This window comes from Lygodium microphyllum, chromosome 9, assembly GCF_053477565.2.
Source record: "Lygodium microphyllum isolate KBCC chromosome 9, Lygodium_microphyllum_v1.1.10, whole genome shotgun sequence".
Lineage (NCBI taxonomy): Eukaryota > Viridiplantae > Streptophyta > Polypodiopsida > Schizaeales > Lygodiaceae > Lygodium > Lygodium microphyllum.
In genome coordinates this window covers 115,808,668-115,880,756 of record NC_141143.1, presented here as the reverse complement: position 1 = coordinate 115,880,756, position 72,089 = coordinate 115,808,668, and the positions used below count along the sequence as shown (strand labels likewise).

The 72,089-nt window shown below is 39.1% G+C and overlaps 1 protein-coding gene across 3 annotated transcripts; it reads right to left on the bottom strand.

Annotated features, from left to right (window-relative positions):
* Positions 1–34,676: 34,676 nt before the first annotated feature.
* On the bottom strand, positions 34,677–38,510 carry LOC148031459 (cyclin-A1-4-like). 3 transcript variants are annotated; one of them, XM_087684998.1, is made up of 12 exons: positions 38,355–38,510; positions 37,409–37,839; positions 37,071–37,320; positions 36,849–36,985; positions 36,674–36,766; positions 36,440–36,573; positions 36,279–36,354; positions 36,106–36,182; positions 35,985–36,018; positions 35,680–35,829; positions 35,472–35,606; positions 34,677–35,393 (listed from the first exon to the last, which is right to left on the bottom strand). In XM_087684998.1, the coding sequence occupies exons 2-12, from the start codon at positions 37,679–37,681 to the stop codon at positions 35,292–35,294; spliced, it is 1,461 nt and encodes a 486-aa protein (XP_087541124.1). In that variant the 5' UTR covers positions 37,682–37,839; positions 38,355–38,510; the 3' UTR covers positions 34,677–35,291. The 3 variants fall into 3 exon arrangements, with proteins under 3 accessions (XP_087541124.1, XP_087541122.1, XP_087541123.1); XM_087684996.1 differs by having other exon boundaries at positions 36,106–36,354; XM_087684997.1 differs by having other exon boundaries at positions 36,106–36,354; positions 37,409–37,986; positions 38,355–38,503.
* Positions 38,511–72,089: the final 33,579 nt, after the last annotated feature.

Below are 72,089 nucleotides of genomic sequence, written 5' to 3'. Positions count from 1 at the left end.
CTAAAGTATCATGTGAGGCATTCAACTTGTGACATAGAAAAGAATTAGGGAAAAATCAAGCTAAAAGTAGGGCAATAAGAAAACAATGCTCTAGATAAACACCCTATGATAAACTCAAGTTGATTGTTTGAGAGAACTCAAGTGGAGTGCTTGAGTCTCGATTGGTGGAAAAGGAGAAAAAAGAGAGGATAGAAAGGAGAGGATCCTTGACGGGTTCTTGAGCTTGATCGAGAGGCAAAAGAGAAAAGGGGAAGATATATAATTAATTATGCCCATTGAACATGGCACAAGCCCATCAATTTTCCTCAAGATTTAATGTGTCAATTAGGAGAATATTAGAAACTGATAAGGTTGATGGATCTAACAATCAATGTAATTGCACCATGCACATCACTCAAGGTCTACAGGCCACTTGAGAGTTTACTTGACTAACTCAACTCAAGAAGTCACTCAAGACATGTTTCCACCAAGCCTAGGTTTGCAACCAAGTTGGGAAATTATTGTGAAACTCATAGGCTCCCATGGCTTTTGGGTTTGCAACCACAATGGGCAATGCAAGAGGGCATGGCACAAAGTGATTTCTAATCAAAACAATATATTAAATGTCAAAAAAGAGTTTTGGGCACTTAGCTACCATGAAGCAAACCAACCAACCTCATCACCCTTTTCATACTTTAAAATATTTGATTTTTTTATTGGAGCACCCCATCACATCAATCCAATAAACGCCACATAAGTAGAGATTCAACTTGAGCCAACAACTGTTCCAACTGGAGCAGTGCAAAAATTCAAAAGGATCAAAATACATGATTAAGATCATAAAAACATAATTAGAAATGCAATAGTAAGGAAAGTGCTAAACATTATTTAATCAAAATATTTCATGATCTCGCTCCTTGATTGAGGCCATAATGCCACATTATTATCCCATATAACCATTGATAATGCCTTGATCTTGCCCTCAGTGTGACTTTTCAAATTGATTGCATGAAATTTTGGGAATGGTGTAAATAGTAAGATGTAATTAGTAACATTTTTGATTGAGCAAGAAAACTAATGACTAAGAGAAGTTGAGACAGAAAGAGAGAGCATGAGTGCAAGATTTGTTGTTTGCAAGTGCAAAGATTGCCATAGTTTAGGACCATTGAGGTGAGCACAAAAATGTTAAGATGATCACCACCATCACCATCTTTGAGGTATAGTTATACCTTCCTCCCATGAGTTTGCCTTTGGATCCATCACCTTTAAGGCTCTTTCTGTATAGTGATTAAGTTGTCTAGATTAAGAGTGGTGCCTTCTTGATTCAAGTGCATCCTTTTGCCCATATGCTCATTTTGCCACATGCAACACTGAAAAACAATTGCCATAACTCGAGCTCCATGTGGAGGGACCAAGCTTACATTTTTGACCATACACTCTCAATCATGCCTTGTGCACGTTAGCATTTTCTTTTAATAAAAGGTCAACAAATTGATTGTGGGGAAGCCCACTTGAGCCAAGGCCTCTGCCTCTCAAGCGATAAGTAATGATGATGCACATTATCATTTGTAGTCATGACACTCTCTCTACTTGTCTAGCTAAATTCTCCACATGCTCCACCAAATGGCTCACAAAGATAACCTCACAACACAAAAAATAAAGAGTGATATCACGATCCATCAATATGCAAGTGGCCTACATGGCTACAAGGATTTTTAGTCTATATAAAAATCTTCTTTGCAAGAGGCTATGCTTTAGGGATTGATCCTTTTCCAAATTTCCTTTTTGGAGGCAGTTGGGTCTTTATTAAAGACAATATGATTCCTTAATTTTACATGATTAGGATTACTAGAATGGTGAGGTAACCTTATGGGTGATAACATGTAGACTTGGTTAATTTTAAGACTTGGGTGCACCCAAGACATTACACTCAAGCTTGGTTCTAATCACTCAAACGTTTGACTCCACTAAAGACATTCACACCACAAGGACACTCATAACCTTGTGAGGATCCAAGTGCTAGTCAAATGTTAGGCATCAATCATAGAATCACTTGAGTGCCTACCTCAACCATGGGATTTGAGTTGTTAAGAAGGTGCCAACCAAGACACATTTACACCAACCTCTCAAGCACTGAGCTCTCAATCTTCTTCTTCACCGATCAAATAACCCTAGCTACTTAACTTGATTAGCTGCTGCAATTGAGATGACAAGCTAACCTTAGAGATCACACCAAGGACCATTCACATCGCAGCCAAGGATTGGCTTCATTCTCACTATACCCTTGAGACTATAGTGCTTGATTTGACCAATTCAAGATTCCATTAAAAGACCTTCTGTCCACTCAAGAAGATCACCCCTTGATGCCTAAGCACTCTAAAACTTGAACTCAATTTTGCTTGACTAGAGGTTCATTGTCATTAACATGGACTCAACTATTGGAGTCTAGCTTAAGGGATTTTGGAGTTGAAAATTTTATCCCACATCACTCAACCCTTGAAAGACCACTTAATTGTTCTCGAGTAAGTAATCGAGCATTGCAAGTGCAATCAACTCTATTAGCCTTGAATTGATCCCTCAAACATGTAACCTAGTATTTGAGTAGAGGTCCTTGATTGGAATTCAAACCCGTACCTATCGAGCCCAAAGAGATTTTGATTACTTAAATTGATACACTTGAATAGTGCTACCCTCAAGTGCACTAAAGACTAGGGACTTGAGTAGTGAACTAGAAAATTAATAAGACTAGAGAAGGCAAGAATTGCTATTAATTAGTTTGTGTGCAACTTGCACTTGATTTTATAAAAGTAAAAGCTTATTTGAGTAGAAGGTCACAAATAGGGTTTCTCAAAAAGTAAGTCACTATTTAAAATTGGAAAACCCCTAAAGTTGAGGAAGATATTTGTAAGGGGAATCAACACTTATAAAAGGAACCCACCCACTTGGAGGAACCAGATAGCCAAACCTTATTGTAAGGACTAGCCCCACAAACCTCAAAGGAACCTCATGTATTACTCATAAACAATAATAAACGGTGACAAATCTAGCCATTCGAAGCCAAGTTGTGTAAGCACTTGCACATTTAGATGAACAAGACATAGCCCATGGTCACACAAATTCATCTCAAATCAAGCCACTACATTAGGACACCCAACCTACACAATGAAGAAGAAATTATAAATAAAGGATGTGCTAGAAGGGACTTAAATGATGCATTAGGCATTAGGAAGGGAGTTCAATAAAATGTCATCATTGTGATACCAAACAATGTTAGGACAGATTAAGAAAACCCTAGATAATCTCTTGGACTTGAGTATAATAGCCCAACACAAGAAAGAGAGCATGTGGATGATATTAGAAGGTTGTCTCTAGATGCAGGATTGGAAATTTCACACATACAGTCTTGCTCTCTCTCTTTTTTCTCCAACATCCATAGCTCTTGCTTCTTACTTCTACTTGTGCTCTCATTCTTGCTCACCCTTTCCACATTTCAATTGGTATCAAAGTGGTCATTCGAGAAGCTTCATCAACATTCTTTTCAGCCCAGAAAGAGAATTTCACATGCAACTTCCATGGCAACCCCACCTTCACCTATTTGAGGTACAAAAAGCTTCACCTTCATCTCAACTTGTTCCAATGTATATCAAGGTCTTCCCACAATCTCCCAAGCATTGCCAAGTAATCATTAAGCTTTGTGGCAATCATCAGCCCCTCCATGACAAACCATGTTGTTTTTGTGCTTGCAATCTGGATAGATATGATCCAACTCCATAGCTCATCTCATCCTCCAACTTTTACTTAGGCATTAGCAAACCTTGGCACTTACTCCCAAGCATTTTGGCTTGGTTTTGAGCATTCTTTGAAGTAATTGAAGTTAACCATTGATTCACAATTCAAGGCAGACTACTATTCATTGTTTTGAATAGTATTAACTGTTTGATCATTCAATGCTTCACTGATGATTATGGAGCAAGTATGTGATATCCGAATTATGTATTGATGCTTGGGAAAGATTCTTGGATCAATTAGACCTTGTTTAGCTCAACAGTATGGAAGCTTTATTATTGTTATACCCTATTTTGGCAGCAAGCATACACAACGAATGCTTATGTATTTGATGTGTGTAGGCTCTCTAGGGATGTTTATTGGTTATATGGATGCGTGCCAATGATTGCATGTATGGGTTATGCTCTCATTGAGTTTTGAGCTTTGATCTTGAGCTTGGTTACATACACTTTGTAGTGGCTATTTGTTTTATTGATTTCCCACTTATGAGTGTGATTAGCTCTATTGGGTGTATATACTCTTGGATGTACACTTCATGTTTGTTAAGTTCCCCAATGCTCTAAGCTTTATGTATTGAGTTTGGTTTGCTCATCAACCATTTTGGTTTGCTTCTAGTAGGAGTACTTTGGTATTTTATCTGCAAAGCTTGGACTCTTGAGTCAATGGGAGACTCTTACATGCTCATTGGTTTATACACACTCTCTCTTTGTAGACATTGATGATTGTGGGCTGATTTAGACTTGATTTGATACTTGGCATCTTGGAGGGGGGGGGGGGGGGTTGGGGATTTGTGCCAAGCCACTAACCACTAGGGTTCAAAGGAAATTGACATAATGGAAAAAATAAAAGAAACCTTTGTTAAACTATGTACACTATAACTACTCTTTTTAGATTACTAACTCCATGTCTAAGATGATGGCTTAGAGGAAACTTTGTCAAGATGATTACTTGACCCCTCTATACAATCCAAAACCCCCAAAGGAAATAGACAATATATATGTAAAAAACAAACGAACCCAAGACACACTATCTATTTTTCTTTGTTAAACTTTGTACACTGTAACCACTCTTCTCAAGTTATAAACTCTATGTCTAAGACTCTGGCTTAGACAAAACTCTATTAATATGATTGTTTGACCACTCTATGCTACTGGAAACTCTTTGCTACAACAATACAATGAAAGATTATGCTTCATATGCCAAGGAAAATGACCCAAAATGCTTTATGGGCAACCAGATTACTTCTATACATTTTCTTTGATAAAACCCTAAGAAGAATACTCTATTGTAGTAGTAAAAACTCTAATACAAAATACCTATAACAATAGGTAACAAAATCTTCAAATCTATCCACTTGCTTATCTATTCCAAACAAGCTTATTGGGTAAGAAAGTACCCATAATAAGGTAATAAACATTGTATCTTGAGTTTTGTGAAGTTCACCTTGTGAAGACTAAGTATATAGAAGCAAAATTATCTCTAAAACTCCCCAAAATAGTCAATTTCATGCTATTTGAGAGATAGGCAAGAACATCAAAGTGTATGACCTAATTTCTTCAGCCTCTTACCCTCTTTTCCATTATGCTTGAGTTGGAGATTCTCATTTGCATAGCATGATGCATTTTCTCTTACTATTCATACTAATGATGGCACTAAACATGCTATGTTTCCAACTCTTAAAATCTTGAGAGGGCTCTCTATTGGTTACTCTCATGTCCACCTACCCATTTACTCCCATAAACAGTTACTTGGCCACTTAGTTTGTTCTTGATCCACTTGCATTTAGTCTCTTCCATCTCTTGAATCCCCTGACTAAACACATAACCACTTGATCTTTCACATGGACATGAAGAATGGCTCTAATTCTTGTCATATACTCTTAATAGCTAGTCATAATACTCATAAACACACTCAATCACACTTTACCTAAGAGATAGAAGAAATCCTACCATAAATGAGAATCTCGTAGAATATTGATCTGTGGACATGTAGTGCCATGACATCCACCCCTTGTAAACCTGCATATCCTTTGGCATATGCCAGATTGTTAGTCTTCTACAAGTTTACAAAGCCCTCTTGATTCTCCATAAGCTCTATATCTTCTTCAATATCATGCTCTACCTTTTCATCTTCGAGTTCTGGCTTTTCATACTCCTCTAATTCTCTTTTCTTGAATATCTCTTTACTTGCAACTAGGATTCTCAACTCTATATCATCTCACTTACATGTGGTATATCATTTGAATGTCAGTGACAGTACTATGTACCCATCATGGTTGGTTTGTCACTCCTTGCTTTGAAAATTGTCAATGTAGACTACCCTGTAAATAATTGCTCATAAATTTTTATGTGTAACTCAGATCATTGAGCTTTCTAAAGCAAAACTATAATGCCAATTCTAATCTTCAACTTATGTGAAGACACTAGGATGATTTCTCAAACTTTTAGTCCAAAAAAAATATTTGTGCAACATGCAATTCACTTTTTTTGCATGCAATCCACTACAAACATTAAACCTTTATAGCATGCACCTTCCATGTACTGACTCGGTTAGTGACTAAACTTGGTAGGCTGATTTGTTAGATATAAAAGGTCATCCTAGATGTGTGGCACATCATAAATCCCTATCTAATTATTCTAGATTTCAAAAAAAAAACAAATCTACCTGAAACTGCTTAACTGTAGTAACATACAACCATATCCACCGCTACTCATCATCATCTCTAGGATCAATTGTCAACTCAAAATCTTCCTCGTCTATCCCAAGTTCTTCATCTTCGACAAGATCTTATCCTTTTTCTTTTGTAATTTCAACCTGTCATGTGTCTTCTTCCTCCTTCTCAAACTCTTCCACTTCATAGTCTTCTACTTCTCTCTTCTTGAATATTTTGATCATTTTTCCTGTAAAGTGGGTATCTTCTCAAGCTCTTCCACTTCATAGTCTTCTACTTCTCTCTTCTTGAATATTTTGATTCTTCTTGAATATTTTGATCCTTTTTCCTGTAAGTGGGTATCCTCAGGAAATCACATCCAACTCTGTCAAATCATATGTTGCATTGTCATAGGCATGCTTTACAAGATAAAGTCCAAACTATCTCTTTGCCATTTTCTTGATAGGGTTATGTTGGTTCCCAATGCTACTATTATAGACCAAAACCCAATCCCCTTCTTCTATTGCTCTAGCCCTCAACCTATGTTTGCTATCAAATATCTCCTTATTCCATAATCTTTATCTTTGAGTCTCTGCACTGCTCTATGAACATCTTTAGGTCTTCTCTCAAGCTATCAAATTCTTCGAGCTAAAAGCTATTCTCTAGTCATGTCATCTTGCCATGGTAGCATAATTGGAGTAATAGCACTGGTCTATGTGGGCATCATTGGCTTTTGTCCATACATGATTTTTGCAAACATATACTCGGTAGTCACGATGTGCATGGTTTGATCTGCCCATAGAGCATAAAGCAACAACCATAGCCACTCTCTGATCTTTCCTCTGTAAGCCTTAGCCAAAGCCTTGACTATAGGAGGATATCCTCTTTCACTCTTTCCATTCCCATCTAGGTTATAAGCTAATGTCAAGGCTAACTTGATGCCAAGCCTAGATAAAAACTCCCTTTCTTCATCAACATCTAGCTCACCTCAATAGGCACTTTGGCCACACACCCATATATGCAAAACACTTCAAAAAGGAACTTACATACAACACTAGTAGTCTTTCTCCTCAATGCTCTACCCTCGACTTAATTGGTTAAGTCTTTTCTTGCAAAGATGGCATACCTCATCTACCATAGGCCAACTAGCATAGTCACTAGGTCAATTACCCACTTGTAATACATATGAAGTGGATAGGTTGGATGCAACTCATCTGTGTGCCTGCCTAAAGAATACATTTGAAAATCTTTGCATGTCTCAACAAATTGAGAAACATCTCTTTACATCTCCTTCCACTAGTAGTGTTCTTTGATCTTCTCAAATGTCACCCACACTCATCTATGAACTACCCACAAGCTCTCATGAAAGTCCTTCATCACTTGTACTTGAGTGGATATATCACAAACTACTCTCAATGGCATCCCACCTCTCTTCTTTGGGTGTTTCCATAATAGCCTATCCTTTAACAACTATCCATAGGCCTTTCCTTTAATTCTATTGAACTCTACATCAATCCAATTAACCTTTCTAGTCAATGTGCTCAAGTGCCATCCAATTTGCAGCCTTTCATCTACATACGATGCATCTTTAAAAGCTTCCATTGATTATACATGATTGACATATGTGGTTTACATCTATGGCTGAAATTTCAGCCATATCATCTGCAAGTAAGCTCTCCTCATCCTTATATCTTGCTCTTGAGAGCATATCTACAATTGGGTTTTCTTTTATGCCCAAACTCATGGTTCATAGATTTTATGTAGGCTATCCATCTAAGCATAGAAATGTCAAGTGTAGAACAATAGTGATCATCCCAAGCAAGGGAAAACAATCTACCTCCAACAACAATAAGAACTCCAACAAAGTACTCTTTATCACACTTTAGGGCAATCACTACACCCCATAGCTATCTCTTGATTTGTGGATATTGCCTTTGTCTAACATTCAAGATTTTGGCCCCAAATCCTATTGTATACATGTTCCTACCTACATCATCTTACTCTATGGCCCATTCAATCCCAATGGGATTGGTATCTAGTGTAATCACTATTGGTCAACCGCATTCATGGTCTACTTTTCCGAGTATTGGTACAGTTTGTAACAATTTCTTAAGCTTTCTCATAGCTTTGGTATGTCTTCTATCCCAAAATATTTTTTGCCCTCTCTTGAGAAATTGATACAACTCATCTGCAATATGAGCAAAGTGTGGAATCCAAATCATGTAGAAGACACATGTACCAAGAAATATCCTAACCTCTAACACTAATGAACAACTCCCCACAATATTCTCTGTAGCATCAAGTTTAGCAGTAGGGAAAGGTCTCTTGCCATATAGATCACAACCATAGAGTACCTCATTCACTCCAAACACTAACTTTTGTCCTAACAATGTCAAGTTCACTTCCTCCAATCTAGATAGAATCTTCTCACAATCTACTATATGCTCTATAGCAAAAAAACCTGCAACCATGGCTATTCAATGTCTCATTCTTCTCTTCCTCTACATAGCCTTTAATTGGCACATCATCCAGAAATGGTAAAGGCAAATGCCCTATCATGCCTTGCAATCATCTCCTCTAAACGCTATTTCTCTGTAAAAAAAAGAAACTCTCGTGTTAAAAAAAAAATACATGACATAGTGGACAGAATCTAAGCAAGTAGTGGAGAATACACATTAGACAAAATATGAGCAAGGAGTAGAGAACACACAGTAAATATGAGAAGAATAGAATCTACTTTAATTTCAAACGAATTGGTACAAAGATGGCTCTGTCCACCCATGTGCTTCCACTGTGAAGCTTAGATGGGGATCCAAATAGATAATATGCAAAGAGCTTAAGGGTAGTTGGAAGAACTCTGATTGGGTGAAAGATAGATTAACTATGGCTTTAGATAGGTCTTCCTTTTATAGCCCGAAAAGGTAGTCTGGTTGACATGTCCAACCATATTATGAACCTTCCCTAGTCGACTAAGGAATATTCCCTTTACTATCGAGCCAAGGGTATGGCCAAGGGTACTACCCCCGAACTCCCATTAGGGGGACCGCTAGCCCCCCTAAGACACCCTAGCCACTAAGGGCCTAGAAATCCAAAATAGGGATCCTTGATAACTCCCACACCCCACAACTTGATGCATTGTGCCTCAAGTTGCTACCATCATAACTATTCTATCTAACCCAAATGCTAGATCCACAAAGGTCACCTTTTTGCCATCCAAACACTTAGACCTCATCTAACAGACAAGTCAAGACCCCGTGCTCACACATGGCTTCTTCTCATAATAGGAGCCTTACATCTTTGAGCACTATGGATCATTGGTGGCACCTTAGGAGGGTGGGACACTGAGCATATCTAACAACCCCCCTCAATATACACCCATAAAATACATTCTCAACACAATGCCAAGTCTCTAAAGATGAATTATAAGGAGATCCTTTGTAAGAACTTTGATTAAGATATCTACTCCATTCTCCTCCATTGGACAGTAGACTAGCTCTACTATCCCATCCTCTATCAAGTCAACTAGATTGTTGGCAATGGAAATGCAACTCTAATTGTCACATCTTAGCATTGTTGGATCTTCATTCTGTACTCTCATATGCCATAGCATCCTCCTTAACCCTATTGCTTCACATGCAAGAAAGCAAGTTGCCTTGTACTCTGCTTTGGTAGAAGACAATTCCATAGTGAGTTGCTTCGTATTGATCCAAGAGAAGATTCTTGAATCTAAAGAGAAACAATATCTAGAAATTGATTTGTTGGGATCACTGTTAACTGCTCAATTTGAGTCATAGTTTCCCATAAGACACTTTAGAAATTGTATGTGATACCACAATCAAGACTTCCCTCACCCACATCCCAGCTTTCCAATGACTTTCTTGCAGTTTTTTTGAGAACCTGCTCAAAATCCCAATGGCAAAATTGATATCTCACTTGGTGTTATACAAGTAGATGAGGTTGCCAAACAACCTCCTATACCCCCCAATGTCTACTAGGGCTAATGTATCCTCAATGGATAACTTCACATTGACCTCCATAGGTGTAGCTATCTCCTTGCACTTAGTCATGCCAAATGCTTTTAAGATATCCCATACATACTTCTTTTGAGAGATGAAGATTTTGTAGGTTCTTGCCAGATGTTAATCCCCAAACAATAGTGCAACAAAACCAAGTCTCTTATTTCAAACTCAAAGCTCAAAGCCTTTCAAGTCTAATAGATCATATCTTCATAGTCTCTTGTAATAAGAAGGTCATCCACATACAGGATAATCGCTACAGACTTTTCACCATCCTTGTAAACATACAAGTTACCATTTGAGGCATATCTTTTGAAATTCAAGCCTAAAAGGAATTTATCTATTTGTTGGCACCATGCTCTAGGGGCTTGTTTCAGCCCTTACAATGCCTTCTTCAGCTTATAAACTTTGTTCCTTAGAATGGGGGTTCTCAAACCTTGGTGGTCGAGCCATATACACCTCCTCCTTTAGGTCATCATTCAAGAACATGGATTTAACATCCATTTGGTAAATTGGCCACTTCTTATATGAGCAACTATTGTAAAAATTGTAAGAATAGTGGTCGCTCTAGTAATTGGAGCAAAATATTCTTGAATATCAAGTCCTTCAACCTGTGAAAATACCTATGAAACTAATTTGGATTTATACTTTTCTAAGATGCCATTAGCCTTGTACTTTACCTTTCAGACCCATGCCAATATTCTTTCTCTTTTCTAGCCAATCCAATAGCTGTCAAGTATCATTCTTCATTATGTTGTCATACTCAGCTTGTATAGCTACTCTCCATGCAAGATCAAAAAGTTCTTCTTCCAAGTCTATTTGCTCCTTTACTTCTCTCATAATCTCAAGAGTTAGGGCCCTATTGACTATGTGAGCAGAAGCATTTCTTTGCTGCTCTATTCTCAGAGACCTCCTTGCTCCATCTGTCTTTTCCTCAACTATGGTAGGCATAGGATTACTATGATCATAGAGCTGCTTCGCCCATCATAGCAATGGATTTTTTGATGATATGATTGCAAGTTGGTTAACCTATTCCTCATCATTTGCAAAGATGATTCTTCCTCCTCCTTGAGGGTAGGGATAGCTCTTGGGAAAGGTTCATAGTGGACTACTTCTTTGCTAGATGATAAAGTGGAAGAACTTATATTCTCCTCCTCCACTATATGTGGTTGCTCGTTGAAGACCATATCACGGCTTGCTATGATCTTCTTTGCCTCTTGGTCATACAATTTGTAAGCCTTTTGCTCATCACTATATCCCAAGAAGATACATTCTATGCTTTTTGGACTTAACTTATTTCTCTTATCCTTGGGAACATGTGCATAATATTCACATCCAAAAGTTCTAAAATGTGAGACATTGTTTCTTACTAGAATAGGTCTCATGAGGAGTTTTGCCCTTAAGATCCTTTTTACTGACTCTATTTAAGAATATAGAATGCAATATTAATAGCTTCATCCCAAAACTAGTTAGGCTATCCGTTGCTCTTAATCATCCACCTTGCCATTTCCACAATGGTAAAATTTTGGGATTCAACAAGACCATTCTGCTGAGGTGTATGAGGCATCGTCAATCGATGCTTAATCCCTTTGCTCTTGCAAAATCGTTCAAGCTCCTTTGAGTTGAACTCACCATCACCATCTATTCTAAACTTTTTCACACTTTTCCATGTTTCATGCTCAACAATTTTTAGCCATTCTTTAAACTTACCAAAATCTTGAGCCTTATCGCGAAGGAAGTACATCCACATTTTCCTACTATAGTCATCCATGATCAATATAAAATAAAAAGATCCTCTCATAGCTTTTATAAGCATTTTATCGTATAAGTTCTCATGCACCAACTCTAAAGGAGTCTTCACTCTATTCTTACTTTCTTGTGGAAATGCCTTTCTCTATTGCTTGCCCATCATACAAGCTTCACATGGTTCCTTCATTTCAATTTTACTATAGGTACGTGAGCAACCATACTTGCTCTTGCATCTCCTTCAAAACTACAAGACCAGTTTGACCAAATCTTTCATGCCAAAGTTTATTTGTGCCCACACTAGCAATGGTTGTAAGAGCACTTAGCTCATTCTTACATGATATCTTCATATATACACATGATATTATGTATTACTAAAATTATTACTTTATCTATAAATTATAAGTTTAAGCTTCTTGAGTGGTAACTTTCACTAAAGCATTGGACTTTAGTACTATTAAATTATTTTATTTAATCTATTTGACATAAATAATATTAGAGTATTATGTTTAAGATATGATTATCAAAATAAGCTTTATTTTGTATTCAGTTAGCATAGAGATCACAATTAAAGAGCTACTCCATGTGTGGAGAGGTATGGTGGATCCTTCCAAGTCAAAGTACATGGTATTGGATATACTATCTTATTTGCGCCTTTCTCCAATTATGATTGTTATGAAAATAATTAATTGAAAAGGACCTAAAAGGTGCCTCAAACATTTCTCATAGTCATTACCTTTTTGGATTAGCAAGATCACTTGAATATTGTGAAAAAGATTGGATTGATCATATATTGATGGTGGAAGCTAACCTTTCTATGACATAGGAATTCTACAAAAAATGAGTTACTACAATATCTAAACAATATGGGTGTTATAAGTTAATGTGGGGTGAAGGTGGCATGATCTTGTTTAATCACTTATAAGTAACCTTATTGATACTCTTGCTCTCTATCCTAATGATGTCATTCTACTTGTTTGCTATAGGACATTGAAAACTATCTAAAGGTTGTGAAGCTATAGGATGTTGAAAACTATCTAAAGATTGTGAAGACAATCAGAACTTAAATATGAAGATTCAATTGAGAGTAAGATGGGATCTTGAGGCACAAACTCTACTTTGTTGCCTTGTGCATTCAGCAAAAGGAGACATTAGACATGATTGAAGTTGTGGATGGTAGAATCATCACACACGATGAAGGCGTAGCAAATCTATTTCAAAAATGTCTCTTTTTCATCATTGTAAAACCACAAAGCAATGTGGACTATCATAACATCTCCTTGTGCATTTAGCAAAAGGAGATGTTAGGCATGATTGAAGTTGTGGATGGTAGAATCATCACACATGAGGAAGGCATAGCAAATCTATTTCAAACATGTCTCTTTTTCATCATTGTAAAACCACAAAGCAATGTGGACTATCATAACAAGCTTAAGGGGGTGCTTATGGTAGCTTATAGCAAGTGGACAAAGATCTCTCGCTACTTATGGAAAGGCCATTCAATTTGAAATAGGTAGACTTGCCTTTAGAAATGTAAAGCCCTTGATCTTACTAGATTCATGAAGGTTATGTGGAATTTTGGGATGTCTTTGACAAAGATCTATGTAGCATGTTGAATAACTTCAACAAGGAGAGTGATATTATGTCTAAATTTGTAAGTCAATGTACCATTAAATTGATACCAAAGAGGATCAAGACTAATTACTGATGCTCGTTAATGATGTTAAACATCCCACATAAGGTGATTGCAAAATTTAGAGTTAAGTTTACTTTGCTATAGTTGGTACATAGGCAACAACATGGATACAATTCTAATATCTTGCTTGGAATTGACGTTTTGTAGAGAGGAGGATAGAACCTAACTTGCAAATATGGAACTAGACAAGGCCTATGACAGAAGAAGATGCAAATCTATCATCAATATGTTGCACTTTTCTAGATTTGGAATGTGTTTTAGAATATGAGTGTTGCTCTTTTATATAATTCTTATGCATTGACTTCAACCAATGGGTATTAGACAATTTTTTTTAAACAAGACACTCATTTGGTAGGAGGTGGGATGTTTTCTTTTCTCAAGGCATAAAAGTGAATAAGATCCTCAAATATTGCTCAATTTTTTGGTAATACATGTGAGTTGATTAGCATCAGAAGTGTCCAATTGATGACAATAGAAGGGGGAGAATCCACCACACCTAGTGTGTCTACAACAAACCAATTTTTGACATCTCAAAGCTATCTACCTCCCTATTCAAGAAGGGCATTCTAACATGGGTGGATCTACGGGATTTATGCACAAATTAAATGACTAAGATTAATTATATTTTTTTCATCATATTTGCATCTTTTTTAAAAATATTGTGGTCATATTGATATATTGAAGTAAGAGAATGCATACAAGGATACTTCATGCCAAAGCAAAAGGCTAAAGTTTAGACACTTCTTATACATGACCTTGAAGATGTGGCCTTCCTTTTTCATCTTACGAAAAAGTGTCATGGCATCACTCTTTAGAGTAGGGACTAGACTAGCAAGCTCATAGTATCTTACATTATGGAAGACTGGCATTCTTGTGTTGCCATTATCCATATCAACTTCAAGAACATGGCCCTAAAGACTTGGATTATTCTAATGGTCTCTTCATCAAAACATCCACTATCTCCAAAGAGCGCAACTCTTGCTATAACAGCATTTTTCAGCTAGGCATTTACAAGCCAGTTGTTACCCTTTGACCAAACTATTTGCACCTTGGGGCATTCCTAGAATAGACGATAGACTATCTTATCCTTTCTTGCCCACATGGGGCACACATGTGAGACCTAAAGCACACCATATAGCTTATATGTGGTCAGAAATTTGCATGTTAGAATGCACCACAACATAAGTTGAGCTACATTGACTTGGTGGCCTTCCAAGTCAAATTATGCCAAGCATCCTCCCATCTAGATAAACTTTCATGAATATTTCTAGAGAGTTTAGGCTCATCCACTCTACTAGAAGAAAAGGCCGATCATATACATAAGGGCATATCCAAATATCACATGTCAAAGATGAGTCACCTTGCCTTCCTTTTGCTCCGACACCCAATGGAGCTCTTGGATAATCAATCACCATTCTTTAATAAAGGCTTGGCCTAATGAAGACTATAGGATTGAGAAGGGAATTTGTGGGCAAAAGAGAGAGTGTGGGACTAAGAGGGGGATTTGTGGACAAAAGAGAGAGTCCTCCAAAGACAGCCCTTGCCACCATCCTACTCTCAGAAGGGTCGTACTAGTCCATAACCTAATAATTAGCATCCATGGTTGATTGCCTTGCAACCTTTTTCAATAATAAGAGACTTAATTTTGCAGTCTTATCCTTCAAGCTTTGAGACCAAGGCCTCCCTCCTATGTAGGAGTCATGACCATATGCCATGGTATAGAGTGCCAACTATGAGTGTCCATGGATTTTCGAAGGAAGTCTCTAAGTAACTTCTCAATTTTCTCCCATTGAATTTTATTGAAATGCAAAATCATGTCAACATAGATAATAGAAGCAACTAGAATGCTTCTGAGAATGAGTAATTTTCCAGTGAGGGCAATAGGTCTTGCTTTCCACTCATCAACCTTCTGCTTGATTTTATCATAAAACTAAGCAAACCTCTACCACATAGAGACACCCATACCCATTGAGCAACCTAGATACTAGGATATGTAGTTTGGTTCAATGACTTGAAAAATAAATTGAGCCAATCACCCTAATGCATCTCCCCGGCCCAAGTAGAGAAGCTCTATCTTAGTCCTACTATTAACAGAAGCAAAGAGATCAGTAGACTCTTGATAAACTACAATGAGGGCTTCCAATGACTATTGCTCAAAATGCACGATGTTGGAGTTATCATCCATGAAAAATTGAGCTATAGAGGGAGGCCCCTAATACTCCACCCTAGATCTTTTTGCCAACCTTCCTTAGGAGAGGATTTGTGATTATGGCAAAGAGAAAGTGAGCCAAAGGGCACCCCTACTTTATGCACGTCCTTAGCTCAAAGGGAGTAGGCAATTGCCCATTGATAAATACACATGCAATTGCATTGGTGAAGATAGTAGATACCATCTTAATGAAGAAAACTCCAAATCCAAGGGCACTCGGTGTAGACAAGATAAAGGACCATCTTATGTGGTCATAGAATGGACAAAGCAAGAATTTCATTCTAATCATCACCAGTAGCTTAGACAAGATCTTGTACATGAAGTTTAGCATAGTGAGTGTCACCAATGAGTTGGCTTTCTTCTTTTCATGGAATAATAAGTGAGCTTAATTGGGCCTAAATTGAATTTAGGGAGAAGAAGGCACATATTTTTATGGTGATTCATCAACCTAGTTAGATCCAAGCCACATACTTCCCAAATGGAAAGGAAGAGTTTGAGTAAGAGTTCATCGATGCCTAGGGATTTACCTTGCTTCACACTTTTTAAAGTGAAGAGGACCTCCTCTCTATGAATGGGTATACCAAACCCAAGAGTAAATCCATTGGGATTTGGGCAATAGCTCCCTCGAAGAAGGTATCACATCTCTCAACACAGCCCTCTATTGAGGGTACCTCAGCACCAACAATATGGGCCAAATGCCTTTTAAAGCATTGAGAGATTTCAAAGTCATTCATAAGAAGGGTGCTAGAGTCATCCTCAATTGCAGGGATGGTGTGTCACTTTTATTTGATCTTCAAAAAATTGAAGTAGAACTAGGAGGGTACATCCCCCATCCCTCCTTATGCCTAATGAAGCCAACCACTTGTAATAGCTTTGGAATATGCCAACCACTTGTAATCTAGTGTCAAATGATTCTTCCTACCCTACACACAAGCTTCTTTGAGATCTTCAAGGGCAAATATTTTTCTCTATAGAAAGGATATATTGAATCAAAAGGGTGGTGGTGTGTTAGATGTTTTGCATTTCAATACAAGGCTGAGACACATCATGATGGGTAGATAATCAAAGGTACAATACTCCTAAAGCACTTCGATTTTGAAGTGACTTAGCCACCATGCATTAGTGTCAGACTTGTAAAACCTATCCAAATGTGCTATCCTCCAAGTTGGTTGAAAGCAGACAAGAGGAGAGAGAGGTGAGAGGTGAAGCACTCAAGAGCACACATGCACAAAAGCAATGGAGACTTAAGAACACAAAGAGATAGGGCCAAAATATTCTTCTTTTTCTTCCTCCTTCTTCCATACAAAAGAACTAAGTCTACAATATGATAAAAGACTAATATGAAAGTACCACAATGTATGTGCACGTGGTCACTAACTATGAACCACAATGTATGTACACGTGGTCACTAACTATGAACCTGCTAAGAAAGAAGAGGTAGCACAATAAATGTGCCATAACCAAGAATGGACTACGTGGGTATAGTCTAGCTGTAGAATCACTGGCGTATCCTCATGTCAGTCACCTAACATGCCAATGAATAATATCGTGCCACATCACCAAGCCACATAGTAGATGCCAGCTCATGTAGAGCTCAACATCTCAACACTACCAAGCATAGTCTTGAAGCGTCAAAGCTTTTCAACTCCCAAGGCCTTAGTAAAAATATCACCAACTTGATCCTCTGTAGTACTAACATAAACCAAGTCTATATCACTTGTTGCTAGAACCCACTCCTGAATAAAATGGTTATGGATCTCTATGTGTTTGGTCTACACATGATACACTGGATTCCTAGCCAATTGAATGCTGCTAAGGTTATCACAGTAGTTGATAATATTCTTATCCACCTGCATCCCCAAATCACCAAGTAGCTTGTGTAACCAAGCTACCTCACATGCTACAATTGTAGTACCTTTGTACTTTGCCTCTGTACTAGATAAGGCAACTGTCGATTGTTTCTTGCTACACCAAGTAACAGTACCGCTGCCACCAAAGGAAAATATAAAACCACTAGTAGATCTCCTATATCCGAAATACTACTAGCCCAATCTCCATCTATGTAACCATGCAAGTCAAATGGTACACTTGCACCATAGAATAATGCATAATCCAATGTGGACTTAACATAATACAATGTGCACCGCACTACATCCAAATTTGGCTTCTATGGAAGCTACATAAACTCGCTCTCCAAACCAACCATGTAGTTTAGATCTAGCCTAGTGATTGTCAAATATATACACCCTCGCTCAAGTCATCCTCATGTGCACTAAGCTTAGCATTACCATCCAATGGTATAAAGATAGGCTTGCAATTAGCCATACCATACTTCTTCAACATATCGAATGCATACTGTCTCTGTGACAACCATATACCCTTTAAAGTCTTAATTATCTCTTTGTAGAGAAAATAGCACAATTATCCCAAATCCTTTATCTCTAATTTAGCCTTGAGGAGGCCCTTCACATGGTCAATCTCTGTCTCACTATCACCCACAATGATCAAATCATCCATATATATAGTAATGACCACAATATATGCATCATTCTCATATACACAGAGTGAGTGATTAGTATATGCTCTGTAAAATCCAATGTTGACAAGGTATTCTACAATCCTATCATGCCATGCCATAGGTACTTGCTTCAACCCATACAAGGCCTTATGAAGCTTGCATACATAATCTAGATGATTCTCATTCACATAACCAGGTGGTTGCTCCACATAAACTTCTTCTTGTAACTCCCCCTACAAGAAGACATTCTTAACATCCATTTAATGCATGATCCAATCATGATCATGTTAGATATGCTTAATGCCCCACCCTCATAAGGTGCCACCAATGATCCATGGTGCTCAAAGTTGTAAGGCCCCATTATGAGGAGAAGCCATATGTGAGCCCGGATATGTGACCCGATGGCAAAAAGGTGACCATTGTGGGTCTAATATTTGGGTTAGACGGAGTAGTTAAGCTGGTAGCAACTCGAGGCATATTGGATTGAGTTGTGGGGGGTAAGGGAGTTATCAAGGGCCCTAGCAAACAATAAATGGAATATTCCTTGGAATATTACCTAGCAACTAGTGGAGGTGCACATGGAAGGTCAACAAACACATGGGCACATGGAAGATCAACAAACACATGTGTATATGAAAGGTCATCCATCATGACCCCCTCATAGGCTATAAAGGCTAAACCCCTTCATAGCCATCAATCATCACCCAGTCAGAGTTGGTCTAGCTAGCCTTAAGCTCTTCACCTATCTTTTGTCTAGATCGCCATTTAAGCATCACAGTGGAAGCGCACAGGTGGACAGAGCCATCTTTGTATCAGTTGTTTGGAGCTAAAGAATTTTTTTAAATCTCCTCTTATCTGTTATGTACTATCTATCTCTTTCTCGGATTCTATTCGTTGCACTGTGTAATTTTTACAGATCAAACCTTTTGATGCAGCCATTACTTATGATAGCCCTTATGGTAGCCATTTTAGACACTAGAGCAAAAGTCTTCTTATAATCAATACCATGAGTCTACACATGCCCTCTAGCAACCAGTCATGCCTCATAGCACTCAATAAATTCATCTGATTTATGCTTGATCTTGTAAAACCATTTGCAACCAATAGCTTTCTTGCCTTCAAGTAAGGGTACCAACTCCCATGTGTCATTATCCATAAGTGCAACCATTTCTTTATCCATAGCACAATCCCAATACTCATTACTCATTGCATCCTCAAAGGAAATGGGTTCCACATCTTACACAACCTTAGCCATGCATGCATAGTGATGAGCTACATAGCTATCATAGTTCAATCATTGCATTGGCTTTCTCACTCTACTTGACTTGTGTGGACCTAGATCACTACGAGATGCTTTAGCATCTTCTCGTGCCTTCTGTACACCATGTGTTTTAATAGATCCCAAACTCCTCATCCAATCTCTACTCAAAGCCATCTCAATTAATATCAATATGAGAGAAACTTGATGATACATCAATCACAATAGGTGAGCTCCCAACTTTCTCTTTACCTTTTCTTGACATATGTGATGTACTTGGTGGAGTAACCTATGACCTCAATTTTCCACTCCAATGTCTATCAACAAACCCATGACTACAAGACTCGTGATCCACTCAATGTCCGTGATTGTTGACATGTTTTCTGTATAGCCACAATCTCAAGCTCATCAATCCCAATTGCATTCTGCATATTACTATATTAGCTACTCATTTCATCAAAAATAGAATCCCTGCTAATACTCAGTTCATGTGTAATAGGGTTATAACATCTATATCCCTTCTACTCAAGAGAATATCCAACAAATACACATTTTTCTGCTTTGGGATCCAATTTAATGTGTAATTAAGTAGGAATATGCATATAAGCAATATATCCAAATACTTTCAAATGGGACAAATTTGGCTTTCTGCCTATAAGCTTCTCTTCAAGTTTCATACAATATACAATAGTAGTTGATGTCCTATTCATAATGTATACATCAGTAGCAACTACTTCAATCCAATAGTAATGAGGCAAGTTTCTTTCTAACATGAATGCACGAGCCATCTCTGCAATATGCATGTTTCTTCACTCAGCAACTCCATTTTGTTGCAAAGTATATTTACATGTATAGCACCTCTATATACCATTTTTTTATAAAAAATAAAAAAACTAATTGGAGAGATATTCTCCCCCTCCATCTGACCTTGGGCATTTAATATGCAGCCATGTCTCCTTCTCAACCAAAGCCTTAAAACTTTTGAAGTAAGTAAACACCTTACTTTTCTCACGCATGAAGTAAACCCATACTTTGCGAGTATGATCATCAACAATGAAAGAAACATAATACCTACAACTACTCAAAGCTGCGGTCTTTATAGGATTCAATACATCAAAATATATCAATTCAAGTGGCCTCTTGCATACATGCTTTTCATGTGAAATGTGTGCCTTACTTGCTTTTCGAGTTGACTTGCTTCACATACTTTGTGCATCCGATCAACTCTAAACTTAGGCAAGCCATCCAAATTTGTTTTGACTACATGTCTTCCAACCGTTGCACATTCACATGACCAATTCTCTTATGCTAAATTTCAATATCAACCACAACACTTGAACCTTGTGCAAACATTTCAACATCCATTTCAAGTAGATTTACATCAAGAGTAAACAATCTATCATCACATTTCCCTTTTGTAATCAACCTACAATTAGTTTTTAGATCTTCTATATAACAATCATTAGATGTGAATCAAACCTGTAATCCATGTTCTACCATCTAACCAACAAAAATCAAATTTTTTGTAATATTTGATACATGCACTACATCAACCAAGTACATAGTTTTGCCATCTAGCATACTCAAAGAAACATTTCCAACATGAGTAATGGGCTGAGCTATATCATCCCATGTCTCCACATAGCTTGGAGACTCTAGACTGCACATCTCTCTAAACCACTCTACATGAGAAGTCGTGTGGTTAGAGGCACCTAAATCTATGTACCATACAACACTCTTTGATGAACCATCAGCAGTCATAGTGCTCATAAAGTGTTGCATAGCAAAAAATTGTAGGCTTTTGCCATCATTGTTTTTGCTACTGGATGCATAATTACCTTGTTGCTATTTTCATTTCTAATTTTAGCCTTCTTTTTGAAGCAATATTTAAAAATATGGCTTTTTTTTTTTACCACAATGCCAACATTCTTTGTTGTCACCTAAATTTTGTAGCCTTTTAGAATTTGCAACAACTTCTGCTCTTTGACTCTCCCTTTCTCAGGACTATACTTCTATATTTTGTTGTATATCATAACATTGGCCACGACCAGCACCTTTGCCTCTGCCACAACCTCTACCTTTGCTAGTAGAGTAAAATACATGTTTAGACTTGTTTTTTCTTTGAGAAGAAGGGGATTCTAAGCCAAGGTTCTTCCCCTCAAGGATTAGTATAGAAATCAAGTCTACAAAATCAGGGATATCGTCCCTCATATTCATAGATGACCTGAAGCTCTTGTATTTACCTCCAAGTCCATCTAAGCATGTATGCACAACATCATCATCATCAACTATCACATTGATAGATCCAAGAGCTTCCACAATACTCTTGATCTTCAAGGCATAATCATTAATGGATGGGTTTCCTCTTTTCACTTGATTCAGCTCTGACTTGAGCTGCGACTTTTTGGCCTATGTATTTACTTCGAATAGCCTTGTTAAATTCTTCCATGCAATAGCGGGGGTTGCAAATTCCTCTAAATAGCCCATCATACTATATGTGACACTGAAAAACAGCCAATGCATGACTTTACTATATGTCTGCTCCCGATCTTTCTTAGCCTTTAACTGTTCTACAATAGCATTTCGTGTAGAAACTTGAGGTGCTATTGTCATGTCTCCTTTAATGTAATTCTAAATACCTTTGCCTTTTAGGAAATTTTTCATCCTAAAATTCCATGCAGGATAATTGTTCTTATCACATTTATCTCACTGATGACAATCTAGTTGAAATTGTTAAACATTTTGACAAAATAGAAAACCTTGCAAAAACCTACAAACTACAAGCTAGCTGATATCAACCGCACCACAACTAAACACGCAATCTTTTTCACTGACTACACAACAATAGCTACAATTTGCAATCTGTATGCAAATGCCTTTTGTGACTATAATCCAGAAAACACTTGAAATATTACAAATTCAAAATCTATAATCTGTGTATCTATAAATGACAGACATAGTCGAAACTGCAGTATACTCAAAAACTACTATGGAGACCACTTGCATGTCTAGAATGGAGGCTAAAATGACCTCAGATTCTTAAAATCATAGTGGAAAAGCCCTAATAGATTTATCTATAGTATATATACCATTCTTCTTGCTCACCAAGTTTTACTACAATCAAAGACTATAGCCCTACTAGCCTCAGGAGCCTCCTTTGGCTATAACCTAATGCAAATAGAGCAAGGTGGAAGAGCTTCTTACCTATTGCTTGCTTGCTTACTTTCGTGCTCCAACACCTTCACCTCAAACTTCATTCAAGCTTCGTGCAGCCGTCGGATGGCTCTAATACCATGAAAACAAATAAGAGAGGAGAGAGGTGAAGCACTTAAGAGTACACACACACAAAAGCAATGAAGACTTGAGAACATAGAGAGATAGGCTTGAAATCTTCTTCTTCTTCTTCCACATGAAATAAGTAAGTCTATAACATGATAAAAGACTAATTTAAAAGTACCACAATGTATGTACATGCGGACACTAAGTGTGAACCTGGAAAGAAGAGGTGGCACAATAAATGTATTATAAACCACATATTCAAGAATTTAGGAATTTTCATAAAGTTTGGAAATTCCTAATGTGATTAATATTTGGACACATGATCAAATCTCATCCTCTTACTTAAAGGTGAATTTTTTCTAGATACTATATAAGCAATCCCCCCAAGTTCCACTCTCAACTATGAGGTTAAGATTTAGCCACTTGGTCAAATCTTTACTCCTTATTTGAAAGTGAAACTTGGAAGATTTCCAAATTCTCTAATATGGTATTCATAGCCAAGGATGAACTACATGGGTGTAGTCCAGCTATAGAACTATTGGTGTATCCTCATGTTTGTCACCTAACACACCAATGAATAATATCATGCCACATCACTAAGGCACATAGTGGATGTCAGCTCATGTAGAGCTCGACATCTCAACATTGGTCCTATGTGTTTGTTATGCAATGTATAGGAAATGTCTGACACATCTTCCTTGACAAGTGAAAGATCTTGAAGGTCATGGCCTCAAACCAAATCATTCCAAGTAGATCTTTCACCTAGAATCATTGCACTTACAATCGAGTGCCCCCCAACCCCCTTTGGCAGGTATTAGTAAAGATATTGAAGCTGTGAAGAGCAATCTTGCTTACATCTTCATTAATTTAACTTAATCTCTTGAAGCATTAGGAAAAATATGAACTCAAAAAGGGCCTCATAAGAAATTGATTAGAAATCGTTACTCTTAGATCAATCTCTCTTCAATGGTTATAATTGCATGCCTTTTTTGTCCCTAGCCCTCCTATATTCCTAGGCTTCACCCACGTTTTTTGGTCGACCCTACCTAGAAAGGAGAGGGTCTCCCTTTCTTTTCACCTTGATAACTGGTCTTTTTTATCCTCCAAGGTGGGACCGCCACTATTTCAAAAGTGCCACATCAACATTTTGATTTTATTTTTACTCCAAAAAATGATCTTTTTAAATTTTTCATTGAAATATTTTTTTTTAAAGATATCCAGTCATATTGCAAGTTGAAATACTTATTTTCTATATAAGTTTTTGTATTAAAGGTCCTCCAAATCAATTCATTCTCTAAGTTGGTACCACCACTCTTCCAAAAGTGCCACATCAAAAACTCGAATTTGTTTTGCCCCAAAAAATAACTTATTAGAATTTTTCACAAAAACATATTTTTTTGTCAAAAGACACTCAATCATATTGCAAGTTGAATACTCATTTTTTATACAATTTTTTACATTAAAGGCACTCCAAATTAGTTTATATTTTTCAATATCCATGTATGATACCTAGGATCCTATACTTTATGCTCCACTACACCTCCCAACTACCACATGAGTAAGACAGACTAATTTTGACCCCAAAAAAGGAATTTTTCTCTCTCCTCTCAAAAGATGGTCTTTTCCATCTTGAGTGGTGCCTAACCATATTATATATGCATCTAAGCATTTTTCATACTCTCTTTTGCCCTCTAGCTCTTCCAAATCCATATTATACTATGAAAGATTAATCTAATGCATTTCCTCTCTTGCCTTATATTTCCTAATGAAATAACTTAGGGACATAAGCAATTATAAGAGGAAGGTGGATTTGTATGTTCGTTAGATGAAGGTTATGTTATTGCATCCCCTTATAGTAGCAAGCATGAACTAGATTCAACAATTGCTTTCCAATATCGTTTAAAGGAAAAGAAAAATATTGATCTTCAAGTCCTTGTATCCTAATGACCCTAACATTAGGCTAAATCCACCTTTCAATTCCACTTCTTTGTTGCTCATTTTTGTTAGGGATGATGAAAATTATCTACTAGGTTATTGCAAATGCATAGATGGAATAATGTGTTGCAAAAAGCCCTACATGATCAAAAGATCAAAGTGCAAAATCTTGAAGAATAATTGAAGTACTGTAAAGACAAGAAATAAGAGATGACAAAGGATACATAAAGAAATTCAACTTGGGAGGAGGAGAACGCTTCATTAAAATTACTTTTGGAGTAAATGGAGAAGGATCAAAACACTACATATGCAAAGTTAAACATGTGCAAGAAAAATCCCGTGGGCTATAAGAAAGGAAATGTCGATTATTTAATACTAATGTTATCACTATCCTTGAATGATGGAGCACAAAAAAGGCATGTGTATCAAGGTTCGTTATTTTCAATTGAAAGACAATCTAAATCTGCTATATTCCCTAAAATGTTTCTTTTTTCACAAGAACTTTTTTTATGATGCCGGAGACCAAGATAAGGATCAATAGATGGAGCTTCTAAAGGCATTCTTAAAGCACAAGTATCTAACTTGAATTTTAAGAGACCCTCCACATCAAGCCCTCTGGCTTGCTACTTTAAATGATATTCTTTTACACATATTCTTAATAGTTTATCTATGGAAGAAGTTCAAATAGCATGTGATATAGCCAAGGTTAGTCAACAAGGCTATGAGGCCATATACAGTATTGATAGCAAATGCATTGGCTCGTAGCAAAATAAAGCATATGATTTTGCCTCATCCATTTTAACTAAGAGTTGTAAGACAAGTACGAAATATATCCATTACTAATTCAATACGACAATATTCTTTTATCACTGAAAAAATGAAAGTGGAGGGAATTAAAGCTAGAAAGATTTATTATGACTATCATAACTTCAATAATATTTTTGTTGACCTAGTTAAGTTGCAATGGCCATGGCTGATTTTATAGATGTACCTTCAATTGCTCCATCACATTAGAGAATGCTAAGACTACCACATTGGCTAAATCTCTCAAGCAACAAATCCAAGCACGTAATAAAGAAAAGTGGTGAAATACATATGTTATCAATACACATATAGCATGTGCATAACAAGGCAAAGGGAAGGATTAAAATGGGCACATATCTAAAACCATATGTGAGCCCCCCTTAAACCCTAATACTAGGTTTCATATAAATAGAGCTCTTTTAGTTCACTTTTTATTTGATACTTCTATTGTTGTCTTCACTTCTCCTCTTCTAATCCACCTGATGGCTTGCACCAAGTAAACTGCATGATGACATCCACTACCAAGCCAAGGACAAGATCAAGTATTCACTTATCCACCATGACAAGGCAAAGAGATCCCCAATTTTAGTCGATAGAATGACTCAAATAATAGCACAACCTAGAGTGATTATTGAGGCAACAGTCTAATCAATATTTTTGCTTTATGGAATGACAAGTTAAAATGCATCATACAAGCAACGAAGTAGGTGAAATTTTTAAACTTTTATAGTCACCAAAATTATGATTTGATAGGCAATACAACTTAGTTTTGTCTCAATGATTTAAAGAATGATCGAATGAGCTAAGCAACAAGCCCTGGATACTATGGTGTGTAAATGGACAAGATGACATTGCACATTCATGTGTCGTAGCATCGAGGGCTTGTTACTCAGCTCATTTGATCTTTTTTTGTCGTTTTTGGGTAGTTTGAGGTAAAACTAAGTTGTATGGCTTGTTAAACCACAATTTTTTAACATAAATTTTAAAAATAGAAAATATGCTCGAGAAATAGATTGCAAGAAAAATATATTTATATTATAGCAAATAGTACAAGGGGTTTTTTCTTTACAAGACTATGCATGGAATCGCATGGCTCAATACAAGTTTTAGGTCATTTTTAGATGTTGATTTTCTCATGGATCTGTTTGTCTCTCTTCTTAGTCTCTAATAGCAACCCAACCTTGACACTCACCTGCATAGCGGTCTAGCTGGCTCCTATATCTTTGCTAACACCCATGGCTTGTAGTACCCTCCCACGAGACATGTACCAAAATATGCTTCACCAAATCCTTTTCTTTTTAACCATAATTATCTTATGCACATTTGGGGTGATAGTGGATATACACAACAATTTTGACACAGTCTTCAGGATAGAGAGTTGCGCCCGCTCATCCCGAGTGAGTGTGGCATAGATAATGGCTATGTCATAGTGGGGATCCAGTCAATGTTGTGCCCTATCAAGGCACCCTGTTTGAATACTCCCCAGTCCTTTTGGTGACTTACAAAATCATCAATATCAAGCATGGCCTATATTGACATGAATTTAGCTCAAAATAGTATGCTTAGTAAAGCAAAGTGTCTAGATGGACTATTGATACACTTACTTCCTGCTCGGCATCAACAAACAACAACTTTTGAGGGTTTGGTTAAGTCCACTTGACTTAGACCCATTGATCAAGAGTGCTTGCTACTCTTCCAAGGACACTTGTCCTACCACCAAGTTGGCTTGCACTGCCTCAAACTCTTGGGTGCCAACCATGGCATGGCATACTCCGCCAAGTCCACAATATCTCCAAGAGCTATGAGTGCCGCAAGGAAATCATAGACACAAGGGGGGAATCATTGGCGATTATTGACATCATCAACGCCCCATCCTCCTTCACTCTAAGAAACTTTCTCCACATCATGGAGAAACACAAATTATTTGTCATTGATGAAGACTTCTCTCATACAATCTATGTGAAAATCTGCATCAATAGTAGAGGGTGCATCCTCCTACTCACCTAAGCCACCTCCCAAGGTGCTATCCATAGCAATTATAGCTCTATCAACCATAAGGTCTGGAGCTTTTACCTCTTTTGTAACCTCTGCTTCCTCTCTAGTATTGTCCCCATTAGTGAAGGCTTTGGGTTAGGGACATCTTTCAAAAATCCTCCCACATGGTCTTTAGCATCCAATGTGATTGCAGGGGGATTCTCACCTTCATTAAGTAACAAAAAAACGTGGCCATCCAAGAGAGGTAGTCAATGCCAGGCTGGTCAATATCATATTCCCAAGCATGTCGAGGAGCGAGGTGCTTGAAGTAGGTGGAGGTGTGATCTGCACAAAAACAACCTAGTCGTTTGTGAAATGATTTTGTGTGATTAATATACTTCAAGAGATTGCAAAGCATCCATTTCTCAAACAAAATCCTTGAAGCTGGTGGTATACTCTCAAAGATATATATTCATATACTCAATAGGATATTGCAAGCTTAGACCATACCACAATACCGTATCATAATACTTAACATTGAGTCTAAAGATCTACTAGAGATCTTATCTCTAAAAAATTTTAATGCCCTAAAGGATTTGCATGAAGCTATTAAGAGTGTGATCCATCATGGGAGAAGGGATGTAGGAGCCAAGTGCAAGGATGCTTGGGAGAGGAGAACTAGTTGGAATGTTGGAAAATAAAAATAAGACCAAGTGAATGTTCTTTATAAGCCATGGATATAAATTTTTTATTTTAAAAATATTGTTAACTTTTTTAATATAGATTTGAGAAGTTTTAAATACAAAACCACCAAAAAATCCAAAGTATACAATGTTAGAGAATCTAAAATACGTATAAAGAATTTTTAAAGAAAATTCCTCAATCTATTGATTGTAAATTTTTTATACATCATTTTTCATACAAATTCTAACTTGTTACAAAGCACTCAACAGCATATAATTCTTCTCCATTATTTTGCCCAAATTCAAAATATTGTGTTCCAACCAAAACAAAACAATTTCAATATTAAATAACAATATCTTTCTACCACCAATACAAAAGTTAAAGCTCTCCGTATGAATGCTTCCCATCAAGACAAGATGCTCATTCAGATTTAGGAGACTCTAACAATCACTTTCTTTATCCAACGTTGGCAATAGAAGTGTATGTACAATGATGAACGTGCAATCAAGTAACTAAAAGTAACACTAGAGACTACCACTCTGTATGAAAAGATGTCAACTTTGTGCACCCCACTCACCTCATTCCATCCTTCTTCAAAATTGGAATCAGGAAAGTCCTTAGTTATGTCCTTACAAATGAACATTAAGGGACATTGATGCATACTAATGGTTTTGAAGATATAAGCAAAAATATGGATTAGTACAAACAATGAAAGATCCACAAATCTTGAAGCTCTCTCGAATTTCAACGAGCTATGAACGTCGTGTATGATCTTCAATTTTAATGTCCGAAGTATCCACTCATCCAGAATGGGCCATTCCAAAGATTTGAGAGATGGACCATGAAATAATTCAAGAGAATCGTACAAATCATGGTATAAATAATATATGTATGAACTTATAAAATAAAATATTACAATGTAAAAGATATTGTGATGGCTTTCCAATCATCATTGTCTCATCCACATCCACCTATAGAGCTTTGTACATCTAAGACAAGCTTCTCAAAGGTTGATCCTCAATAAGATTTGAGGGGAAAACATTTAATAGGAAAGAAGATGTCAAAACCTCAAAAACATGAGAAGTTAAGAACATATAAGTAGTGACTTACAATTCGAGGGGAAGAATTGACGAGTAGTCCTAAGAGGCAACTTCAAGTCCTTCACACCATACACATGTTGAATTGATGCAACAAGGCCAACATCTCAAGCCTCCCAAAACCCAAGCACTCTACCCTTCCAATGATTTTGCATGATGACAAACTTGATGAGATCCTACTACTGAAGGCTACATGTAGACCCATGAATCCTTCTTAAACAATGCTCCTTTCCATCTAGTGTGCTTATCCTTTGTATTGTATACATAGATAGCAAATATGGTCCAAGAATGACGAAGTCACCTTTGTTGACATGTAGATGCCATTGGAATGGATTTGAGAAGAATACTACTTAGAAGGAGATGAATGGAAGTAAGGAGGGTTGTATGGCTATGGCAATGTGAGCATAAAAAGATGAGAAGTTTTGTAGAATGGAATAAAGAGAAAGACCATAGAAGAAAGAGAGAAGTTGGGTGCAAGGTGGCTATGGCTGGGAGAAGCTGGGGGCTATGTGGCTATGGCTATGCTCAAAAGAAAGAGAGAAGCTAAATGCTATGTGACTATGGCTAGGAGAATCTAGGAACTTTGTGGGTATGGTTGTGTGAGGATAGAAAGATAAGAATATTTGTGGAATGGATGTAAGAGAATGACCATGGAAGAAAGAGAGAAGTTGGGTGCTATGTGGCTATGGCTAAGAGAAGTTGGGGACTGTGTGGCTATGGCTAAGAGAAGTTGGGAGCATAGAAAGCTAATAAGATTTGTGGAATGGAGGTAAAAGAATAACCAAACTAGAAGCATATCTTGCCTAAAGATGCCAAAAAATGCTTTTTTTGACTATACATGACATAAGAAGAGGTTTTGGGAAGAGGGGGAAAGCCATTTTTGAGGGGGAAGACTTTTCAAATTTTGGATCATCTTTTTTTATAACTAGTTGGACAGGGTAGGGACAAGGGAAAAAAGAGGGTGAATGTACACACCATCCCCTCTTCCATTGGTCTACCTTACATCTCTTATCATTAGGAGAGTCACTAACTCTTAAGCTAAAGGGCCCTTTTTGAGTCTATATTTCCCCTAATGGGTGATAATATCCAATGCAACATATATGCTATGATCATCATGCACGTTACAAAGCATCATCATCTCACAAAAGTTTGGTTCCCATCCAAGGCGGCATATATGCTATGATAGGCTAGAGGCTTCCCTATTTGCTTCTTGAGTGAAATCTTACGAGGGGGTTTGTTATCAGTGTGTTGTTGATTTTCCTTATTGACGCTCTTTTAATTTTGCATGTCTCCTTGCACTACACATTGTTCTCCTTCTTGGCCATTTGATCTTTGGTTTTGTCAAAGATTTCCTTCCTTACTTTCTTGCCAATAGGCTCGTCTTGTTTGCTTGGGCCAAGCTCCACCCCAAAGCTTTTCCAAAAGGGCCTATCATTTGATCCTTGTCAATAAATTTGGTAGACATGCCTGGTAATTTGATATGAACTAGTGGTAAAAGTCCTTGTCTATTGGAGGCCTTCCATGGAAGTAGAAGAGGCCTTCCAAGGAAATAGAATTATAAGCCAATACTAACGGATTCTATATATCTTTACTTGGCTGGATCAAGAGCAATAGTGATGGGTCCTTAAAGACTCATTTTTTGATGGTGGTGGCTTTGCGCCCTTCATTCAACTTGGCCTAATAAGCTCACAATTATGCTCTAGCTCTACCATGTCAAGTTTGGGGTCTTTGGCTACCTGCAAGAAATTCATAACTTGAACTCCATCATGCTATCATTTCTCGGCATGTTCATCTCCCCTTGTCTATGGATGCTTCCCTACTGCATGCATTCAACATATCATACAAGGCCGTCATGTGTCAACAAGGGAATAGATGGCTTTAAAAAGCCTTAATAGTAGTCAACACTATGTAGTCCTCCAATGGCTTCTCCTATCCTCTCGCATATCCACCATACATTATGTGAAAATTATTGTTAGCCTTCATTGTACAATATGAAGAAAACAAATTGCAAGAGAAACGAAAAATTCATAAAACTTACACAACACAAGATTGGGTGCAATCTACCTCCATGCCTGAGGGAGCTTCTTCATCGGGCATACATTTATCATTTATAAATTTTAATTAAGCTTTTATGCTCAAAATACATTTAGGGTATCTTTTTATGTTCTTGCTTTTCCTTTTCTTACACAACTTGATTTTGGCCTACCAAATCTAACACCCTATTCTAAATAGCTTTTGCAACTAGAAACAATTTAAATCATTTTACTAAATACATCCAAAATAAACCTATTACGCATATGCACAAATCATGAGGTAAATTTTAAAAATCAATAATAAATAAAATTGACTTATTTTTATAATAAATCTCAATAAAACATCATGACATAATTTTATAACATTTCTTGGGGATTAAAAAGTAAATGTCTCCATTTGATAACACAAAGAGAAATGCAAGGATGGCCAATCTCATGGTATTAATGTCTCATATGACAAATCTGCACCTTATGGAATAAGATTCCATGAAATTTACATGAAATCTTTCCCATTTCTTGGGGGTTAAAAAGTAAATGTCTCCATTTGATAACACAAAGAGAAATGCAAGGATGGCCAATCTCATGCTATTAATGTCTCATGTGACAAATCTGCATCTTTTTATGGAATAAGATTCCATAAAATTTACATGAAATCTTTTCCATGTGATTGAGTGGTAGGCATTTATTAGATTATTATGAGTTAGAGTTCATATTGATTTTTTAGTCCATCAAGATTCTTCCACAGAATGATTTCTATACTTGACAAGATATCTATGATACCGATTTTTGGTTGTAGTTGAGATCTTGTCATGGTCAAGAATTAGTTCAATAACTAAAATCTCGATATCTTTCTTTATCAAGGGAGAGGTATCAATAACTTGGAGTAACTAGAGATGTTTCCTTAAGTGGTATTTTACCAAAATTCACTATAAAAACAAGTTATGTTTATTTATTGTGGATTTTATTTATTTGTCGCATGATCCATGACTTATCATACAAGGCACACATACAATACTAGTTACATTATAGCTGGTAGTTTGTATTGTGGTGACCAAATTATTAAACAAAGTTATATGATATTATTATTTTGGAATGTGCATTTTTATGCATGAAAATTACACTTTATAGCATGAAAATGTCACAATATTTTATTATGGATTCTGTTAATCTATTGCATGATTCGTGACTATTTGCATTGTACATGGCAAATAAAGATAAAAACTAATATATTTAGTGTTGTGATATGCATATTACTAGTTACTAAATATAATTATGCAAAATTGCATTTTTTAATATATATTTTAATACATGAAAATTATATGCTTTATAAAGTGAAATATTATTTAAAAATATACACTATATGACATGGATATATTATATTTTGTATATCATAAGTATAAAAACTTTGCATGTCATATGTAATAAATATAGTTTGAATATATATATATTCAAACTATATTACATGGATATATTATACTTTGTATATGTCATAAGTATAAAAACTTAACATGTACACATATGTGATAAATATACTTTGAATATATTTATTGCAAACATTTGATTATTATTTTTGGCTACTAAAGCTGCTTAGAATAAAGTGTCAAATTTATTGCAAACATTTGATTATTATTTTTGGCTACTAAAGCTGCTTAGAATAGAGTGTCAAATTTGTTTTCCCAAAATCAAGTTGTACAAGAAAAGAAAATAAGCACAAAAGCCTTCAATGTATTGAGTAGTATAGAAGTTTAATTTAAATAAATACGTGTATGGGAGAATAAAAGCTTAATTTAAATAAATACATGCATGGGAGAGATGCTCACTTATCCATGGGAGAATAAAAGCTTAATTTAAATAAAAACATGCATGGGAGAGATGCTCACTTATCCATGGGAGTGAGATTCCACCCAATCTATAATAAATTGAATCAACTTCTTACCTTAGCAAATTGCGATAAAGTATCATAACGATTATAATTTCCTAATAAAAACATCATTCTCACATTGCATGAATCCATGGGAGTGAGATTCCACCCAATCTATAATAAATTGAATCAACTTCTTACCTTAGCAAATTGCGATAAAGTATCATAACGATTATAATTTCCTAATAAAAACATCATTCTCACATTGCATGAATGAACCTAAGACTCTTCAACTACACAATGTATGAAATAATAAAGATATAAGGTTGAGTACCTATGTTATTATTTTATAAAGAATACTAAGAGCAACAAGTTATTTCAAGCTTAGAGAATCAAAAGCCTTTAAGGATCGTTTCATATTTGAAAAAATGTACAAACAATGTTGGGAGATCAAGTGCATGCCTATGTTGATTAGAATAATGGATATTAGAAGCAATTAAGAGCAACAAATCAATGGAATAATCAAGAGCCTTGAGGATCTTTTGGTAATTGGAAAGAAGGCTTAAATAATATTGAAAGACTTCTTGCTCCTTTTAGCTTCAATTTAACAATGAAGGGTGGTTTTCTAGAAAAGAAAATGCCTACTAAAGACATTGTAAAGAGTTCAAGAGGGACTTTGCAAGTGACATAGTTAGCCATCTTGCCTTGAATCCAAATTATGAATCATACATCTCTAAGTTTGCCCGAGGAAAACTAAGAAAAGGATGAAGGTGTCAACATTACATGGTGCAAGGGCCTCATTTGCTATCTACATGCAAAGCAAAGTCTCTTCCAAAGACCTCAAGTCCTTTAAGCCTAAAAAATCTCACATATGCAATCCTAAAATCCTAAAATATTACATTGGAAGAGATTTTACTGTCTCCTAATAAGTAACCTATTTGGCTCTCCTTTTTTGCATTCTTTCTACACAACTTTGGCTTGTGCGTGGCCATGCAAATTCAAAGCCCTCATCTAAATTGCAAGATTCATTTTATGCTACCTCCAATTTAAGCTTCAATGCAAGCAAATTCATAATTTAAAAAGCCTTGACCCCTTCAACGAAATTATCACCCTAGTTAATTATGAGCTAAAATTAGTGAGCCAAGTTGCAATTTGAAAAGAAAAACAATTCATCATTGTCAAGTATGTTTGTATCCGATTAGTAGGATACCCCTGTTGAGCATGTCCCTCATCCTCACATAACAGCTGATGGGGCCCTCTAGCATACATATCATGCATCGACCCTTGTGTGTAACGGGCTTTAGCTTAGTTAGAAGTCTCACATATGACATGCCCTCAGTCAACAGTCACAGTCAGTTGATTGTCATCTTGGCTGGCCACAACAAAATTGTTTCCTTGCATCAAAGCACAGATCTGATGCCCAGAAACAGAAAAGACGTCCGATAATGTTAAAATAGAATTGGAAATGGCATATTTCCATGTCCGTTCAAGGATTTGTCCAAAGAATATAAAACCAAACTACTATTCAGCAGTTCCGCCAGCTAGAACATAAATAATAGGTTTCAGCATTGAAAGTCATCTTTCTCCTACAAAGGAGACAACTTAGCCTCTTTTGCTTGGAGAGTTTGATGGTCTTCTCACATGCATCTTCCCAAGAGTTAGAGCATTGAAGAAGATTTTTGCCAGTCGCCATGACAACTTGCCAGCCAGAGGTCTGACACTTCAGCGAATTTTTGAGCAGTAATCACGAGTTCACTACGTTAAATTCACGCTTCCATTTTGACTGTGAAACCTACAACTTCCTCCCGGTCCTCAAAGAACTCTGAAGGTATTAAAGCTGGAGGAGAAAGGTTTGCGACGCACTTAAACTGCATGGGAATTCAGCAGTTAGCTTAATAGCAGAGTCGAAGGTAAGAATTATAACTCGAAACGACGGAAAAACAAACCTTGAGTTGCCTGTACTTCTCTCTGATCGCAGGCAAAGTACAGTTCTTCGTATTGCGCTGCAAATCGTACATGGCTTTTATGCATTCCTTCAATTCTGAGGCCCTGTAGCCTGAATAGTGTTCCAGCGTTGCGTTCTGCTATGGCAGACAAAGTAGTAAAAAAGCAGTTGCCTATTTTCGAAAACACCATAGTTTATTAACTGCATACCCAAGGCTTGCTTGTTGGCTCAATTGTGACTTTCGCGAGGAAAACAGCCGAGCCCGCAATCATCGATGGTAGGTACTGAAGAAAACCGTATTCGACCAGGGTCAACTCGGCTAGATAGTTTCCGAGGAATTCCAGCTGCAATGTGGAAGTCTGCAGTGGACATTTCACATTAATAGTCCGAGGGTTAAGAATCCTTGCTACGATTTAAGCATGAGTATAACACAGGATAACCACTTAACATCAACAATTCATCATTGACATGTGCAGAAACCGTCAAAATACCAATTAATGCATTTAATCAATACCTTCTGTCCAGCCTGTGCAGCACGAACGAAGCGCCTGTGCAACAAAACTGTTCCAATCAATGATTTTGTCAAAAAATAACATGAACTGGCAAAGAGAGCTGAGCTGTTGTGACCAGCAAACCTGAGGAAAGTCTTCGTTGTTGGTCCAGTGAGCTCAAAATGCAGGTGATTCAATATTCGCCTTTCCATTTCTAGAACCTGCATGTCAACAGATCCAGCTTTCAAAACCCTTGTAAGTTTGTAACTGTGCCAAACATGTACGAGCCTGCTGCTAAACTTTATCGAAAGGCTTGCCTCCTCGCGGCAGTAGGTATTATCTGTGATGTAGCAGAATTCGTCGACTTGTGGAGCGCATATCTCTTCGTACTTCCTGGACGGAAAATCGGTCATTCGGTAGACATTAAAGAGATGCAAAAGATAAGTACGCAACTTTAACAAGCAAAGTCGAAACATACGATGCGATAAGCATGCACGAGACGCCCAGTAACTGGAGCCGCTGTCGATTTACCACGTTCCCGGACAGAAACCGATCGACATAAGACACCGTCAAGTAGAGCGTATCGGGCACGAGCTTGTATTCCTCTGCAACCTGGATAACGAGCCGCAGTCTTACTTGATTACGCAGCAGTCTTACACAGGGACGCATGTTCGGTTAAACTTCATGCATATCAAGCTGAACACCCACTAACCTCAACAAGCCAATCAACGAGAATGCCTCGCATGCTGGCATTAATATCGAGCTGAACAGACTCCATGAAATTTGTGACAGGTCTGCGCTTCAGCTGCAGAACACAACCTCGTTTTGAAAACCCACACAGATCTAAGTAACACCAGCAACAAGCACCAGCTATTTTATCAGCTTACTTCAGCCACTCGAAGATGATGGTAAATTTCAGACGCATAAGAAGCGCACATTTGAGGATCCGCATGATTACTATCGATATCTGTGAAGTTCTTGCAAGACCACCCTTCACCCTCCAATGGATCATCGAACAGATAGCCTATCAAAACCACAAGAAGAGATTACATGTTTAGCGATCAAACATGAAATCGCGCCCTGATGCTATGGTGATAAAACCAAAATACCTTGTCTAGCTCGTGGCCTCGGTTCTTTAGTAATGTATAAATTGTGTTGTGTTTTACGCTCCAATGATAAAAGAATTTTGCTGTCGTTGCTGCCAGTTGTACCGATGCATGCGTTTTCATCATTCTGAAAGGTGACAGAACTGTTTGCTTCAGAATTTCGCTTTGGGTTCGGCTCGGCAATTGGTTGAATTGCTTCTACTTCTTTCGACTGGGGAACTGCCCGAGTCCTAGGCTTCACATGAGTTGCAGCCTGCCACAAGACACACAGGATGATCTTGCCGCGATGATGCTGACAAAAGAAGCCGAAAGAACTGCTAGACTAAAATGTCGTGGCTTACTTTAGCTTTGGAAGGTTGAACAACGTTTCGGACGGAGGAGATGTTGGTCAAATTCGCAAGTGCAGCGCGCTTCTTGGCTTGCGGGACTGGGGCAGCGCTTGCAACGCGGCCGGTGTCGTCCATTGCAGCGCGTTTGGGAGCTACCTTGGTCCTTCGAGAAGCTTCGCTCTGCTGCCGTACACCGTTGGCCGATGCAGTCACTGAACGAGTCAGAGGGGGAGCCGGAACCTCCCTTCCGCGGAGCTTTCTCCCTGCTTCTACATTCGCTGCCATCGCTAGTACCTTAGACCTCCGATTCGCTAAATTTCCAGGCTAAGGCTAACAAAAGGCTTTGGTGGAGGCTTCCATGAGAGCAGCCTTCGTAATCTTTACAACTTTGTCAAGGACGACAGTCCGAATTGATCCTCCTGCGGGACGACTAAGCTGCATTGCTGCGCGAAAGCAGCCGCGTGACAAAGTTCTTCAAATCTTGTAACAAAGTAGCCAACTCGAAGACAAAAAATGCGTCCTATGCTCTTCATTTCCGAAAGCCAAGTTGCACTCAGGAATTCAGACTCGTCAATGCGTAACGAGCAAAACTGAACGGAATTGAATGGAGCGCAAGCATACAGGCTCTCCGTAGGAAACGGCATCGGCAAAGTACGATGAGACAGATGAAAAACAAGATCAGGCAAATGGCAAGTGCGTAAGGAGCAAAACTGAACGGAATTCAATGAAGCACAAGAATGTATTATCTCCGTGGCAAACGAAACCGGTAAAGAACAATGAGAGACATGAAAATGGAGAGCACGGAAAAGGCAAGCAAGAAAATGCAGTTGAGGAAGAAAGGTAAGAAGCCAAAGGATATTCAGCCAAAGGCAAGGCCGATGCGAGAGAGAAGAGGAGAGCGGATTATACGAGAGAGAGAGAGAGAGAGAGAGAGAGAGAGAGAGAGAGAGAGACGTACCGAAAGGAAGCAAGCTGGTCGTGGTCGTCTATTAAGAATGCCGCCATAGCCTGGAACAGCCGAGCAACCATGAAGATGTCTCGGGCGAGAGAAGTAGAAGAAGAAGAAGCGTATATACACATAAAAAGAATGATGCGCGATCGAACAAGGACGACGGAAGAGAAAGAAGAAGAAGAAAGAGTAGAGAAAAAAAGACAATAGAAAATTTAAAAGAAAAATAGAAGAGAGAGTAATGGAATATCTCTCCCAAATTGAGAATTATTTGGTTTTTTTGCCGTTTGAATTCGGAAGACCCCCTTTTTCCTCCCGCCTGCTGTCACGTGTCCACATCGCCTCCCATCCCGACCGTTCATCTGCACATGTTCGACGGCCCCATCTTTGGCTCTCATCGCGTTTGAAATTTTACCCCACCCTTCCTTTTTCCAACGGCTTGCTCATCACATTGTTCAATAGAGGAGAGTCGGAGACCCTTTTTATCTATTAATAACTTCGATGATACACATGACAGACTATCCTGCTCAAATTTGAGATTTTAAGAGTGGGCCATATGTATTATGGTGCCCCTTTAGCCTTTTCCACAGCTTTGACCAAACGAGAGATCAGTCACCACCAATAACCTTGCCTCGAGAGCTGCCCAAAGCCTATTGCACATGGCATCACAAGTGTGTTTGACACTTGAGGTTTATCTCAAAGGTGGGTTACACCAGTGGGTACCCCTTACCCCTTGTTCGCACTAGAGAGGCGTAGGTGAGTAGGGTGAATTCCACCCCATACTCGCCCTACTAGCACCTTCAAGAAAGAGAGTCCCCAAGATGATGCTAGCAAGGCGTTCTCGCATGCTGATTGGATGAGGTCAAACAAGATAACACACCTTTTGGATAGCCAAATCAACAGGACCAACCCAAAAATTTTGAAACAAAAATTTTCCTCCCTTCATAATCCTCATGTGCACTATTATTATTGTTGTCATCAACTGTCTTTACATGTCCAACATGTGGTTGCAACGTTGGGTATAATAAATTAGGATGGTTGGTTGGGTAAACCCAAGGTGAGTTGGCTAGGTCACTCTGCTCACCCTAGGGCAACCCAGTTCTAAGAGCCATGATATGCAAAAGTCCTTCAACTCGCAAGAATAAAACAAAGTCTAGAAACATATTGACCCTATTCAAGTTCACTTGACATGGACCCCACCTGTGCCAACCAAGAGAGAGAGGCTCTTCAAGGAGAGAGACGATCATTTAGGAGAGAGAGAGAGAGAGAGAGAGAGAGAGAGAGAGAGAGAGAGGTGTGTGAGCGGACCCATGCAAATTGAGAAGAAAGAACACGATAGGTACCAATAGGTAACTACATGTCATTTGAACTCCAAGGGTTCATGGCATGCCCTCCATACTCCATGAAAAATGTTTTGACATGTAGATTATGTGTGGCAAATAAACCATCTACAAGTTCTCAAACTTGACTACATGGATTGTGCAAGTAAAATCTACATGCACGTGTCATGACTCTAATGTGATGTTGTATTTGTAGTAAAGCGATATTTACCACATCGTCAAGATAGATCTAACAAAGTTGACTCCAAAAAAGCTTCTATTTTTTACCAACAAATCTAGTTAAGGGTTAGTTCTAATGTTTTTGCAAAAACTCTTCTACACTTGAACACATTTCCTACCTCCTTTAAAGGCGTTAACTATAGATCAACAATACCTTTTGAAGGATTTAATAAGAGGTTGAGGATGCAGGATCAACCTAAAGACCCTAGAATTCATGTAATCCCAAATTTGCTTGATGACTGTCAATTAGATAATACTTGAAGCCTTGGTGGATTTCTCATACATGCCTTATGCTTCATTTAAAAAAATAAAGTTAACCTTATAGATATTCAATCATCATGAAAGGTGAGAAGGATCAAAGCTTGCACGAGAGAGCTATGGTAGGAGAGCAAGAGCAAGAGAGAGAGAGACTCGCGATGTGGGAACTCCAACAGTCACAATGTGTGACCGGCCTTTCCTTTGTTCATCTATCACTAAAAGAATAAAGAATAAAGTAATAGTGACGAGGGTGCCCACCACCTGTAGTGTGTAAGTGCGAGTACTGTTAGTGTAGTAATACACAGACGGCTAGATAAAAGCACCTTTACCCCCAACAACCTCCCACTTAAAGGAAAATCTGCCCCAATGAGAAGTGAAAAAGAATTAGAAAAGACAGTACAACATGTACACATGTACAATAGGATGATGAAAGACGTCATCTCATCCCACGCCCATCAATCTCCTGAGGAAGGCAAAGCACTTCGTAGCGAGGCTTTTGGTGAGTAGATCTGCAAGATTCTGGTCAGTCGAGATCTTGACAAGGTCAATAGACTTGTCCTCAACAACCCCACGTATGAAGTGATACCTCACCTCAATGTGTTTTGTCTTCTCATGGAAGACCGGATTCTTGGCTAACTAAATAGCACTCATAGAATCCAAATGTAGGGTAGGTATAGCATCAATACCGAGAATCAAGAACCAAACAACCCAACCAAATGGCCTCCTTGCAAGCCTCAGTGGCTACAACATACTCAGCCTCTGTAGTATAAAGGGCCGTGCATTTCTACACCCTGGATATCCATGAAACAGCACCTCCAGCATAAGTGAACACATAGCCAGAAGTGGACTTCTTACTATCTGCATGTCCTACATAATTAGAGTCAGTATATCCCACGACTCTTGTATCTTGGCTGCCATAGCATATGCACATATCTATAGTGCCCTTCAGGTACCTCATGATACCCTTCGCGACATCCCAATGCTTCTTTCCAGGTGTAGCCATATAGCGTGCCACAACACTAAGTACAAAGGCAATATCTGGACGAGTGGCTATCATGGCATACATAAGAGTGCCCACTGCGGATGCATAGGGAATCTTGGCCATCTCAGCCTTCTGCTCATCTGTTTGCGAATAATCGACCTATGATACCTTCACATAAGAAGGCAATGGACAACCAATAAGCTTCGCGTCCTACATGCAGAAGCGTTCAAGGACTTTATGAATGTACTCCCTCTGTAGCAAGTAGAGGAGTCCTTGATGCATGTCACGTCTAATGCGCATACCAAGTATGTGAGAGGTATGTCCTAAATCCTTCATCTCAAAGCTCTTCTTGAGCTGAGCCTTAAGAGCATCTAACTCATCATAAGCTTTCCATGCTAATAGCATGTCATCCACATAGAGTACCAAAATAAGCAAAGAACCATCACATGCTTTCTTCGTGTACAAGCATGGATCATAGCACTATGGCTATAGCCCTATGACTGCATAAAGGCATCGAACTTATGATACCATTCCCTAGGTGTCTGCTTCAAGCCATAAAGACTTTTCTTCAACTTGCACACTAGGTGCTCCTTGCTAGGCTCTGCAAAGCATTTAGGCTGCTCCATGTAAATCTCATTGTGCAAGTCCCCATGTAAGAAAGTCGTCTTGATATCCATTTGGTACAAGTCCAAGTCAAGCTGTGCAACCAAAGCCAAGACTAAGCACAGGGTGGTTAAGGGTGGTCATCTTAACCACAGGAGAGAAGACCTCATCAAAGTCAACACCATGCTCCTATTTAAAACCCTTTGCTACCAATTTAGCCTTGTATGTCGACTTGGGGTGTCCATGGGTACTTTTCAACTTGTACACCCAATTGCATGGCAGAGCCTTCTTGCTAGCAAGCAAGGAAACTAAATTCCAAGTCATATTATTATGTAAGGAGTCTATCTCAGACTGTACAGGGCGATTTATTAATGATATGCACGGCAGTCATAAGTGCCTTATCCCAAAAGTGCTAGGGTAGGCCTGCATGGCTAAGCATAATGTGAACCCTTTCCTGGATGGTCCTATTCATCCGCTCAGCCATACCATTCTGGGGAGGGGTGTAAGGGGCAATCAACTAATGCTTAATACCCGTCTCATCACATAACTGCTCAAAAGCACGTGATAAATATTCACCCCCATTATCTGTCCTAAGGCATTTCAGCCTATGCCTAGACTGATTTTTTGCCAAAGCAAACCATCTCTAAAAAACTGCCAAGACATCGAACTTCTCCTTAATGGGATAAGCCCATACCTTACGTGAAAAATCATCTATGAAGGTAACAAAATACTTCGCACCACCCAAAGACTAATAGGCATGGGCCCACAAACATCAGAATGTACCAAAGTTAAGGGCTCACTCATGCGTGACATATCAACTTCTTATGCGTAGACCTAGTCTGCCTACCATTGTTAACCCTAGACGAACAAGGTGGAAATTTTGGAAAAGCTAAAGCAGAAGACAAAGGCCAAGGCAAAGGCGCGCCAAGAAAAACCTAGAAACACAAGAAGCGCAGAAAAGTCCTAAACAAGGGAAAAAGGCGCACAAGGAAAAGCGCAAGGCAATACTTTTGTAAAAGAGCGCAAGCGCATCATGATTTAATTTAAGGAGCGCCGGCGGGCTCTCACCCGTGCAATTTGTAAATGTAGACGGGCAGTGGAAAGGAAGCTACAAAGATAGAAGGACAATGGGGAAAAGGGTCTAGGCTACGGCCGGCCATGTAAAGAAGGGGATAAGGGGATGACCACCCAAAAGGGATTTAGGGTTTTGTATATAAAGTTGAAAAGTGAATGAGAAGCTCATTCTTGTGTGTGGCCAAAAGTGGGTCTCCTCTTCTTCTTCTTCTTCTTGCTTGCTTGAGCTTGTACTTGAGAGAGGGAGTGTGAGAGTATGAGGGAGTGAGTGTGTGAGGGTGAGGGACTGAGGAGGAGAAGCTCGCCATCTTCTCCTCTCTTCTTCTCTTCTCTTCTCTTTTCTTCTCTTCTCTTGCTCACAGCGATGGAGCTTGAAGCGTGGAGCTTGCTTGAAGCTTGCACTTGGATCGTGGAGCTACCGAACTGCGCGGGAGAGAAGGTAACTTGATCGGCATGGAGGTAAGCTCACTACACTCGTAGATATGGATGGCACGTCGACTATGTGAGAGGTAGCCATTATGCTCGACTTGGAATGCTTGAAACAATAAGCGGTCCGTGGGTCTTAGCAGTTGAGTGAAAGCTTCCACATTTTGGTTATGTTGCCGAGACCAACGGATTCAAGCCTCGAGTGCTTGCGCACTTCGAATTGAACATTGAAGTAGGGTTTTCCCCGAACCGGTACTTGAGGTAGATAGGTAGGAAGCGAGGGAGTTTGAAGAGGTATTTGATCTCCTTAACAAGTAGGTTTTTGTTGTTTTGGACTTTGAAAAGTATGATGGAGTAGTGTAGGTATTTTCCTTATGATTTTTTCTTACATTTAGAAAGAATAGGAGCAAAACATTGGAGCAAACAGTAGGGTTTTCTGTTGTTGTATAACAGCCTGAAACAGGGAAAAGAAGGGCAAAAAATGTAATTTTGGGAAAAATGTTAGTAAGGGGAGCAAGATTAAGGTGAGTGCAGGCTTGGGCAGGGTGATAAGGGGCCAAGAGTGGCAAGAAAGGCCACATTGTGCATCGTAGGGTTTAAGGAGAGCAACAGAGAGGAAGAAAGCTTCGTCGCGTAGATCCGCTTCGATCTGGCCATCCGGGAGTTATTTGCCCAGCCCATGTAATTCTACACCTTCCCCTACATAAGTAGGTTGGATCTGGAGCTGCTCGACCAAGGGGAAGGCCTCCAACGCTCGGCATGACGAATTTCGTGAAGTCTGGTGAAAAAACGCACCGTGCTCGTTGTGTCCGAGTGACGGCGATTTTGGGCCGAGTCTCAGAATCGGCCCTCGAACGGCTCGGCCATTTGGCCCTCGGACGGCTCGGTCATTTGGCCCTCGGTCCACTACCACTTGGACCACTTGACTCGGCCCACTCAACTCAGATACCCACCGCTCGGCCCGTCTGAATTGATCATTCGGACCAACTTCGAAATTCGGCCTCGGCCCACTGGACTTGACCCACTTGACTCGGTCCTTGGCCCACTCGACCCTCGGACAACCAGACTTGGACTGGCCAAATTTGACATTCAGACCAGATACATTCTACCCTTTCTACTCGGCCCTTAGACTGTCCGAATCGGATACTCGGCCCTTGCAATTCAGACTGGTTGGGCTGAATTTAGATTTTTTTTTCAAATTTTAATCTGTAGACAGTGAAACTGATCGAGAGACCATCTAGAGCCGCCTCGGGTCTATGCATTTATTGCCTCTACCTTTGCCATTATTTTATCTTACTTTTTGCCATCATCCGGATTATCTTTTTGCTATTTTATTTGTTCTTCTACCTGAAGCAAATATTTTTTATGTATCCCATTTTATTATAGAAGTAGCATTCCACATTATTTTTATTAGGTAACATACTCCTTAATTTGCCTCTCTCACGAGAGTTCCTCTCATCATAAGTGCATTAGATCTCTTTGACCGTGAATTATTCTTTTTGTTCAATTACTCAGCGGGAGAGAGCAAATTTCTCTTGGCATTAGTACTTGTATTGTAAGACCACTTATGGGTGTAGAGTTACTAATGGTAGTCCTGAAATGTTTCAACTCTTAGGCAAGGTAACTAACATAAACATAGCCATAACTGAGCCATGGAATGCGATCTTTGAGGTGTCTACTAGTTGAAAATAGTATTGAACTCATTTAGATGGTTAGACATTGGAGTTCCCTTCTCCATGCAGAGATCAATGAGTTTTTTCAACCATTATACTTGCAAAGTTGCAATTTCTTTCTCATAGAGTTCACCAAGCCTTTTCCATACACCATATGCACCTTCCATATCTTTCGCATTGAAATACATGGATATTGAGAGTCAACATAATAGTGGAGCATGGCAACTAATCTAATTTTACCCATACATTTGAATCCAAGTTGTCATGCTTAATCTTACTACATTTGATTGGCTTTACTTGCTTCTTTGGAGAAATATATTGTAAATTTGTTATTTCCAATGTGAAGACTTTGTTCCATCAAGCTTTTTGATACTAAGAAATGCATTATCAAAATTTGATGAAGAAGCCATAATAACAAAAATATGTTTGCATACTAAAAATAGCAAGATATACCCAAACAAAAACTCATAATAGACAAGTGGACTACAAAAAAGTGCCCTACAAAGATAAGCAACAACTATCCAAATATCAATCCATTATAAAATTGATCCAAAAATTATATTCCAATACTCCCAAAAGGCATATGAAATTTATGCAAGTTGTCCCAAGTGTTGCAACTATCTTCCAAGCAGAAAATAGACACTCAAGACCAAGTACATACAAATTTGTCTTCACAAATGAATTTTAGCCTGCATAATCTCTATAAAGTGAGCATAGATTAGTGTGGGAAATCCTTAAAGATGACAAATCCATCAATGTAATACTTCTAATTTTAAACCCTATCCATGCACAAAGAAGTATGCTTTTAGGAGATTATCGAACTTAATGGAAACCTTGCAAATGGTGATGGTGTTTACATTGCAAACCTTTTATCCTACAACTTTACAATAGCAAAAGCCTTGTCTAAGATACTAATGTGGAGGCATGTTCATCATGTCCACTAATTGTTTAAGAGATTCGTGATGTATTCATGGGTTTCCAAAAAAATGCTTACCAATCACATTAAACTCATGAATTTACTGTCATTGACATGGAAATACTTGCAAGGGTTGCCTCTGGTGTTTGTGCCAGTACCATTATAGCCAAATTTTGGAATTGTCTTGAATTTTCATTCTCAATTTTAGTGTAGTCAAAGTAATTCAGATTTCTAATTGTGCTTTTCTTCTTCTTGCAACCATGCTACAACATTTATTTCATTGAGCATACTTAGCCTTCATCATTCATATGCTTGCTATGTTGCTCTTGTACTGGCCCTTAAGGGTGGACACGGGCACTACCCTTTATCGCAACAACCTCCCCCCTAAAGGCAATGTGCCCAAAGGTAGAGAAAAATAATCAGCTAAGTCTAAGTATGTACAAAGCTAAAAAGACTATACCTATCCAATAATCATCATCTGCCGACAATGGGCAAACCTCTCTATTGGAAGACCCTTTGTGAGAAGGTCTGCAGGGTTATCATCAGTGTGCACCTTGACCAGCTCAATGCTATTGCTATCAAGTACCTCTCTGATGAAATGATACTTCACATGTATGTGTTTTGTCTTTGCATGAAAGACAAGGTTCCATGCTAACACGATAGCACTCTGACTATCACAATGGAGAATAGGAACCTCAATAATCCCAAGCTCATCAACCAAATGTGACAACTATAAGGCCTCATTACATGCCTCAGTGGCAGCCACACACTCTGCCTCTATAGTAGACAGTGCAACACACTTCTACAGCCTGGATATCCAAGAGATAGACCCCCTTGTGAAGTTAAACACATACCCTATAGTGGACTTCCTGCAATCTACATGTCCAACATAGTTTGTATCCGTAAAGCCAATGATAGATGCCTTCTGCTTACCAAAGTAGATGCACAAATCCTTTGTGCCCTTGAGGTATCTCATAATATATTTCACTGCTTCCCGATGCTTCTTGCTAGGGTTTGCCATGTACCTACTTAACCATCCCCACTACAAAGGCAATGTCTGGATGTGTATCAACCATAGGGTTCAATGAGAGACCGTATTATCTACACCATTCAAAGATTATGTAGAGTTTGTCTAGGTATTCCTCTCCACTAGAATGAATACACAGATCATCAACAAATACTTCTAGCCACTTTCTAAGCATTTCCTTGAAAATAGAGAACATAAGACACTGAAAGGTAGCATACGTAGTATTAGTCTGCCATGACTACGTAGGCAAACACACCCCATTCTGTTGCAAATGCCATTTTATGCCTGTCATTTGGGTGCACTTGCACTTGATTATAGTTGGAGAAGCCATCCAAGAAACTACAGGCTTCCTTCCTTCCCTGCACTCTCTCAAGCATATGCTTGGTGTACGGTAATGGATAATTGTCTCTCTTTGTCATTGCATTGCCCTTTTTGTAATTCATGCACAATTGAATCTTTCCATTCTTCTTCATGACAATTACTATGGGTGATACCCCGTCTGTGTGCTCAATCTCATAAATGAATCTAGTATTCAACATGTTATATATTTTCTCCTTCACAACATGAGCATGCTTTGGATTCATTGGATACGGTCTTTGATTGACTAGTGTTGCATCAAGGGTCATAGGAATTTTGCGACACACAATACTCAAATTGATTCCTTTCAGCTCTTCTAAAGACCAAGCAAATACATCTATATACTCTCATAAGAGATTAATGAGGTTAGCCTCCTCTTGCTCAATTAAGTCATCAGCTATGTACACAGGTTGAGGCTTGTTCCCTTCCCTTTCCAAGTTGACATCCTTAACTTTACCGGGTCCTTGAATGAGTTCACTAACTTATTCTACTCATTTGGCTCCTACTAACACCACTATGCAGTCACCCTTCTTATAGTTAATGAAGAATTTGGGTAAGTCATGCGGTTTCTTTTGTCATTCAACTTCTGAGGACTTGGATTGTTTCCTTCTTTCATGACCAGGAGGTCCCCTTTGGTGTGTTTGGTCCTAGGTGGTCGTGGGATTTCTGGATCACTCTCAGAGTTGACTTCTAACTTAGAGGAACTCATAACCTTCACTAGAAGGAGTTTCCCTTGGTGGTCATAGCTTCAAGGCTAATTCTACTGCAGTGGTGTGGTACCTAATTATACTAATCTAGCTCACTCATATTTCACTATGTTGAGGTGCTCTAACTAGGTACGATCACAATTTACCTTGAGGACTCCTCTTTATAACCTAAAAGCACTAGCCTCTTGGGGTTTAGATTCTACTCTTATCTACTCAATCACTCATCCATCTGTGTCATATTCTATGTTTTCGGCTTCTTCCTCACTTTCATCACCATTGGAATAGTAGTCTTCATACTCATCATCCAAATCCTCATACTTAGACTATTCATTCCTCCCATGGTTCCCGTTCGTAGGACTTTTCTTATGAGCAATGAGGGCCTAGTTGTATGGCAAATTTAGGTCATACACCATGTCCATCACCACTCCGGATTCTCTATGAGATCCTTAAGAGGTTTAAAGTTTGCGGCTAGGTTACCAACTAGCTCTCTTGTCAAGTACTTAAGAATTCTATGGAGTTCAAGTTTATTAGTTGGTATATGTTAGGTGATAGGCATTGGTGGATTGATGGAACTCTTGGCCATCATGCAAAGAGGTACTGACGATGTAGCATCATTCTTGGGTAACTCAGAAGTTGTGACTCCATGGGGGTTTACTAGCTACTTCTCCAACTTGCCTATAGTCATGCCTATAATCATCCTCATCATCTGAGAATGGCAAGTCGATGGTTGCCAATACATGCATCCAATCATGCACATCCTCAGGGCAAGGAATATACTTAATTAAGGGTCCATGTTCGCACTTTCCTTGTGAGTCACCCTTTAGTATTTCATAGATATCCTCAAGGTTAATTGATGAGATTTTCCAAGTGCCCATCTCTACTCGAACAGCTTGTGTTCTACTACCCAAGAATATCATGCCATTATCCCAATCCTCTATCACTCAAGTATTTCTCATCCATGGCCTACCTAATAGAATATTGTAGTCCACTCCCTTCATGACTATGAAGTTAACCAAGAATTGGATTCTTGCTATCTTTAGAGGCCAATCTTTTGGCACTCCAAATGATCTAACTTTCATTCCATTCGCTATGTAACATTAAACCATGCATTTTCCACTGGTGGGTTTCCACAACCTTGCAGAACTGCATGGCTAAGCATACTAACTTCTACTTCTATATCCACAATTCCTTTCTGTGTGTGGCATCACCTAATGCAATAATAGGTAAGACTGCATGCATTTCCATGCCCTCCCAAAAGGCATTCACTTGTAGGGATCTAGATAATGGGTTCAAGGTTAAGCTTGGTATATGCATCTTTGCATCATAGTGTGGCAAGTCCGTCACTCCATGTCCATCAGTGGGCCTTTCTACCCACTACTTCAACACTTGCCATAGCATGGGGTTTTGCCTAAGCAATTCTCCTAATGGCAAGGTTACAGGAGTTGATATCAATGTTGTGAAAAAATTGCCCACCTTTTCCTTTTCCTCTAACTCAAGGCTTTTCAACTAATGCTCTTCGGCAGTTCATCTATCCATGGCATTAGATTTTTCTTGCATGGTGCTACATGGGGTATTGATATGCCTCTTAATCTTAGGTCCATAAGGGAGACTAGTGGGCTCACAGTAGAGAGCTCATTAATCTCATCCTCCATGACAAGCGCTGCATTTTGCAGGTGTGCTTGAGCTTCATTCACCCACTCTTTAACTTTGTCCACAACTTCTAATTGGTGTTTTGGGTTGGGATATTCTCCAACCTTGGTGCTTCCCTTTTTCACTGACTTGGGAGCATATATTTTTGCCTCTGCATCCATAACCCATTTCCCTTTGGTCAATGTGGTGGCACTATTAATTTGGAGTGTTATCTTGGCATCCACCCACTTCCTTCTCCTTCTTTGGCTCTTCTTTCCTCAGATGTTGCATCTAAGTTGCTAAGTCTAGGTAATGAGATATTGGCTTGCTTTGTCTAAGCTCGAGTCATGACATTTAGTGGGATTAATGCGGCTTCACCATTAGGTTTTTCAACACTAAAGAGTCCAAGTGGTACTAATAGCATAATTGTCATACTAGTAAAGGGTTTTCATCTACTAGGGCATGTAACTCCACACTTGGAATATCTCAAGTCGGTCTTGTCCTCCTTGTTTTGCTTGCTTCTTTTTAGGGCAATGAGATGAAATGTGCCCTGGATATCCACAAGTCCAACATGCTAGTAGCTCTTGATTCGGGGCCCCTCCTAGACCTCTATCTCTTCCCTTGATTAAAGCCATAATTGACACTAGTCTAATGTCCATCAATATATGATTACCCTCCTTATCATAGTAGACATAGGGATTCACACATGTTTCATTCTCTAGGGCTCCTCTACAAAGTATATTAGAGGGTTCCCATCATAATGCACATACTGCATGTGGGGTTGCACTAGCCTTCTCAACATCTCTTGTAGCTTGGCCAACTCTAACTTCAAGTCAGCTATCTCTTGGATTTGGTCGATGTTTTTTCCCTTATCTTGCATGCCATGGCTTGATCAATCACTAAGGAATGTGGTTCTCTCGGTGTTCCTAGAGGTGATATTTTTTTGCAGTGTGACTCTTAAGCTTCTCTCTCTAAGCAAGTCATCCATGCATACCTTTGTAGGTCTAAGTTACTAGCTAATTCCTTATAGAGCTCTTCATTTTGGATTCCATTGATAAACACGGTGGAGACTACTCTCTCATTGGGTCACTCAATCACTGGAATCCTCTTGTAGCAACTTCTCACATGAGTGGCATAGTCTTGGATTTCCTCCTTGTCTTTTTGGCTGATATTCATCAACATGACAATGAGGTTGTCTGAGTATTCGGCCTTGGAAAATCTTTTAATGAAAAGATTCTTTAGGCTATTGAAGTTGTTGCACTCAATGTTGCCTAGGCTAGTAAACCAAGTTTGTCCTTCCTTGTCCCCTAGGTAGAGTCCAAAAGATTGAGCACGTTGAGTGGGGTCTATGAGGTTGTTTGCCTCACATGCCTACTCAAATTACTCAATGAAGCTACCAAGATCTTTGCAACTATAGGTATCTTGGTTTGCCTTCTAGCATTTGGGGTGATTCCTAATCAAGCTAGCAATGAAGTTGCTAGGGCGGCTTTGCCTTGCTCTATGACAGTGTTATCTAATAGTCACTTTGTGTGATAAGCTCACTCAATGTCAGATCAGCCTCTCATGTTCTCTCCCTATTGGCATTTCCTCTTGCATTGTTTTTGCTTGCAATAGCTAGGACTCATTGGACCTCATTAAGCTCTATCTCCTAGCATAGCCTCTAAGCATGTTGCTCCTGGTTGTAGATGATTAAGAATTGTAGGGCAACTCTTTCTAGCCTCCTCTCCACCTCAAGATCAGCTATGATTTCATCTATGGATCTCCCATGGTGTGATAATTTTCATTTGATAGTCATATTGTGCTATGAGCTACTATGTGTTGACTACAAAATGTTGGGATAAAGGGCAGTGCCCATGTCCGCCCATAAGGGCCAGGTTGTACATAGTACATATACCTATCTAAAATAATTATTGAGGTACACTCTTTAGTACCACAAATCATGTGTCTCTATCTCCTCTCTCTCTCTCAACTTGCATCTCCACATAGAAGCTCCATTGCAACTAACTCAACAAACTGATATCAAAGCTTGGTTCAGGCAATCAGAAGCTTGGCATTTCTTCAGGTGAAGGAGCTTGAAGTTGAAGAAGGGTTCATTATGAAGAGTCTGGAGGCAGGATAGCAATGTTTGAAGCTTCCCTCTTCATTTGAGCTTGTTGATAGCCATCATTGGCCACTTGGGGACCCTCCCCATCATCTCCAACACTTGGACCAGCATTTCAATCTCTTCAGGGCTAAAGGCACCATCATTATGGGTATGTAGATCTAGTTTTTAGCATGCTCAGGACCTACATCAACTGCTCCTCTTCATTTGGCATATTGGTTGTGCTCCAAACTTTGTATCTAATGCTTAGCATTGAGCATTGCAGTGTAGTATTACACTTGGGGCTGATATACATTTAGCTTCAGGTCTGAAATACACAGTATTCAAATCCAAAATAAACAAGGTAGCACATATCTTTGTGTATCTGGTGCATACAAATCATGCTCATTTGATGGTTATTGGATGTCAATGGATGTTGGATGTCTCAGGGATCATGTGGCATTGTCTTGAGGTCATTTGGAGCTAACCTTAGCAATCATTTTGCTTAGTTTGTACACTTTCTTGTGGTTGGAATACACAGTCCATAGCCTGCAATTTACAGGTAGCTCTCTGTCCTTTAATGACATCGGTCCTTGGACATGCATGTTGATGTATATACATGCTCAAGTGATGATACGACACTAAGGAATGATATGCCTATGTATTGAAGTGCATTTGGTTTGATTTTGATTGATATTTCACTCATTTTTGACAAAGATTTGGCTATTGGAATAATAGGGTTGAATGACAGTTTGACTGTGTATGCATTATGTCTTGCTTCTAGACTTGGTCTTGGGCATTCTATACCATGTATTCATGCTTATGGTTGATGTTACATGCTTGGATTTTATTTTGGAATGCCTTTGAGCACTGATCAAAGCTCATTTTTTGAATCATCTTTACTTACAAGTCTATTGATGTACATTCAGGATAGCTTCCTGCATATCCAAGACAACATACCTTACTATCAAGAACTTTGATATGTCTTTATGCAAGAACATTATGGTGATGTTTTGAGCAGCTTTGCATGGTCTTTGGATCTCAATCTCAGTCAGTCTGAGAGGTTATTTCAGTTTGAATTTTCAGGACAAATTTTTCCTGAATGTCTGAGGGATTGCACTCTTGAATTGCAAGACTGCCACCTGTATTGTCAGGACTTTCTAGACTACACTCCTAAACTGCAGGACAGCCACCTGTATTGTTAGGAATTTGAGGACTGCACTCTTTTTTTTTGTCAGAAAATTGGTATGTTTACTGTCATTGAATGCTTTTGAGGCATTTTGGACGATGAACTGATGTATGTTCTTGCCTAACATACTACTGGGTGGATTTTGGAGCTTTCATCGCTTGGCATTGGTTGTCATTTACTATCATACAATTATTTGGTTGCGAAACATGGTTAGCAATAGTGACAATCATCTTATGCATATCAAGAAGCTTGAAGGAGCACACAACTTTGCAGTTTGGCAAAAATAATGCTATAACATCTTATTGCAAAAGAAGCAACCAAAGCCGATTAAAATAAAGGGAACAAAACTAGCTGATGTAGAGCAAGACAACTAGGATGACTTGAATGAGCTTGCATGCTCGACCATTGAACTATCGATTTCTAATGCCTTAACATTGAAAGGTTGGATTCTGCTTATGACATTTGGAAGCGACTGGAAGAATTGTATGCCCAGAAGAGTGTTGCAAGCAAAGGCTACTAGCTGAAGAAACTCATGAATTTGTGTATGAAAGAGGGTATTGCAATGTCTACTCACCTTAGTGAGTTTAACTCCATTTTCAGCTAGCTTGCCGCTTTGAATTTCAATATTGATGATGAGTTCAAAGGTATGTTCTTGCTTTGCACTTTGCCAGAGAGCTGGGATACCTTCAAGACTATTGTGAGCAATTCTAATGCTATGCTTTTGTATGCTGATGTGAGTGCTCTACTCATGGAAGAAATGAATCGAAAAAACAATGCACCCAATAAGTCTTCCAATGCTTTGCATACTAGAGGTAGATCACAACAGAAAGACAAATTTGATAGCAAGGGATGTAGTAAATCATGTAATAAGGATGTTGAATGCCATCACTATGGCAAGAAGGGTCACTTCAAACATGACTGCTATAAATGGAAGAAAGAGAAAGGGAAGGGCAAGAAGACGGATGACAGCAAGGAAGAGAAGAAAGAGAGTCATCCTGCTAAGAAGAGCAGTGTAAAGATCAAAGAGGTGAATGCAGTTAGCCATGAAAGTGACAGTGGGAATGATGTACTCTTTGTCTCTTCATATTTCAGTGCACATGCTTTGATAACTGATACGAATGATGGCATGCACACTTGGATTTTGGATTCAGGTGCCTCTTTTCATGTCACCCCTCTCACCGTGAGTGGTTTACAAACTATACAAGAGGTTGACATGGTGTTGTCCATCTTGGGGACAATTATGCATTTGACATTGCAGGCATTGGCAGTGTGTAACTACAGTTTCAGCATGGATCTGTCTTCTTTCTTCAAAATGTAAGGCATGTACCACAGCTCAAGAAGAGCTTGATTAATATTAGTTAGCTAGATGATGATGGTTTTCATACCACCTTTGGTGATAGGAAATGGAAGATCTGTAAGGGATCGAGGGTTATTGCCAGAGGTTGCAGGAGTGATACTTTGTATCCACATTATGTATCTAGTGTGTGTGACTATGTTGTCACTGTGACTGAGCAATCAAGTGCTTCCTTGTGGCATGGCTAGTTGGGACACATGAGTCAGACAGGAATGAAAGTACTTTCTCATTTGGGTTACTTGCCTTGCCTTCGTTATGCTGATTTTGAGCACTGTGATAATTGTGTTTATGGTAACCATGCGCATACATCTCATAAAAAGTCTCTTTCACTGAAATCTTTGCCACTAGAGTTAGTACATTCCAATGTACATTAGATGCCAGGGTTATCTCTAGGAGGAAAGAAATACTTTGTCACATTTGTCGATGATGCTACTCGGAAGGTATGGGTTTACCCTATTCGTAGCAAGGATGAAGTGCTTGATAGATTTCAAAAATTCTTGGTATTGGTAGAGAATCAGACTAATAAGACACTTAAGTGTCTTTGCTTTGACAATGGTGGGGAGTATGTGTCCAAAGCCTTTCAGGCATTCTGTGACAGCAGGGGGATAAAGAGGGAGCTCACTGCCCCTCATAATCCACCCCAAAATAGAGTTGTAGACGCATGAATCAGACCGTACAGGATAAAATCCGTACGATGTCATCTCATGCTGCATTACCCCATGACTTTTGGGCAGAGGCTATTATGACAGCCATTCATCTAATTAACAGGTCATCGAACACGTCTTTGGGGGGGAGACTCCCTCAAGAAGAGTGGTCGGGAAAGCCACTTTCTTCTGCTCATTTGTGAGTGTTTGGCTGCGAGGCTTTTGTACACATACAGAAAGAAAAATGCAACAAACTGGAACCAAATTCCTATAAATGCATATTCCTAGGATACATTGATAAGGGTGAGATGGGATATAGACTTTAGGATCCCAAGAAAAGAAAGATATTACATAGCAATGACATCATCTTCCATGAAGATCGCATGCATAAGCAGCCCGAGAAGATTGAGGAAGTCAGAAGGGTTGTTTTCAGGGAGGATGTACCTTTTAGACAACCATTTGTGCCCAGTGGGCAACAACGTATACCTGTTGTGAATACTCTTGAAAATGCAATAAATGGTGTGGAAATGACCAGCAAGGTATTGCCCATGATACACCATAGTTTCAGCTTGAAACAATGCAATTAGGACAACCTAAACTATCAGGACAGCATACTGGAATTTTAGGACAACCTATACATACAGAATTACATGCCCGTATTTCAAGACAACAACCTGTAAATGTAAATTTGCAAGCCCAGCAGCTAGCAAATGCTGAGCCTTCGCTCCGTAGGTTGACTCAACCATCGAGACCACCTAAAAAGTTTGTTCCTGGTGTGTAATATGTTGCACATTATGTCATGTTGATAGATTGTGGTGAGCCATCATGCTTCAAGGAAGCAATGACTAGACCAGACAGCAAGAAGTGGTTCAAGGCCATGCTGTCAAAAATGGAATCACTTTATAAGAATGGTACTTGGGACTTGGTGCAATTGCCTAAAGGATAGAAAAATCTTCCATGCAAGTGGGTTTACAAGATGAAGGTCACTTCTGGTTCTTTGCGAAAGCCTAAAGCATGGTTGGTTGCAAAAGGGGCAGGAACGTGGAATTGACTTTGATGAGATCTTCTCTTCTATAGTCAAGATGACTACTCTAAGAACCATATTGGGCTTGGTTGTATCTAAAGATATGGAGCTCATATAGATGGATGTAACGATTGCATTCTTACATGGCGATCTGCATGAGGACATATATATGTAGCAACCTAAGGGTTTTATTGCTAAAGGCAAAGAGATGATGGTCTATAAACTGAAATGGAGTTTGTATGGGCTGAAACAGGCATCGTGGGAATGGTATCATAAGTTTGATACTTTCATGCAGTCTCAGGGCTTTTAGAGAAGTCAAGTTGATCATTGCTTGTACACTAAGAAGGCAACAGATGGCAACCTGATTATCTTGGTTCTGTATGTTGATGACATGCTAATTGTTGGCAGGGATTCTCATGCCTTGGATTCATTGAAGTAAAGTCTTCATGGCAGCTTTGACATGAAGGATCTTGGTGATGCCAATCACATTCTTGGGATGTGGATACTCAAAGATAGATCAAAGGGTTTACTCTATCTATCTCAGTAGGAGTATGTATCCAAGATTTCACAGTGTTTCAATATGGAGGGGGGGAAAGCAATTAGAGTTCCATTGCCTCCATATGTGAAACTCAATAAAGAGGCCAGCCCTACATGTGATGATGAAAAGGCTTAAATGGCCAAGATTCCGTATGCTTTAGTCATTGGCAGTTTAATATATGTACCAGATGAATTCTTCGTTCCAACTTGAGAATAGCAATCCAAGAGAGATGGGATGGCAAGAAAGCATGGACAAATTGCCTAGTAGAACTAGAATGCCAATTTAAAACCTGATTCCTTACAATTCATATCCTAATTTGTGAGAAGGCACGATGTACGAGTTGGTTTGACAAGCTTGTCAAACAACATGACTTTGAACAAGGTGACTTGGTGTTGCTATACTTTGTAAAGGGTCACAAACAAAAGATGAAGTTGAAGGGGTTGGGACCTTTCAAAGTCTGTAACATTTATAGAACTAGCAATGTGGAGCTTGAAACCCTAGAAGGAGAGGGTATAGGCTTTTTCAATGGTAGCCACATCAAGAAGTAATTTGGAGCAAAGTGGAGCTTGAAACCCTAGAAGGAGAGGGTATAGGCTTTTTCAATGGTAGCCACATCAAGAAGTAATACCCTCCATTACACCCACTACATGAGCCTCCAATGATGACACCATCCATGAACGTTAAACGGGCAACTATCCCAAGCATAGAGGATGAGAACGAAGAAATAGTAGCACCAGTCTACTTGCACCTAATAGTAATCGCCCAAATAGCGCATACACTTAATGCATTAATCGATGAGGGAGCTGACAACAACATCCTCACACATGATCATTGGACCCTCATTTGTCAATCCAAAGTGCAATCGACTAATGCCAAACTCAACCCATTTAGGGGCAATCCTATCCACTACTAGGAAAGTGCAAGGTAATGGTTTTTATGAGATTGAGAGCCTCCCGATCATCTTTTTATGTACTACCTAACAAAAAATGTGTTGACAAAGAATCACTTTTGGGTCATGCTTTCAAGAAATAGACTCGCTGCAACGTTAAGTTTCTACAACTCTCAGTGCATCCACCTTGCCATAGGCAATGTTAGGATAGTCATGGATTTTAGCATGGGTACCATGGCTTTGCCAAAGCCCATAGCACCACCATTAGTTGAACCTAGTGCCAACCCTAAGGAGGGGAGTCGTGAACCCGCACAGACATCCAATGTGAAATACTTGCAAAGCTTAGAAGTCCCTACTAAAGCTGCAATCCAAATAACCAAGTGGGTTCCCTAATGTAAATCATAGGCTACTAAGGGCACATATGCAAAAACTTATACCTCTCATATCCCATACACTAAAACTAAAAGAAAAAGATGACATTACACAAATGGGAAAAGGACCAAATTGCGATGGGTGCCAAAAGTCCTATTGTGCATCCAAAGGCTTATAGGATGACAATTGCGATGGGTGCCAAAAGTCCTATTGTGCGTCCAAAGGCTTCTAGGATGAAAACACCCTAGGTTGCCTAAACCCACAAATGGCACACTTGCCCATCCACTGCAACCTTCCAACCAACATACACATGCCCATAAGCCAGGAGAAGGTAAAAACCAAAGTGAGCAAAAAGATGCTCAACCCATGAACACTCAATGGGTCTATCACCCAAAGGTCAGACCCACTGGGCCTTGCTCTAATACCTCCAGTGCACCACTCAGTATACAAACACATAAAATATCCCCTAAACCACAAGCTTAATCACAAGTGATAGATAACCAACACTCCAATCACCACCTCATAACGGTGGTAACCATAGCTAAGCAATCCAATTGAGTCAAACCCCAACCACCCATAGGGCTTAAACCATCTTATCAATGCCAATCCATTCTCAAATTGGCATCCAATATGGCCATGAACATGGGAGATGACTTATTGACGTGTATCGAATCATTGGACTCAACTTTCACACTATTTGCTAGAAGCTATGAATGTTTGGATCTAGGCATGCTAGACAAACAAATAGCAAATGATGTAAGCTCTTTGCCTTGTTCTTGGGAGGAATTTGAATTCATATTCACAAAAACTCCCATGATTGCAAAAGAGTTGATTATCACTAAAATCTCTCAAGAATAAGCCTTAAACCAATAGTTTATCACATCTTTTAAGAAAAGTAGAACTCCAATGTCACTTGATGAACTTGATGAGCTAAAAAAACTAGTTGAATTTGAATCCGATTTCCTACAAAAATGGTACACTCTCCACATCTAATGGGAACAAGAGGGTTATTAAATCATGACCAATGCTGAGCAAAGATGTGCCATCAAGACTTTTGAATATGACCCCACTTATGTAGCCCCAACTTCATTTAGAGTACTGGCCATGATGACACGAAACAGACCATTAGAAGACAATCCATAATTAGATAGGATTGTAACAAAAGAAGAACTTCATGTTGCTAGCAGAATGAACTCAAGTGATCTCTTGATTGATGTATTGACCTATATCACACATGTGGACATTTGCCCACAAGACATGGATCATCATGTTACATTGGAATATAACCCAAACTTCAACGATTGGCACTTGAAACACTAGAGCACATCAAGAGTGTACCAAACACCCTTACCCCTTCATTCTCCAATCCTAGGAAGGATTGGAGAATCCTAGGAAGGATTCTCATTGTTATCAGAGGGGAGGGAGTAAGGTAAAAGGTGAATCCTAGGAAGGATTCTCATTGTTATCAGAGAGGAGGAAGTAAGGTAAAAGGTGAATATGAATCAAAATATGATTAAATTCCAAATAGAAGGACAGATTGAATTTTCATTTAGTGAAAAAATCATCAATTCTTGTAGGGAATGTATGGATTGATTGATGTGAAATTTTTTTATTCCTTGGCTTATAGATTTTACTATTTGATAATGTTTCCTTCTAACCACTTCTCTTTTTAAGAAAAATGTGTCCTTCAAAGAAAACTCATTATGAGTTGTTATGTTATGATAGGTATCCAAATGGCAGGGCTCTCATTTTTTGAGGAAGAGTTGAACAAGTATCACTTAACCACAAAGATGTAGGTTTTCAAATAGTTATAATACCGAAGCATACACAACCTAGAAAACTTGTGGCAATTGAGGACGTGGCCAGGAAGATTATCAATAAATGCAATTTAGCCAAGTATCTAGAGAAGATCAGCCAACAAATTGATCACAATAAGTGCACAGAGTTTCTCAGAACCTTTATGCTTGGAAGAATAGTGGTACATTAACTGTTAAACAAGGGTACATAAGCAAGAGGGTGGAAGTTGTGCTTAGCTCGAAGTTGGTTGAGAAATCTCTAGGGTTAGTGGACAAGCCAAAGAGAGGTGTGTATGGCATGCTAGGGATGAATAAGCAACAAATCTACACAAATGATGGAATCAACCTAGCAAACATCCCCGATCCCACTATCAGATTACAAGCAAAGATGGTGCATGCTCTCTTCTAGAGCCAAAGGTACAATGCACTCACAAATAAAATAGGGATATCACTACTCAAGAGCATTGCACCAAGGCATTGGATGAAGTAAATCTGAACTCCTATGTCTGAATGACAATCCAGGCAGCAACTAAGGTACCATCATTAGCTCTAAGAGCCATGGGCAGAGAATCCTCAACGAGACAAAGGCTGAGTCAGAAAGGAAAAAACATGCATCCAAGGCATCGAACATAGGTTTTGGTGGAGTACTAATAGCCCTAATATAAGAGGTTGTGGGGGAGATGGACAAAGAAGAGGAAGGGGAGGATCACCATAACAATCACCAATCCATGAGCATCATTCACCCACTCCAATGAGCCCTTCCGCCTCTGTCTCTATAAGAACCTTGGGGAAAAAGAAGCTAACAGAGTTCGAAGAAGTAGAGCAAGTAGTTAAGAAGAGGGAAACTGACTGCCAAACTCAACAACAAGGAACCTCAAGTGAGAGAATGGTCAGTGAGTAGGGGGAGCAAGACTCAGCACCATCCAACCAGAGAGGCGAAGAATTATGCTAGGGATTCCCATCATGAAGACTAGATCCACCAATGAAGAAAGTAGGAGGGCTAAAGAAGAGTCAAGGAAACTTGAAAAGGAATGTAAAAAGAGACAAGAGGAGGGAAAATAAAGGTTAAGATGAGGGGAGGAGGAGTAATTGGTCATTGCCATCAAAAGATTATGGAGTTAGAAAACAAGGAGTTGAAGTGATAGAGGGAGGAGTTGAGACAAGAGCTGCATGCCACAAAGATGCAAAAAGATGAAGATCCCATAAAGAAGATGGCAGAGTTGCATAATCAACTCCAAGCAACACTCCATGAGCAGGGTATCCTAAAGGAGCAGATGAAAAGCCAAGACCAAGACAAAGAAAAGATGCTTGCAATATGGAAAGAGCAAGAGCAACTAGTAACCACATTCTAATGAGACTAAAAACAAAGCCTCAAACAAATGAAAGGGAGAGCCGAAGGATGGGGAAAAAGGAATAATGCTAGAATCAAGGATTTAATAGTGCCTAGTGCTATCAGAAAGTGAATGCATTATGGCTAAAGGAAAAGCAAAAGCGATAGAGATGGGGATGTTGGCACATCAGGAGGCTTTCTTGAACACAGTGCTACATGTCACTTAGGCAAAAGGAGAAGACATGATCGAAGGGCTCAAAAGGAAGTTCAAACTCATAAGGAGAGCATTAACATATGGCCTCCATTAAAAGATATCTAGAGCCAGCACCAGCCTAAGGATGGAAGAGCAAAGGCAACATCCGATCAAGGCAAGGTTGTTTAGGCAAGAGCTTGACTTGTTGGGATTTGGGGAGAAAAAGTGGTAGCACGACCCCCTACTCAAGAGCCTATAGAGCCAAAACTTGAAGAATGACCCAATTTTGAGCAAGAGAGTAATGAGGAAGAGGAGCCTAATGTGCCAAACCCACCTCAACAAGCAAAATTGAAGATTTCACTACCCTAGAGAGAACTGTGGAATTGAGGTGCAAATGGAGGGAACTGGTGGAGCTATCATAAAGTAAGCTTAGTGCCAAGCTTGCTTAAAGCCCCCATTCCTCAACATGAAGAATGCTTAAAAATCAACTTTGCACGAGAACTATCCCTATGGGAGCAGTATGAAAGCCGTTGCAATCCATTCGAATTCACCTTCTCCTACCCCCTGATCGAGTACTATCACCTAGGGTGGTAGAGGAGGTGATCAAGCTTTTAATGTGGCTAGGAAAAAGGTGGCTAGAAGAAAGGGAAAGGCACCCAATGTTGTGGCAAAGGGAACTGCTAGATATTGGGAGGATAAAGTGATGGTGGAGCCTAGAGCAATCAAGGGCTATGAATCCCAATCAAAGTGGAGAAGAAACATGCGTGATGGTAGTATGGATGCATGGATGGATTTTTGCAATACATTACCATATGAAAGGGATAATTTGACCTAAATGCTCTACCCAAGGAGATATGGAGTAGATTTTGATCTAGAGGTGCATGGAAGGTACGATTTTCCTCGAATTTACAAAGTCAATGCTATGACCCCTAAGGAGTGCATGACCTTCACTGAAAAATATATTCGCCCATCTATTGTGCACTTCCTCAAGGAATTTTCTTCATGTCTAGATCTGCGTTTGTCACCACTTGTAACTATCTATGTCTTCTAAGAATAGTTCTTAAGCAAAAGCCCACAACAAAGAAAGAGTAAATACCACCCCTCTTTTTTATATAAATCCAGGCATAGATAGTTGTGCTATGATTAGACTCATGATGAGAGCTATGCTATTGCCAGCCTTTTGTATGAACCTCCTAGAGGATATGAGTGATAGTCTATTCACGAGGTGTAACCATCCACTTTTGTCCACTACACCTCTAAACGTGAGGGTTAACTTAAAGGGCTATATGCTAAGCTGGTCCTTTCTAAGTAGATTGCTAAAACTTCCACCTAACTCTACCTGTGTAGGAGAATGGAATGTAACTTAGTATCATCCCTTGTAATTTATATTTATATGAGAGAGAGAGAGAGAGAGAGAGAGAGAGAGAGAGAGAGAGAGAGAGAGAAGAAGAAGAAGAAGAAGAAAAAGAAAAAAAGAAAAAGAAAATATTCTCATTTGTAACGTATGAGTGCCATGAACATTGCATTTAAAGATTGTTAAATCCCTATTTCCTCCCCACTTCATCCACTTAGAATGCATCAAGGGTAGAACATTATGATAGACTTGTCTCCCTACGTCATGCACATCACCTTCTCCTTCCACAAATTTGGTCCTTAAGTGTGGGACAACACCTCAGGTGACCCATCCCCTAGTTCCACTACCACTGGCACAATGCACTGCACAGTAAGGCAAACACTTCCCCTAAGTAGTGCACCTATTCTTCCTTTGCAAGTACATTTTGTAGTGCTCTAGCTAGCCAACAACTTCGGATGCCCTCTTCAATCAATCAACATATCTTGAACACCAAAAATCTTTGAGCATATGTCATAACCTTGTCCTACATGACCAATTTCTCAAAAACCCCAAATATGATTCCCAAAAGACCACCCTCAACCTCTCCAACCCATACCATCTAGTGCCATGGGATTGACTCACCTAGGAGGGGGTAATGTTAACCTTGGAATGACACAAGGTGCAAAGAAGGCTTAAAAAGGAGGATAAGAAGACAACCCATTGGAAAAAGAAGACCAAGAAGTGCAAGAAAAAACAAAAAAGAAGAATATAAGGTAGAAGAGGAAGAGGAGAGGGAGGGAAGAAGAGGAGTGGGAGAGAGAAGAGGGGAAGAAGGAGAAGAAGAGGGAGAGAGAGTAGGAGAAGACAAGGAAGCGAAGGAGAAGAGAAGAGGGAGAGGGAGAAGAAGAGAAGAAGGAGAGAAGAGTGAGAGAGAGAAGAAGAGAAGGAGAAGAAAAGAAGGAGAAGGAAAGAAAGGAGGGAGAGAGAGAAAAGAAGGAAGAGAGAGAAGAGGAGAGAAGGAGAAGGAGAAGAAAAGAAGAAGGAAAGAAAGGAGGGAGAGAGAGAAAAGAAGGAAGAGAGAGAAGAGGAGAGAAGGAGAAGGAAAGAAGAAGGAGAGGGAGAGAGAAGAGAGAGAGTAGGAGAAGAAGAGGACAAGAAGAAGAAGGAGAGGAGAAAAAGAAGGAGAGGAAGAACAGAAGAAGAAAAAGGGAGAGAAGAGGGAGAGAAGAGGGAGAGAAGAGAGAGTAGTAGAAGAAGAGAAGAAGAACAGAAGGAGAGAGAGAGTAGAGAGATAAGAGGGAAGGAAAAGAGGGAGAAGGAGAGAGAGTAGCGAAATAAGAGAGAAGGAAAAGAAGAGAAGGAGAGAGAGAGAGTAGAGGAAAGGAGAAGAGAAGGAGAGGGAGAGAGAGTAGAAGAGTAGGAGAAGAAGAAGAAGAGAGTAGGAGGGTAGAAGAAGAAGAGAGAGAGAAAGAAAGAAGGAGGGGAGAAAAAGAAGAAGAAGAGAGAGAAAGAGAGTAACCGCCACAAGTCACCCAACGAACCCCGTCCAGCAGTCTTTCCCAACCAAACATATCTACCTGAAACCCGTCAAGGACCGGAAACCCGTCAACCGGACTGCCCAATCTTCGGATAGGCGAATGGCTCCCAAGAAGAAAGTCGCGGGAAGCGTAGGCATCCAAGCCACCGGTAATGCTAGAGGGACGAGCGGAACGACCAATGCAGCACACACGAATCAAGCCCAGGTTTACACACATGAAATGATAGGTTTTTTACAATATTTCACATAAAATAATAGGCTTCCACCCAATCTAGTATATTGACAATTATCTAGGATTCATGGTTCGCGCCCATGATTACAATAAACACATGAAATGATAGCTCCCGTTTTTAGCATGCAAATGCACAAATACATGGAAATTTAGGCTTTCATGTACTTAAGCCACACAAATACATGCATATTAGGATTAAAACGTCATCGACTAAATGTGAAGGGAGTTAAGGATCGTAGATTGTGTCAGTTTATTAAACGATCCTTGTGCATGGGAGATGAGTTTGATGGCAAAATTCTGCATAGCATCGCACTAAGAGAGGATGGAAAGAATGTATGACAAGTCTTGCAATATATTTAATGTGTTTTAAAGATTACCAAGTATGTTAAAAGACATGCAAAGAATCGAGGATTCACAACTTGGAACCCTAGGATAAAACCCAAGGGAAAGAGAGATTCAAAAGAAGTTGAGTGATTAAACACATGTGCTTGTGAGTTGTTTTTAATGATCTTGTCTTAGATTATTGAAGTGGGTACCCTTCTAGTTTAAGCTAGGCTAGTAAGCCGACTCTAAATGGAATGTTGATCAAGGCTTATGCTTGGTTGTTTTGAAAAGGATATTTCTAAGTGAATTGGCTGGTTGCCTTGGTAAGAGGAGATCCTACTAAGGACAAGTGGTTTATAAGCAAAGTGATTGCTTGATGTAGAAAATGATATTTTCTTGATTGGAAATGATAGGCTTGTTTTGCCTTAGTTGTGATGGATTCATAAAAGGATTAATTAAGGAAGGATGGCGCTAGCTACCACCCGTGAACCGCCAAACCCTAACCAAGGGGGTTGTGAATCCATGCCGGGAATGTGGACTGAACCCGCCTCGAGAGGTCTCTTCGTGGAAATTACTTGGCGTAGGAGGATGCTTGGGTGCTAGTGGGGGCTCTGGCCGTAAATCCCAATGCCTTCGGGCCCTCCACAAGTGTTCTACGTGACTCGAAATGGGATCTCGAGGCCTTGATACTAGTTATAAGGCAGAATCTTGAAAGGATAAACCTTCGGGTTTTATTGCCGGAAGATGGAAGGATTTTTCTGCGGAGGCAGAAAGAAGCACTTAATTTCTCCTGTATGGGCAGGAGACGCACATTAATCCAAAGATAAGTTAAGGAAGTGTTTGATATTGTTTTAACCTGTCTTCGTGTCTGTGGCCTAAATTACGTAAAGGAAACTGTGACTAACGGGTTAATTAAGGAAGTTGCTTTTATGTGTCAAGCATAACGTGGTAGGTAATTAGATAACTAAAACAACCCTCGAGGGAAGCATGGTGGATGTGACCAATGGGTCTATCCTACGGAAGGATGGTTTCGATTAGCCGAGAGCTCTCTTCAAAGGAGATGTTCATAGGAAATGTTAGGAAAAAGTCAGTCTATGACCTGAGGCAATGTGGACTAGGAACCGGACTTCAGGTCGGTCCTAATGGGAATGGCCGGATTAGTTTTGTTACGGGGCAGACTTAAGAGACTCTAATTGGCAAACCCCAGGTAATTCCTTGGGAGAAGAGGGAGAGGGAGAAGAAGAAAAGGAGAGAAGAGTGAGAGAGAGAAGAAGAGAAGGAGAAGGAAAGAAAGGAGGGAGAGAGAGAAAAGAAGGAAGAGAGAGAAGAGGAGAGAAGGAGAAGGAGAAGAAAAGAAGAAGGAAAGAAAGAAGGAGGGAGAGAGAGAAAAGAAGGAAGAGAGAGAAGAGGAGAGAAGGAGAAGGAAAGAAGAAGGAGAGGGAGAGAGAAGAGAGAGAGTAGGAGAAGAAGAGGACAAGAAGAAGAAGGAGAGGAGAAAAAGAAGGAGAGGAAGAAGAGAAGAAGAAAAAGGGAGAGAAGAGGGAGAGAAGAGAGAGTAGTAGAAGAAGAGAAGAAGAACAGAAGGAGAGAGAGAGTAGAGAGATAAGAGGGAAGGAAAAGAGGGAGAAGGAGAGAGAGTAGCGAAATAAGAGAGAAGGAAAAGAAGAGAAGGAGAGAGAGAGAGTAGAGGAAAGGAGAAGAAGAGAAGGAGAGGGAGAGAGAGTAGAAGAGTAGGAGAAGAAGAAGAAGAAGAAGAGAGTAGGAGGGTAGAAGAAGAAGAGAGAGAGAAAGAAAGAAGGAGGGGAGAAAAAGAAGAAGAAGAGAGAGAAAGAGAGTAACCGCCACAAGTCACCCCACGAACCCCATCCAGCGGTCTTTCCCAACCAATCATATCTACTCGAAACCCACGGATTGCCCAATCTCCGCGAGGCGAATGGCTCCCAAGAAGAAAGTCGCGGGAAGCGTAGGCATCCAAGCCACCGGTAATGCTGGAGGGACAAGCGAAACGACCAATGCAGCACACACGAATCAAGCCCAGGTTTACACACATGAAATGATAGGTTTTTTACAATATTTCACATAAAATAATAGGCTGCCACCCAATCTAGTACATGAACAGTTATCTAGGATTCATGGTTCATGCCCGTGATTACAATAAACACATGAAATGATAGCTCCCGGTTTTAGCATGCAAATGCACAAATGCATGGAAATTTAGGCTTTCATGTACTTAAGCCACACAAATACATGCATATTAGGATTAAAAAGTGATCGACTAAATGTGAAGGGAGTTAAGAATCGTAGATTGTGTCAGTTTATTAAACGATCCTTGTGCATGGGAGATGAGTTTGATGGCAAAATTCTGCATAGCATCGCACTAAGAGAGGATGGAAAGAATGTATGACAAGTCTTGCAATATATTTAATGTGTTTTAAAGATTACCAAGTATGTTAAAAAAGGCTTGCAAAGAATCGAGGATTCACAACTTGGAACCCTAGGATAAAACCCAAGGGAAAGAGAGATTCAAAAGAAGTTGAGTGATTAAACACACGTGCTTGTGAGTTGTTTTTAATGATCTTGTCTTAGATTATTGAAGTGGATACCCTCCTAGTTTAAGCTAGGCTAGTAAGCCAACTCTAAATGGAATGTTGATCAAGGCTTATGCTTGGTTGTTTTGAAAAGGATATTTCTAAGTGAATTGGCTGGTTGCCTTGGTAAGAGGAGATCCTACTAAGGACAAGTGGTTTATAAGCAAAGTGATTGCTTGACGTAGAAAATGATATTTTCTTGATTGGAAATGATAGGCTCATTTTGCCTTAGTTGTGATGGATTCATAAAAGGATTAATTAAGGAAGGATGGCGCTAGCTACCCCCCGTGAACTGCCAAACCCTAACCAAGGGGGTTGTGAATCCATGCCGGGAATGTGGATTGAACCTGCCGTGAGAGGTCTCTCCGTGGAAATTACTTGGCGTAGGAGGACGCTTGGGTGCCACTGCGGGCTCTGGCCATAAATCCCAATGCCTCCGTGCCCTACACAAGTGTTCTACATGACTCGAGATGGGATCTCAAGGCCTTGATACTAGTTACAAGGCGGAATCTTGGAAGGATAAACCTTCGGGTTTTATTGTTGGAAGATGGAAGGATTTTTCTACGTAGGCAGAAAGGAGCACTTAATTTCTCCTGTATGGGCAGGAGATGCACATTAATCCGAAGATAAGTTAAGGAAGTGATTGATCTTGTTTTAACTTGTCTTCGTGTCTGTGGCTAAATTACGTAAAGGAACCTATGACTAATGGGTTAATTAAGGAAGTTGCTTTTATGTGCCAAGCATAACGTGGTAGGTAATTAGATAACTAAAATAACCCTCGAGGGAAGCGTGGTGGATGTGACCAATGGGTCTATCCTACGGAAGGGTGGTCTCGGTTAGCCGAGAGCTTTCCTCAAAGGAGATTTTAACATGAAATGTTAGGAAAAAGTCGGTCTATGACCTTAGACAATGTGGACTAGGAATTGGACTTCAGATCGATCCTAGTGGGAATGGCCGGATTAGTTCCGTTGCGGGGCAGACTCGAGAGACCCTAGTTGGCAAACCCCAGGTCATTCCTTGGGAGTGCCTGGAGGTGTCTTCTAGATATATCTCTCGATGGACTGGTAAGACGTGTCCCGCGATTTGAGGGGCGGCCACATTACACTTCCTCTCTTCTCTTTTCTCATAAATTAGTCGTCACTGTGTTCATTTTTCCCTAAATCATTTAAGTTTGTGTAGCTACCATTCGTACATTTCACTCCTCAAAAGGGAGTAAAGTGTGAATGTATAGGTCGTGCTACATTTATGTCTTTAGAAATTGGACAACATCAAATCTATTTTGCTACCAAAAAACCTTTTGTTTTTGTATGGAAAATGGAGAATGATTCCTGAGGAAACTATTGTCTTTGATGGATTGACTGTTGGTCCAATAAAAGTGATCTTTCAGTCCTATGGAATGGTGTGAGATTGTGGATATGTAATGAGAGAAGGGCACCCAGCTTAGATGATACCCAGCCAATGAGCATGAATAGTATTTCAAAACAAGAGCACTTGCCCATGATTTCTCACATTCACCTTTTTCTATCTTGTCACCTTCTCTATTAGTGGTGTCTGCCCATGGAGGTAGGACTGTGGGTCTCAGCATTGTGCAAATGGGGAAAGAACAAGTAGCAATGGCCAAAATAAAATTGGTTGGAATTTTGTCTTTAGTTGGATGAAAAGGTGACCTAGATGGGGTTAAAATTGGGGAATGGAGATAGGTAGCTAGATGATGTTTGCAAATTGTAGTTCCATTTGTATGTATTGCATCATACACAAAAGAAGAAAACATGAGTATGAAAAACCCAACATTCTGAGTGAGGTAGTGCTCAAGCCCCTAATGCACCACCAAGCACATGGCCTAACATGGTTGATGGATTCCAAAAGGTAGCTTAAGGGACAAGGCTATGCATTCCTATGATCCATGGAGTAGATGTAGTACATTGTCAATAATGTGTATGTGGCTACTATATTTCCCAACACCATTGGCGTAGGAGCCATGAGGTTTGCCACAAACACTATTTTTAACTTTAGCTGATACTATTGCATTGGAACTCAGAGCCATTGGGATATCCTATGCTTTCTCTCCTTGTACCATATTAGAAGGCTTCCTCATAGTCATTTTTACAATAGAGCTTTCGGTGCCATTTTCTAGAAAATTTTCCATTCAGGCTAGTAACCATACTATTAGAAAACAAATGTTGTTGCTTGTGCAAGCATTACATTAGTGATGGAGGAGCAATTAATATCCTATAGTGAACTTCACAGTAGTGATATCACTCCTTAATTACCATGCTATTACTAATGGGTCTCTGATCTTGTAATTAAGCTAGAATGGAGAAAAAAATGAGTGCTAATAAGTTTTTGGTGTTTGACGCTCTTAAGAAAGGAATCGGCTTTCATGTATGAATGGTGCATGGGAGTGCTTGTTTACCATCATGGTGTTTGAATTTAAATTGAATGTTTATGTTGTCTCAACTTCCCTAATTTATCACATTGGATTGGTAAGCACTTATCATATTACAAGTTTCATATGTGCAAACTAGAGTTATAGTATCAATGTGGCTTTGGATGATGGATTAGACATGGTTAGTGCTTCTAGTGCCTTTTTTTATGTAAGTCTACATATGAGTGTTGGCATTGATTCTTATCCTGCCATGCCTTAATCACAAGTTGTGTTTCCTTACAATTATGAATATTTTCTCAATATTTCCATTGCTCAGATAATTTCTAAGCTTAGGAGTATAAACAAAAAGAATAATGCACTGCACACAATTCTACATGTCAAGATCACTACATTGGTTTTTGGGTAGTCAATGTTAGACTAAGCATGGTGCCTAAGTCCCACATCCTTATGACTTGACACTCAAGGGACACCATGATTAGTGTAGTCATGCATTTGACTTAAGTGGTTTATTACTTGTGCTTTTTCCTTTGTGTTGGTGTCCCGAGCTTGCTTGGCACACGAAGATACAAGGCTTTCTTTATGCATGCACTAAGCAATGTGGCTTGGCACTAAAGGAACACCATGATTAGTGCAGTCATGCATCTAACTTTAGTGGTTCATAGCTTGGGCTTTTCACTTTGTGTCAATGTCCAAAGCTCTCTTGGCACAGAAAGACATAAGGCTTTCCTTAAACAAGAACTAAGTATGGTGTCTGGGCCCATGTCCTTGTAGCTTGGCCACTAAGGGGACACCATGATTAGTGTAGTCATGCATTTGGCTTTACTACTTTGTAGCTTGTGCTCACTTGGCACACAAACATAGAAGGGTTTCCTTATGCCTGCACTAAGGTATCAGGGTCCCATGACCTTGTGGCTTAGCACTAAAGGGATATGATGATTAGTATAGTCATGCGTCTATTAGTCATGCATCTGACTTAAGTGATTTATAACTTGTGCTTTTTGATTTGTGTTGGTGTCCCAAGCTCCGTTGGCATGCAAATATATAATGATTTCCTTATGCATACACTAAGCATGGTGTCTAGGTCCCATGTCCTTGTGGCTTGGCATTGAAAAGACACCATGATTAGTGTGGTTATACATCTTACTTTAGTGGTTTGTAGCTTGTGCTTTCTACTTTGTATCATTTTCCTAAACTCGCTTGGCACAAAAAGATACAAGGCTTTTCTTATACCTACACTAAGTATGGTGTTTGGCTCCCATATCCTTGTGGCTTGGCATTGAAGGGACACCATGATTAGTGTAGAGCTTGTGCTTTGATGGAGTTCTCTCAAAAATAAATTTTTTCCTCAAGCAAAAGCATGTTTCCATGTTCAACATGCATCTCTTCTCTCATGTTGCAATTATATCTTTGTACCCATTTTCTTGACCTTTTTTTGATTGGCCATTCACTTCTATTACAGGGAATTGTTTGTAGGCATATTGTGAATCTGTCACCTTCTCTCTCTCTCTCTCTCTCTCTCTCTCTCTCTCTCTCTCTCTCTCTCTGAGTTTATTAATAAATGTTCAATTATGTTGCTTTTGTAGATGTTGTTGCGTGTAGCCTTGCACAAATATGTCACCTAAACTTGAAACATTTGTCAATTAGTAAGTTTATTGTCATTTGCCAATAAAAAATGTAAAGTTTCTTTTCATTATAATTTTGCGTTCCTTTCCTACAATTCCAACATGAATTGCCTAGATTTATTGCTATTTGAATGAAGCTTGCACCCATATAGTCAGTCTAAAACATCAATTTGACTTAACTACTTCCATCTATGGACAACATTTGGCACAAATTACTACTACATGTGCTACCTTGCTTTGCTATGTTTTTTATATAGCTCTTGTTGATGAAGCTTGCAATTGGTTTAATCAAGGTGTGTTGATCGTTGAAGAAATATCTTCATGTGTCGACACTTGATTTTTGGTGTTGTAAGGTACTTTAATTGGCCATTTAGATCATTAGTTTGGACTTTTTTTGGGCAATAAAAGTGTGTAGCTCTTGCAAATTGATCATTTTGCTCTAAATACTTTGGAAAAATTTTGCACGTGCCTTTAGAGACCCATACATTATCCAAAATGTTTAGAGATTGTTTGGGTATCAAATGTGTATATAACTGCTTTATTTCCATTTGTTTGCATGTATGCAAATTTGGACATCATTCATCACATGTACAATTTTATTTTTTAGTTCTTGTTTCTCACAGATGAATGAAGATTGTGAAGATCTTCATGTTTTGACTTGAAAGCTTCACACAAGTCTTTCCATCCTTCTTGGAATGTTGTTCCAGCATTGATTCATAGTCGATGGGTCTTAATTGAAGTTTGTGAAGGTCTAAAAATCAATATGAAGTCTATGCAACTTGTTTGTTAGTGCAAATTGTAATTACATCTCTATTTTACGTTACAACATGAAAAAACTCAATGCTTTAATTTTGCCATCATGTTCTTTACATATTTAGAGCACATTTGGTGAATTTCTGATGAATTACATGTCTTATCATTGTTGTAGCATGATATAAGTCACTTTATAGGTTCGGAAAAGGAGAGTTTGTCAATATCCTAGAAGCTGATCTATATACATCATTTGCCATCATCATTATGTGTTGTCACCACATTTGTCTGATAAAAATGATAAAGCAAAGAGACTTGGTATTCACAAAAATTGATTTCAACATAAAATAAT

Coding starts and splice junctions, on each gene's coding strand:
- LOC148031459 (XM_087684996.1), bottom strand. CDS start 37,681: ATGGCAGCGAATGTAGAAGCAGGGAGAAAGCTCCGCGGAAGGGAGGTT. Junction 37,321..37,408: donor TTCAACCTTCCAAAGCTAAA/GTAAGCCACGAC, acceptor GTCTTGTGGCAG/GCTGCAACTCATGTGAAGCC. Junction 36,986..37,070: donor GAGGCCACGAGCTAGACAAG/GTATTTTGGTTT, acceptor TGGTTTTGATAG/GCTATCTGTTCGATGATCCA.